Raw genomic sequence first — 51,803 nt, 5'->3', positions numbered from 1 at the left:
TAAGCGCGTAGGTATGAGCTCGGCTCGTTCCCGCAACCCGCGTCGTGACGTGGCGAGGCGGGCGGCGGAGGAGGAGTGCGCAAGGGGTCCTTCTCTTCTCACTCTCTAATAACATGTAGAAGAGAGACCCTTATAAAGGAGTCCAACTCCTTCTCCACTAGCAAGGTGGGACTAAACTTCCCACCACCTTGTCATGCCACCACCCACATGGGCCCTTGGAGATTTTTCTGAAATTCTCTTATGGGCCTAAGGCCCACCACTAATTTCAACAATCCCCCACCAGATCTCAAGGGCACATCGTTTCCTCGTTCCATTCACTGTTTTAATATACCAGCATTTCAGTGAAGACCTGTTAAGGTTGAGCTTCACCTAGAACAAGCAGCTACACCTCTTTACAACTGAACAATGGACTATGTCTTGAATTGTCAGTTTGGCGTAAAGAAGCTTCACCACAAGTCTTACTAGTACTAGGCTACCGAAGGCTGACCCCTTGGGTGGAGCATATAAGTCACACTCCTGGCCTATTCATGAGTTTACTAGAGATCACCCCAATCTCATAGACTATGACCAGCAGTCGGACTCATATAGGTGTGTTCTTCCAAAGATCGCTCTGTAGAACAGCATCTTGCTTATACATAAGCTTTAGAACACATTAAGACAGTAGTCATCCTACCATACAGTATCCGAGGATATTGCATCTCCAACGGAGTGGTTTAGTAAATTTACTCTCCTCAGTTCACCACTGGCTTGTTTTCCCAGGTCCTACTTCACGGGATCTCCGATCATATAGGTTGGGTTACTACCATGGCAACTCATGTGGGTCTCATACCCATCTCACTCGATGCACTATCTATCACAACACATGATGGCCCTTTAGTAAAGGGATCTGCCAGATTCTTAGCCGTTTGGATGTAATCCAACGCTATCACTCCGGAGTTTCTTAAACGTCTGACAGCCTTCAATCTCATTCTTATATGTTTGCTAGACTTCATGTTGTCCTTTGAACTCTTCACTTTGACAATAACTGTCTGATTATCGCAGTTCATAAGGATAGCCGGAACCGGCTTCTCAACCACGGGCAAGTCCATCAAAAGATCTCGAAGGAATTCTCCTTCGACACCAGATGTGTCTAATGTTGTTAATTCTGGTTCCATTGTCGATCTCGTTAAGATCGTTTGCTTGCAAGACTTCCAGGAAACAGCACCACCTCCAAGAGTAAACACATACCTAGTAGTGACATTCATCTCATCAGCATCAGAAATCCAATTCGCATCACTATACCCTTCAAGTACCGACGGGTATCCCACAAACCGGGACTAATTATCCGCGGCACGTCACGTGGGAGTCGCTGGATCTTTAGTCCCGGATTTTTCCCCGAACCGGGACCAATGCCCCGGCAAACCGAACCGGGACCAATGCCTGGCATTGGTCCTGGTTTTGATTTGAACCGGGACTAATGGTCTTTCGGCCGAGGGCCGAAAGACCCTTTTTCTACTAGTGCGTCTATTTAACAAAAAAAATTATGTTTCATCGGTCACTTTGTTTCCTGTTTGTCCGATCTGCATCTAGCGGCTCAGAGCAAGTACAATAAGGTACAGTCAGCAGGCTGTAAGGATTAAAATACTATATTTTTGCTGAGTTGGATGAGAGAGAAGAGGAGAGAGAAGGGAAGCGGGCTCTTCGTGAAGAGCCGACTCTAGCACGTGCTACTAGATGCTTTGTGAGAATGAAAGGTGGATCATATATGATAAAAGTATTACTCTTTTATAGCTAACTATTGTACAAACTTGTTATAAGATGGGCTAGAAGACTATTTATAGCCAGCAGTTGGCTATACTATTAACCATGCTCTCATAGGTCGTATTTTTCCTCCCAACCGACTTCCTCATTCATCCACGATCTAATCCATCTTTGTGTGCAACCACTGGCCTACCCCGCCCTATCCGACTGCCTCCACCCCTCGTAGCACGAGCACCGCCTCGGCCCAAACACCCCCTCCCCCTCCCCCTCGTAGCACGAGCACCTCGTATGCATGGCTTGTATGGCTAGAAAAATAGGTTGCCGGTTGTAGCTATTTAGCAGTAGTGAAAAGGAGTGTCATTTCTTAAACTAAGTGAAGTACTCCCTCCGGTCCTTTTTAATCTGCATATAAATTTTGTCCGAAGTCAAAGTATCTCTACTTTGACCAAACTTATAGAAAAAATTATGAACATTCACCATGCCAAATCAATACTGTTAGATTCTTTACAAAATGTAGTTTTATAATGTATATATTTGGTATTGTAGATATTGGTATTTTTTAATATAAATTTGGTCAAACTTTATGAAGTTTGACTTGACCGAAATCTAATATGCGGAGTAAAAAGGACCGGAGGGAGTATAAACTAGGTATGCTTCAAGTGCCCAACACATATACCACGTCTACGAGAGCATAAAGCATATGGAAAGTAATAATAAATGATTTGCATGCATGAACTGATGATGTGGTAATGTAAAAAATAAAACGCTGATGTGGCATTGTTGCATGGCTAGGGAAAATTAGTAGTGGGTCGTGTCAAAATTAATTCTAGCGTGACTTAAACCCTATTTAAAACCCACTATAGTGCATGTTGCATGGTAAAGAATTCTCATGCATAACGGACGGATGCTAGCTAGTAAATCTAATGGCTAGAAGAATTTTGATGATGTGAAAGCTTGCATGTTGAGAAAATTAGAAGTAGTGAGATCACTCTCTTGAAGCATCCCAGCCGTCCCCCCCCCCCCAGGCCGTGAAATAGCGTCGCTTGAGGGCGAACCGACGCTAAAATCGGCTTAGGGGGCTCGGGTTTCTGGTCGTCCCCAGACGCCGTTTTTTAAATTGAATTCCGACCAAAATTCTAAAAAATTAACTAGATTTTGGACGAAATTTAGGCAATTTCACTTAAATATGTATGAACTCAAAAAATACATAAAAACACACAAAAAACTACGTTGGCCTAGGAGTTGGTAGAAGGCGCTGTAGTCGCCGCCGTCGTCGTCGCTACCGTTGTCGGCCTGCGCGTCGTCCTTGCTATAGTGTTCCCTGGATCGCCGCTGCGGATAGGGGCGGTCTGCGTCGATGTCTCCTCGTTGCTGTCGTCGAGGACGATGGGGCCACCCGCTTCGCGAGCGTGGCGATCTCCTCGAGAGCGCAGAACTGGCACTCCATATCCTCCCGAACGTTGTCGTCGCGTGGCCACTTCAAGCTGGTGTCCAAGGTCGGCGGCCATCTCGGTGTGCTCCTGCTAAACGACCATCGGCGGCATCGCTGGCTCCTCCTTCTTCGGCCTGACCAGGCGAAGGTGGCCGCGGGGAGGCGAAGGTTGGCGGCGGCCCTCGTTTATAACGAGGTTGTTGTCACGGCTGCGACGGTGCTCCGATGTCTCCTCGGGCTCGGCCTTCACGGTGGCAAGCGGGGACGTCATGCCAGAGGAGCGGGAGGAGGAGGACCTCGCCATTTGCCTCGGCAGCCACGAGCTCCCGCTCCAACGCGAGAGCGGCGGCGCCAGGTACTCCAGCGGCAGCTCGTTGCCGCCCTCGATGTGCTCGAGGACTGCTGGAGCGTGCGCCCGAGGACGCCTCACCACTGACGGCGGTCGTCGGAGTTGTGGCGCCCCCTTGGCACCGGAAACCCGTTGGTGGAGGCGAGATGGTCGGTGTGGCGGTGTTGGAAGTACGCCATCCACAAAGGAAAGTTTTTGGCGGCGTACCTTCCTTCCTGCCACGCGTGCTCCCGCAAAGAATCCTGGATGCACGTGATCTTGATGTGGCGTTGTGCGACGGATGGTGGAGGGGGCATGTGGACGCCTCCGACGCTCAGTCTCCAGGCACCCGGCACACGCATACCTGTTGGCGCCGGGTAGTTGGTCTCGTGGAGGGCGTACACCTCCCATTCGTGCAACGACCGGTGGCCGAAGCCGTTGACAGCCGCTCCATCACCGGGGAACCGCTCCGCTATGGACTCGAAAATTTCCGGCAATGGAGGAGAAAGAGATGGGAGAAGAGGATGGAGGGGCGAATGTGCGGCGAGCAACGACGACGCGCGGCTTTTATACCGGGGAAGGGGCGGGAGCAGCGTGCATGCATGGCGGGAAAGGGCGGGACGCGCGGCGGCGTGCCATCACTGCACCGTCAAACCTTGGAATCCGGCGCATTGAACCGGCACGGGAGCCAAGACGACGAGGAGGACGAAGGTTCTTGGCGACACCCAGTCTCCCTGACTAGGCGGGCCCACGTGGGAGGAATTAGGCGCGGTTTTTTTTGCCAGATTTCTTTCCCCCGGCGCCCCAAGCGCGCTGGATTCGGCTTGGGTCTGTCGATGCCAATTTCGATCCAAACCGATGAAAAACAAGGTCCTGGAAACGTGACTGCACGGATTTTTTAACGCCGACGATAAAAAGTGTCCGAGGGGGGCTGTTGGGGGCGCGGGTGAAGTTGCCCTTAGGTAGGATGACTCAGTCCCTACGGGTTAGTTAACCTTCTAACGACCACTGATTTGTCCTCTAATCTAGCTGCGCATGACTCTCTAATCTCCTGCGCTTGATGCATATATTATATATTCAGGGTTAGTACTCACGCACAACAATCGTGGACAAGTATAACTTGCTCGGCCTGGCTTCGCTGGTTACTCTCAACTAGTTAGCTAGTTGTATTGCAAGTTGTTCTCCAAACGGTAGCAGATGGTGACAGCACTCGGTTCCAAAACCTGCTCATCCTGACTTCCTGATTCACTCAACGTTCTAAGTCTCAAGTATGCATTCCAAGATGCTCTCCAAGTTTCGATTTTTTTCTGCAGCTGTATTTGTCGTCTATGCATCCAGTTAGGTGCCTGTGAGCTTCCTCCCTCGTCGATCTCCAAGTAGTTGGTTATATTTGATAATGACTTTACTTTTGCGTTGTTACCTTGTGAAAGGCACTGCTCGAGTTCGCTCGGACTTTATCTTTAAGGTGAAAAATTAGTATCTGGCCTTTTATGGTTGGACCTAGAGACAGCAACGCTTCAACAGTGTTTCTTTTCTCAAAAGATGGTTTTCAACTGAAATCGCTGAATCTACAACTGTTTTGATCGTTTTAATTTTCTTTCCCTTCCGTCTAGATATAACTTTGCTCTATGTCAATACATAAAACATTAACGAATTTAAGAACTGTTCCAGCAATTTTAAAATGTTCATGGTTTAAATAAAAAGTTTGTGTATTAAAAAATCGCTGAATAAAAGAAGTAATGGTGAATTTGAAAATGAAAAAGGAAACAAAAGAAATAATGAAAATGAAAAAATAAATAACTAAAAAGGTAACATAAAATAGGAAAAACTAAATAAAACACAGAAAATACGAAAAAAGGTACACCTTACCTTTTTTTTTTCTTTTGAGGCTACGCGGTTACCTGACAAGTGATAACCTGTCAACATGTGCGGGAAATAGGGGGAACTCCTACCTGCCTATAACGTTCGGATGGAAATACTAAAATGATGGACACAAATAAAATAAAATTCCTTGTTATGAGTATTAAGTATTAACTCCACTTGTATGAATAAAAACAAGCATGTGGTAGTGACAGCACTACATTTGACCGGTGGCTACTCCATTTGACCGGCCTTTCTTGTAGGCACTGCTGAATAAAATACTACTCTCACCGGCCTATATAATTTTTAAAGTTAAATTGCATCGATTTTGACTAAATTTATTGTGAAAATTAGCACGTGTAATATAATACCAGAATTTATTGTACCGACTGGGCTGGGCCAGTAGGCACGCGACAACTGTAGTTTCTTTTTTTCTGCTTATTTTTTTCTTCTTTTTTTGGACGTTTTTCTTCCTGTTTTACTTTTTTTTCCTTTTTTATCAAAACGAACAATCGTTGAATTTCTTAAATTATTTTTTGAAATCTTGAATGTTTTCTAAAACAAGGAACAATTTTTTAAAGGATGAACACTGTTTGAATCTTGAAAACAAATTTTTAAACCAAGAACAATTTTGAAAAAACCAGAACAGATTTAGCACCGCGAACAAATTTTTTAAGCATATAATTTTATTTTATTTTAAGAAAGAAAAAAATTGAAATAGAGAATAATTTTAAAAACCCTGAACAAATTTAGAAGCATGAACAATTTTCTAAAATTTTGAGAAAAAAATTTGAAAAAAAAAATTAGGACCCCTACACTTGCCCGAAGCTTTACACCACAATGATTGAACACCAAGACACCACCAAGCTTCTAGGACGCCAAAGCATCCACGAAGAACAATCTCTAGGGTACTAAGTACCGAAAGGTCATATGGCTTCTCAAACTTCACTTCCACGTATCACCGTGGAGAACTCAAAACGATGCAACTCATGCAATGGCAAGAACACACGAAGTGATCAAGTCTCTCACACTCAAATCCCTCCACAACAACAAAAGCTATGGAGAAATATGAGAGGAAGAACAAGGAGCTCATAAAGAACTCCAAGATCTAGATCCAAGGGGTTCCCCTCACATAGAGGAGAAAGTGATTGATGGAGATGTGGATCTAGATCTCCTCTCTCTTTTCCCTCAAGAACTAGCAAGAATCATTGGAGGGATTGAGAGTTAGCAAGCTCTAAGAAGGTCAACAATGGGGGAAGAACACGAGCTCAACGGATAAAATTAGTCCAAGGGGGAAGAAGACCCCCTTTATATAGTGGGGGAAGAAATCAGACCGTTACCCCCACTTACAGCCCGAGCACAGCGGTACTACCACTAGCCCTGGTGGTACTACCGCTAGACCCTGGAGGTATTACCTCTAGCCCTGGCGGTACTACCTCTAGAGAAAGTCTTCGCAAAAAATTCGACGAAGAACAACCGCTCACAGACAGGTACTACCGTCCCGAAGCGGTACTACCGCCCACCCGGAGCGGTACTACCGCTAGGGAGCGGTAGTAAGAAATTACTACCGCTCCGGGGGCGGTACTACCGCTACAGGAGCGGTACTATCGGTGGCATGAGGAGCGGTACTATCGGTGGCACGAGGAGCGGTACTACCGCTGGATACTGAATCTGCTCTAACTTTTGCATACGGACTCCGATTTCAACGAAACCAAGTTTGTTGGAAAGCTAACGACATGGTCTAACACAATCTTGATCGAAATATCAATAACAAGAAAGTGAGAAAAGGCTCATAAGAAAATGGTGAGAACCCTTCTTCGAATAAGACCGGTAAAAACTCCCAACATCGAAAACATCATAGAAGATGCATATGGCCTCCGTTTTCAATGAACTTGAGCTTGTCATGAAGATGACCATAAGCTCTAAAACTCACAAAGAGAAACACCAAACAAGAACCAAGAAGTATGATGCAAGGATACAAATGGTTTGAGCTCTCAACGAACGATACGATCAAGCTACTCACTTGAGATCCCCCCCTTGACAGTACAACAATCTATCCTAAAACAGAAAACCTATCAAGGGCAAACCTATACCTTGCACCTCGTCCTCTTGAGATAGATGATGATGATCTTGGCTTCCTCAAGATGGACCACCTTTCTTGATTGCGTTGTCTTGACGAAGACTAGTTGATTGCTCCCCCATACTCACTATGTGTGAGCCACTCTTCAGCATATCTTCACAAGTCCATTGCCACCACAATGGACGGCAAGCTTCAAGCATGATATATTCGTGCTGATCCACTTGAACTTGCACACCGCAATCTTGATGACAATCACCACTTGACGTCATCCTTCATGGGTTGTATGAGATCTTCCTTTTGACGCAAGCCCATGGAAACACACCTAACCCCCACACAGAACTCTCACGAAGACCATGGGTTAGTACACAAACACATAATGGACAATGCTTACCATACCATTGGATCACTTGATCCCTCTCGGTACATATTGTACGCTTTGTGTGTTGATCATCTTGATTTACTCTTTGTCTCACGATCTTGATCAACCTTGTGTCTCTATGACCATTCTTTGGATAATACCTTGAATACCATCTTGATCATCATATAAACTCCTTGAACCCAACAGATGGACTTCAAGAAGTGCCTATGGACAAATTCTATAAATATAACTTAAGGCAACCATTAGTCCATAGGAATTGTCATCAATTACCAAAACCACATATGGAGAAATATGTCTAACAATCTCCTCCATTTTGATAATTGATGACAACCACTTAAAGAGAGTTTATATAAGGAAATAAGCATAACCAAGCACACACATGCAAAACAATAATGCATGCGACAAGATGTAAATGCTTATGCAATAAAAGCAAAACCCTCTAAGCATAACCAAATTAAGCTCTCTAAACTTCTCCCCCATTGGCATCGATTGCCAAAATGGACAAAAAGTTTAGAAGCCAATATAGTAGTTGGTCCTCCAAAAAGTACGTACTTCTCAACAAATGAGTGTAGAGAAATACACATATACAATGATAAGAAGTTGGAGGAAAATGAACTATATCGAGGACCCAAAGATTGCAAATAAAAGGATCGTATGCCACAAGGACATACAAAAATAGAGGCAAGCAATCAAAAGATACCATATGGAACAAACAATCATATGGTCCTTCGAACCACATGAATAAAAGATATTATGATAAAGGCAACGGAGTGTTTTATCAAAACTAGAGAAGCTCCCCACGATTTGTGCACTAATAAGAGATTTTGTATTTGATACAAGTGCACAAAATAGGATCGTTGCTCCTCCAAAATTAATAAAAACACACAACGATTGCAAGAAGATAGATGAGACAATAAGCATATCACTTGCACAAAACAAATGGTTGAGCAACATTTAAAAGAAGCAACTTAAGAATAGGCTCAACCAAAATAATGTGTGTGAGTCATGGCAAAGCACTTGAGAAGAATAAGATAAGATGAGCATTACTCATCAACATAGTCTTGATGAAATGAGAAACAAAGTGCACGACATATCATTCCCACACACACATACTAGAAAATGGGTTCACAAGCTTACTAATAAACAAAAAAAGAACCAACGCTTTCCACAACCCATGGTGAAGATAGGAAATAAGAACCTTGTCAAGAGGAGGGATACCAATCGAAATGGCAAAACCCTCATCAAGACAAGCATGAGGAAAAATAATCTTCACGGCCAAAGAGTGCATCAAGATGTAGGAAAATAAGATACGCACTCAAGACAAATCCTTCCACGAAACCACCAAAATTGAAAAAGGAAATGCAACGGTGGACGTGAAAGAAAAGAGGATATCAATTAGAGATGTAACTTCTCTCATGTGTAAAAGATTCTAAGTAGAAGACAATCATGATGATATATATCCACAAAGAAGGATGTACACACGAAATGGTTACAAGAAGGAACAAACAAGATATCCAAAAGGAAGTCATAAATATATCAATAAGATATTTGCTTGGAAGCATAGCACATGGCCTAATATTTTCTTATTGTACAATATGAACTTTCAACATACGAACATCAAATACATCCCAATTAGCAATAAGACATCATCGTTCGGATGCTTTGAGAAAGGAAACAAGTACTACAAGAACGAATCAAGAGATTCATGCCATGATGCAACCTAGAAAAGAAAAGACAGGTTTGGGCCTTTGCAAGAAATGAATGCATGAAGTAGATACTTGTTACCGAGACAACATTGGATTGATGTAGTAGATAGTTTTTCGTTGATCATCCTAACTTGGCTCCAATAATCACATGGTCTCAACACCTTCCTTATAGGTGAGCCAAGCATCCAACGCATCTCCAATTGTTCCTAGAACAACAAAACAAACAAAATGGTGCCCAAGCTCACTGGGACCAAAGAATTAGAAAACCAACAATAAATAGGAGAAACTCCACATACATATGTGCACATAGATATGAATTTGAAGTTCATGCACACTATAGCCAATTTATGACAAGGTGGAGTTTCCCCTATATATTGGGTCAAAGAAAGAAAGCAAGCAAAAGAAGCTATATATAGTAAATATGCATGCTCAAGGCTTTCAAGAATCAACTCAACACAAAGTTGATAATACACCAAAAGACAAGGTATCAAGTGATAATAAGATACCAAACGAAAAACTATCACTTGAAGGATATCAATTAAAAGATACCTCAAGGAATGAGATATCCATTTACACATGACAAATAAAAGGAAACAAGATACCAATTGAAGGAAAACAAACACGAGGTATCTAGTGTCCAAAAGAGAGCTAAGTTCCAACAAACCAAACCCTCGACAAATTTTCATGATGTCACAAAGCATCATAAAGAGCAAGACTTGCCTCCCATCAACACACACTTGATGGGGATCAAAAGATTTTATGATGGGCGAATAAAGAGAGTGTTCTAAAGAAAATAGGATAGCTCCCCCAAGGGATGTGCATTATATAGAATTTGCATTTAAATACGAAATGCACAAGATGGGATCATCACTTTCTCTATATCTATAAAAACACTAGACATGTTAAAATAGATCCACAAGAGGCAAGGAAGACAAACGAAACACAAAATCCAATGTAAAGACGATTAGCAATTCCTACCACATGATGGGAATACCAATTATCAAGGACAAGAAGTATTTTGGAAATGATACTCATTGGTAGATCGCAAAAATACCCAAGATCATCTTTACCCATAAAACACAAGCAAATGACACTTATAGAGCTAACATGCCACCTAGGAATAAGATAATTTACAATATCAACACTAAGTGGCAATACCTCAAATGTACACATTTTCTAGGCTTGCAATATGCACATAGCATATTACTCCCCCATAATGTGATAACCCAACAATATTAACAATTGGAAAATTAAAACCAACAAGATATAATTAATGGACCATACAGAATTTGAATTTCTCATGAGTAAGACATACCACATAGAAACTAGATAATTTTGAAATATCAATACTAAGTGGTATTCCCCATGTATACATATTTATAGGATTGTGAGGTGTGCAAAGCATATCACTCCCCCACAATGGGATAATCCATTAATCTCTCACAAGAGCCAACAAAGATACAAACAAGATTCAAAAAGGCTCAATACAAGACTCACATGTACATGATATGCAAACCAACATACACATACTCGATTACTCAATATAAGCAAGTTGGAAGCACAACATATACAAACACATGCAAGGTACAAAACCACAACATGCAAAGGGGCAAGCAACTAACAATGTAAACAGTTTAAGTATAAGTTAACGTAAGGAGGCACATTGGATATAAGATAGAAACTCGATAATCCAAATGACTTGGCTTGAGATAATATGAATGATGAAGACCCCTTAATTCTTCATTATGTATCCAAGTCTCTAATGTCCTCCACATTCACCTATTGATCAAGTTTGAGCTTGTTGGTCCCCAACCACGTTGGGTCCTAAGAGGTTAGTCACAATAGGCTTGGCAACCCAAATGATACTTTTCTTGACACCACTTTGAGTACCAACAAACTTGGAAAACACATTGCTAACCTTATCCTTCCCAAGAGAATATATATCATCAATAATATTGGGTTGGATAAATTACCTCTCGTGCAAGAAGAAGCGAAGTGACCCTTCTCACGACATTAGTAGCAAAATCTACCCTTTAATTTCTTCCCTATTGATTTCTCAACATGAGGAGTGTTGGCTTGGGTCTTCTTGGGAAGGGGCCTTTCTTCAACTTGTAGTTGAGTATGTGATTGAACTTGTGGACGCTTCCCTTGTTGCTTGTGACTTTGGGGCTTCTTTTTTAGTGGGCAAGATCTAACATGGTGCCCTTCAATTTTGCACTTGAAGCAAATAATCTTGGCTGAATTCTTGACTTGTTCTTGGCCCTTCTTCTTGAAGCTTTTGGACTTATTCTTCTTGTTGGAGTTGAATCCAAGTCCATCTTTGTCATTCGGGGATTTTTGCCCACACAAGACATTTTTGAGTGTGGACATTCCTTCATGACTCTTTTCCAAGTCTTTCTTCAAGGAACTGACTTGGGCCTTGAGCTCTTTGATTTCCTTTACATGGTTAGTATCAACACAAGTACTAGAGGAAGTATAAGCTTCATTGTTAGAGCAACAAGGCATGGAAAGTAATTCATCACAAGATGTAGCAACATTATGAGTAGATAATTACGAGGACTAGCACATGGCAATATAGCTTTTTGACTAGAAGTAGTGCTAATGTCCACATGAGGCTCACTCGATGTTACCTTGGTAGTAATAGCCTCATGAGCTAATTTTAGCACATTATGGGATACTAGAAGATCATCATGAGAGCTTGTGAGCATTACATGACTTTCTTCCAATTTCCCATAATTGCTAGATAGCAACTCAAGTTGAGCCCTTAGCTCAACATTATCCTTTAAAATGGATGCTTCACAAGAAGTAGAGTTAGTAGCACAAGCATCATTATTAACAATACGAGGAGAAGGCAACTTGGGAAGCTCTTTAGCATATGAAGCTCCAAGTTGAGCATGAGACTCGGTGAGTTCGATGAGCAAACTCTTAATAGCCCTTGAGCCATTTTCGAGGTGCTCATAGTCCTCAACGAGTTTAGCATGTGCAACTTCAAGATTATCGTTTTTAGTTCTAAAACCATTAGCCACCTCGAGAGCTCTATCATGGGATTCCTTTAATCTAGATAATTCTATAGAAATAGTTTCCTCAAGAGATTCCTTGGTGGTTTGTTCATTTTCAAGAGCTTGAGATAGCTCTGCGATCTCGTTAGCGTAATCACGCTCATGACCTTCCATTGTCTCAATGGTGGCCTCATGCTCCTTGAGATGAGCTTCCAACTCCTCAATGTATTTCTTGCCCTCAGTGGCAATAGAAATGATTTCCAAGAAGTTGGAACAAGCAAGTTTATTCTTATAAAGAGATTTAAAAAGAATTTCACCCTTAATTTTTAAGGATGCAATATTATCGCTCTCTTCATCATTATCCTCATCCCCATTATCATCAACATCATCATCATGAGATATATTGGGATTCAAAGTAGGAGATACCTTTGAAGCCTTAGCCATAAGACAAAAGTGAGTAACAATAGATGATGATGTAGGATCCCTTGAAGCATCATTCAAGGCCACATCTTGTTCCATGGAGTGATGAATTTACTCTACATTGTTAGCACAACAACTCGAGGAAATAGATACATTTTTATCATGGCAACAAGATATAGAAAGCATATCATCATGAGATTTAGTCAAGCAGTTTTTACATGATATGCAAGGACTATCAACACAAGCATGTAAAACATTTAGAGTGCTCGAAGTGTTAATGCCCAAAGATGAAGCATTGCAATAATATAGTGATGAATCGGACCGGGCATAAAAACCGACAAACCGAAAACTGAACCGAAACCGAAATCGAAATAACCGAATTTTCGGTTTATTTAGTATGGGCAGAAAAATTCGGTTAGCTATGCAAAAAACCGAACCTAATTCGGTTGGTTCAGTTTTTAAATCGGTTAACCGAAGTAGAAACCGAAAAGCAGCCCATTCCCCCCCCCGGCCCACGCTTTCAGCCTTTCACCACGCATCCCACCTAGCAAAACCTAACAGCCGCAGTCCCGCACCCCCACTCGGCCACTCCCTCACCCGGTCACCCCGCAGTCGCAACGCACCCCGCAATATCGCTCGCAGGCCAGCACCCCGCAAAGCAGAGGCGCAGACCTAGATCGTGGTTGCGTCGCCGTCGCCTAGGTCAGTCGCCGCCGGCCCGCCGTCGCCCCGACTACTGAGCCGCCGTCACCGCCCCTACTTGGCTACTCCACTAGTTCCTCACCAAGGAAGAAGAAGCCGCTGCCACCCCTACTTGCAGCACGTGAGCAGACTCTCGCAGCAGACCCACAGCCCACAGGTAATACACTCGGCCCCTACTACTCTCGGCTTGGCCCCTACTGGATCAAGAGCATGTGCAGGATCCCACCATCCGCATCTGCAGGACTGCAGGATCACATCAGTCGCATCTACAGGAGCTCACCGGTGTCTTCTCCAATTCGTCATGACGTCTTCCACGGGAGAAACTGAACATTCAGTCAATGTAAGAACTAAGAAGCCCAATATCACATCATTTGTCTGCATTTTTTGTTTCATTGGTGAGATCAGTAGATTAGGTCCTACACTAGGTTCAGTAGATTAGGTCCTTGTTTATTTTTTGTTTATTATGTGTAAATCAATAGATTTGGTTCAGTAGGTTCAGTATACTTATGTGTAAATCAGTAGACTAGGTTTAGTAGATTAGGTCCTTGTTTAATTTTTGTCTATTATTTGCTCATTTTCTGATGCACTTGTTTAATTTTTTTCTATTATTTGTAGATGGTTGAACCTGGTGGGTTTGGTGATATTGAGATGACAGAAGAGGAGATGCAAATTTATGAGGAAGAAGAATGGAAGAATGAGGAGTTTGAAAAGAAAAAGAAAGAGATGGATGAACGACCTGAAAGAAGGCTGATGAAAAAAAGATCACCGATGTGGGATCATTTTTCTGAGGTACTAGTTGCTGGTCGCCTCACGTTTGGAAAGTGCAACTATTGCAACCGTAATATCAAGGCCGTCCCACATTTAAACGGTACATCTGCCTTCAACAGTCATTTTAATAATTGCAAGCATAATCCTCATAATGAAAAGAATAAGAAGCAAGGTACTTTGCAAGTAAACCAAGTAGAAAGTCCTTCGGTGCATAAATTTGATCCTGAATTACTAAGGAGAGCTATTGCTAAGATGATTATAGTAGATGAGCTTCCCTTTGCATTTACTGAAAAATCTGGTTTTAGAGAAGTTATGGCAATTGCTTGTCCACGTTTCAATATGCCTTCTAGAAGAACATGCACTAGGGATGTTGTGAAGCTTTATTTTGAAGAGAGAGCAAAGCTGAAACTTTTTTTCAAACAATCATGTCAAAGAGTTTGTCTCACTACTGATGGTTGGACTTCTCAAACACAAGATTGTTATATGACTGTCATGGCACATTTCATTGATCCTGAATGGAATTTGCACAAGAAGATCATTAGCTTTTTCCTAGTAAAAGGTCATAAGGGAGATGATATTGGAAAAGCCTTAGAGCAATGCTTGATGGAGTGGGGAATAAACAAAGTTATGACAATAATTGTTGATAATGCTAGCGCGAATGATGGTGGTGTAGGTTACATAAGGAAGAAAATGATCAAAACTAGAAATAGCATAGCTGAAGGTAAATATTTTCATATGAGATATGTTGCCCATATTATTAATCTGATTGTTACTGACGGTCTGAAAGAGTTGGATGAATCAGTTAAGCGTGTGCGAGCTGCGGTTAGATATATAAGACATGGGCCATCTAGAATTGCAAGATTTAAAGATCTTGCTGAGTTAGAAAAGGTGGACACCGAGGCATTCTTGAGTTTGGATGTATGCACTAGATGGAATTCCACGTACCTAATGTTAAAAACTGTAATCTTCTATGAGAAAGTGTTTGCAAGGTATGAGGAAGAAGATCCACTATATACATTGGATTTAAACAGTGAGAAAGCTCCTGGTACTCCTGTTGATAGTGACTGGGAGAATGCTAGGAAAATGGCTGAATTTCTTGGCCATTTTTATGAGCTAACTCTTAGTGTTTCTGCCACACTCCATGTGACCGTGAACCAATTCATTATGGATATTGCTGAAATAAATGTTGTGTTGGAAGAGTGGGATGATAGTAATGATGTTTTGCGGCAACTAATGGCCAACAAAATGCAAGTTAAGTATGATAAGTATTGGGGACGTTGGCATGAGGAGGCGTACATTGTGACTGAAAAGGGGAAGGGGAAAGGAAAGAAAAAAGAGGAGGAGAATGTGAACATGTTTGTATTTGTTGTAGCTGTTCTTGATCCAAGATTCAAGCTAACAAATTTCACAAAGCTAGAAATTGAAGAAATGTATGGTGAAATAAATGTAGACAAAGCTTGGGAGGCGGTGAAAACATTTGTGTATGCTCTTTTTGAAGAGTACAAAGCTAAGTATTCTCCAAGTGATGCACGTAAGCAAGTGGGTGCTCCACAATCTGAACCGGCTCAAAAAAGGGAAGGAAGAAAATTGGTGTCTCGGATTAATAAGAAGTTGAGAGCTAGTGGTGGTGAAACTAGCATGAGCAAATCTGAATTGGAGAAATATTTGCATGAGGAGAATGAAGTAAATAGGGATGATTTTGACATTCTAAAATGGTGGAAGAACAATGCTGCTAGATTCCCAATATTGGCAAGAATGGCCCGTGATGTGTTAGCTGTTCCGGTATCAACGGTTGCGTCGGAGTCGGCATTTAGCACAAGTGGATGCATCCTAAATGATTTTAGAACCTCCCTTACGCCATTCATGGTCCAAGCTCTTGTTTGTACCCAAGATTGGCTAAGGGTTTCGATTACTCTCGACACTGAAGATGAGGAGGAATTGTTAATCTTGGAAAAGGGTAATATGTTGTGATTGTTTTCCTATATAATTTTGTTTATTTCTGATTTCCTATGCTTATTATATGTTTATTTCTGCTTTCCTATGCTTTTTATATGTTTATTTCATTCTTTTTCAGAACTTATTGAAGAGTTTGGTAGTACAAATTCATCTAAGTCAAAGGCAAGCAGTAGCAAGTCTGTTTGCAAGCCATCTTGTCCACCTCCATCCTCTACTTAACGTTGGTAAGTGAGTTGCAAGTAATTGGAAACTTGGGATGATCATGATTCTCCGGACATGTCAAGATGCTCCTGTTCATGTGTTGTGTGTGTCTTAAAGTATATGAGCATTTCAGGTTATTATTGTTGGACTATGTGTTGTGCCGAGAGGCTGAGAGGCTGAGACTATTATTATATTGCTGGACTTCGGCATGTGTTGTGCTTCGGCCTGAGACTATTATTGTATTGTTGGACTTGGACTATGTGTTGTGCTTCGGCCTGAGACTATTGTTGGATTATCACTTATTCTTGGATTATATTTTTGTTGTTATTATTGTTGGATTATCACTTCTTGTTGGATTATATTTTTCTTGTGAATATGTTCTATATTGTGAATTTTAACAATTTTGCATCTTTATGCTGTCAAATTTTTCGATGAAAACATGCATATTAGTATGTAAGCGCATTTTCTGGACCTGAACCATACTTCGGTGAAAACCGAAAACCGAACCAAAATTTCGGTTAACCAAAATTTTCGGTTAGTTACATTTTGACTATAAATTCGGTTTTCACTTTTGAAAACCGAATTCACAAATAAACCGAATAGCAGAAACCGAAATTTCGGTTTCTACCGAACGCCCAGGCCTAGTGATGAAGGGTCATCAACAATAAACCCACTATCATCATTGCAATGATCACCACTACTCACCATATCATTACCTTGTGGCAATCCACATGTAGGTGAAGTAGATGAAGTTGAGAAGACCACACGACTGGAGGTGGAGGGATAATAATCATTCGCACAAATCTTGGACGTACCATATTTATCTTGAAGCTTTGTCCACAACTCATGAGCATCCCGGAATGGCATGAGTTGAAATATAACTACATTGCTCAAAGCATCAAAAAGCACAGTAGAAGCTTGAGCATCGAGATAAGAGTTGTTCTCATCCTCTAAAGATATATTTTGAGAATCCTTTGGAGGAGAAAAACCCATATCTACAATTCGCTCGAAATTTGGGTCCAAGACCCGAAAGTGATTAAGCATGCGAATTACCCAGACATCAAAATTTGTACCATCAAAACTAAGAGTGTCAGCGAATCCTAAACCCCTAGTCGACATCCTTACTCTCTAGGTGGTTAAACCTAATAAAGAGATACCTAGCTCTGATACCAATTGAAAGGACATGGATGTCGCCTAGAGGGGGGGTGAATAGGCGATTTAAAATAATTACGGTTTAGGCTTGAACAAATGCGGAATAAAACTGACGTTTAATATGTCAAGCACAAAACCTAAAACAACTAGGCTCACCTATGTGCACCAACAACTGATGCTAAGAAAGATAAACAACTAAGTGATAGAAAGATATATGACAAGAAACAATATGGCTATCTGTCACGCCCAAGATGCGACCCTATCCTCAATTTGGCACGAGGGCCTCGTCAGAGATAGAAGCGCATCTCGTCGTGTCGCAAGAATGGATATCGTTACAAGTACATGTACTGAAAAGATGAGATATATAAAAGAGTTGGCTTACACTCGCCACAAGCTACATCAGAGTCACATCAGTACATTACATAATCATCAAGAGTAAGAGCAGGGTCCGACTACGGACGAAAACAAACGACAAAAGAAGAAGGACGTCCATCCTTGCTATCCCAGGCTGCCGGCGTGGAACCCATCCTAGATCGATGAAGTAGAACAAGAAGAAGAAGCAACTCCAAATGAACAATCAACGCGCTCGCGTCAAGTAACCTCTACATGTACCTGCAACTGGTGTTGTAGTAATATGTGAGTCACAGGGGACTCAGCAATCTCATTTCCAAAGGTATCAAGACTACCAAAGCTTAGTGGATGAGGCATGGTTAAGTGGTGAGGTTGCAGCAGCGGCTAAGTATATATTTGGTGGCTAAACTTACGAGTACAAGAATAAAGAGGGGGATGATCTACGCATAACGAACGTCACCACAGATGATCAAATGAATGATCCTGAACACCTACCTACGTCAGACATAACCCCACCGTGTCCTCGCTCGGAGAAAGAACTCACGAAAGAGACAGTCACGGTTACGCACACAGTTGGCATGTTTTAATTAAGTTAACTTCAAGTTATCTAGAACCAGTGTTAAACAAAGTATCCACGTTGCCACATAACCGCGGGCACGGCTTTCCGAAAAGATTTAACCCTGCAGGGGTGCTCCAACTAGTCCATCACAAATTACCACAAGCCGCATAGAAATCCTCAATCACGAAGCTCGCGATCTCGTCGGATTCCCTAGTGGAAAACCTCAACTCTGAGATTACCCAAAGCATCACCGGAATCCCGATGCACAAGATATCTCGTCAAAGGTAAAACTAATCCAACAAGGCCGCCCGACATGTCGACGATCCCGATAGGAGTCGCGTACCTCGTTCTCAGGACACGACGGATGAGCGATGGTTACCACGCCAAACGCCGAGTTGCCCCGGGTAGCATTAATAAGCTGCTCTGTTTTGGACCAACACTCATGAGGAGCACTGGCCCGGGGGTTGATTAAATTATCCTCGGGGCCCGGGAAGTCCCTATGCAATTTTATTAGGTGATTAGGCAAATGTAGTACCAATGTTGGGCCTTGCCAGACCAGCTTTAATCTAAAACGAATTATCAAGGGGGTCCCCATAACAACCCCGATCGTGTTAGGAGCGCTCAATTATGGAACATAACACCGGTAGCCGGAAACTAAGGGGGCAAAAGTGGAACAAAACACCAGGCTAGAAAGGCCGAGCCTTCCACCTTTTTCCAAGTATATAGGTGCATTAAATTAAATAGCATTTCAATATGGTAATATAACAAGGAACCCATGTTTTCACATGGAAGCAACTGCACCTGCAACTATCAACGCTATCAACAGGATTAAGCAAGCGGTAACATAGCCAATCAGTGGTTTGCTAGGTCGAACAGGTTGAAGGTAATCATGGCATTGTTGAGAGGCTGATATTTAACAGGTGGTAGGCAACGAGACATAAACGATAGAAGCGATAAACTAGCATGGCAATGATAGTAATGGTATCTGGGGAAATGATCATCTTGCCTGAGATCCCGCTTGGAAGAAGAATGCCTCCGTAAAGCAGACGAACCGATGTAGTCGAACGGGTCCTCACAATCCGACACGCTTGCGGAACTCTAACGAGACGAAGCAAACCGGAAACACAAATCAACACTCGATATTCACCACACGATGCACAACACATATGATGCATGAGCAGCTGAATATATGCAAGTCACGGCATGACAATTCACACATGCAAACACTACACATTAAGTGAAGTTCAATATGCAACGAGTTGCATATTGACGAAACTCCACGTTAATTATTTAGTTCTATCCCGGTAATTTACACGGAAATATTAATGTTGTCAAACATGCAAGAGGTGAAGCGGAAATTAAACTACCTATCTAGACATTTTAAATAAGGTCAGAAATGACATATAGCACCTCCGAGACGACCTCACATGTTAATTTACAATTCTGTCCAGATCTGAACTAATGCATTTAATTGGTTGTTAAACAGAAAAACAAATAGGTTCACGTGATTCTACGCGTCATGGCAAGCAATCTACACATAAAGAACATCTCCAACGGAGCTACGGTTCGAAAGATACAAGCACCGCAAGATATGATGGCATGAATGCAATATGTGTGCAACGACGGTCACGAGCACTTCAAAACATTCAAACAGCAAGAGAAAATGAAACTACATGAGATTCTAAGCAAGTTTCATGTAGGACACGATCAAATCGGAGCTTCGGTTCAACAACTACGAGCAAAACAAAAAATGACTACAATCTGCCAAAATCAGCCACATAGCATATTCTACACCACACAACTACGAGCTACATAACTCCGAAATGCACAAGCAAGGCATGGCACGGAAGAGGGCAAGAAGCACTACTACGAACAACTAACAAAAACTAGCATGGCAGCAAGGAGCACTAGGAAAAGAAGACACAAAATGGCATTCCACACACTATTTCAGACTTAGTGAAAATTACACCTCATGAAAGTGCAGTTTTCGATCTGAAGCTATATTGACAGCAGCCAAACCTATAGCTACAGGACTCCAAATGGCATGAAAATTTACAGCATGCTACATAAACACAAGGGGTACAACTAACTCCATTGGACCAACCTCAAAAGAGCTATAGATCACAATATGCAAGCAAGACAAGACAGTAACAAAATAATAACAGATCGCAGACTTAGAAATATTTCAGCTCCTCTAAAACAGCACTATTTCTAGCAACTTGAGGGCAGTCAAACCACACCTAAACATGCTTTTCTATTGCAACTAAAAACACCAGGAGCTAGACAAAACATCCAAGAACAACTTCCTAGTTGACAACTAATTCAAACGAGGCACGGAATAAATCCTACGAAATAAACAAGAGGGCAACGTAGCAAAATATCTCGCAAACTAACTTGCTCAAAAGCTAAAACTAATTGCACAGAAAAAATCCATGGGATTTTTCTACCCCGGAAACATATAAAATATGTGGGGTTTGCAACACAAAATAAAGCCACACATTAATGCGGGAAAATAACCTATACGCGGGAAAATAAATTACCGGCAAATCCCTACACGTAAAAATACAAATGACCGCTCTAAAATACATGCAAAAATGATTCCTAAAACATGGACATTTAATCTACGGTATACGGGCAATCCGGACACGCACGAGAAATAACTACGAAACGGATTCTATTGAAATAGCACACAAAACGATGCATTAGACACTTCAAACTGCCTCAAATAATTATGCAAGTTAGAAAATCGAAATCTACGCGGAAAAATACACAAGATCCATATACTACACGCCTCAAACCGACTAACGGTTTAAAATTTACGGGGGTTCCTATATATCTATATTTCCTGAAATAACTAATTCAAAAACTATAAGATAAAACCTATTGGGTCGAAACTACGCAGGGCATGAGCGCAACATACTAACAAGTGACTAAGGCGCGAAATAAAGAGGCTTGGGGGGTTCTCACCTCGGGCTGCCTGGAGCTGGCAGGCCGGCTGGATGAGGCAGTGGGCCGAAGGAGCTGCTGGGCCTCGGGACGGCGGAAGGAGCTGGGCCGGCCTGGAGCCTCCGCTCGGGCGATGGGCCACAGTGCCGGTGCTGGGCCTCGCGGCGCGCCTGACGCTGGTGCTCGGCTCGTCCCTTCGTCCCGTCCGCTCGGGAACGAGAGGAGACAGCGGCGGCGCTGCTGCAGAGGAGGCGAGCACCGGGAGGAGGAGCGGGGCGAGGCGCAGGCGGCAGATCCGGGCGGCGGCTGGCCGGATCTGGCCTTGGGCGAGGTCAGGACGGCGAGGAACGGCGGCGCTAAGGCGCGGGCAGAGGATGCTGCACCTCGGGAGCACGACAAGCAAGCGAAGAAGCTGCGGGATCTGACGCGCGGGGCTCCCCGACGAGGGGCTCCGGCCTAGGCACGCGGGCGACCACCGGGGTGACGCGGTGGGGCGCACGCGACGGCAGGCAGTGCGCTAGGGGAGCTCGGGCATGCTGCTGCGGCCAGGGAAGGAGGCTCGCCTCCAGGCGCCTCGGCAAGGCGGCGGCGGTTCCGGGCCCGGCGGGCCAGCCGTGGGCCTGGTGGGCCCTGGCGGTGGGGGGGAGAGAGGCAGAACGCTGGGGGCGGCTGGATCGGTTGGTGGGCACGGAAAACGATGAAGTGGCTAGGGTTTCCCTAAGGGGCAGTTTAGGGGTGTCTAAATAGGGAAGAAAGGCTAGGTTAGAGGGTATCTAGGGTTTTTTCGACCCTCCGATCGCGATCGTGCGGTCCGATCGGAGAGGCGGGTTAGGGTTAGGTGTGTAGAGTGGCGTTGGCTAAGATGAGAGGGGAGTGGTGCGGCGCGGCAAAGATTTTTAAATCACCGACAGACGTCCGACGGTAGACCGAATACGGTGCCGCTACGGTCGACGGTTCGGGTACCAGACGGTCTCCGATTGTGACGAAACTTCGACACGCGGCCTACCTATATAAAGAAAATACCGCACGACAAATTCCAGCTCAATCGGAGAAAGTTTTGTACACGCTTTGAAAACAGGGTTATGACGGTGCCGCGGACGTGTGCGAGTGCGGTCGGACTCAAAACGGACAACGACGAGAACCGGCAACTACTAACGAATGCAAGTTTTGAAAACTGGCGGCAACGGAGATGCCGATGCAATGCAGATGATGCGAATGATGCGATGATGATGCGTCAAAAGAAAATACCCACACGACGAAAACGGAATAAAAGGGGGGAATCTTCTGGAACGTCGGCGTCGGGCTGTCACACTATCACAAAGTAAAGTGCATAAGTAAAGGGCTCGGATAAGAGATAACCGAGGCACGCGGAGACGATGATGTATCCCGAAGTTCACACCCTTGCGGATGCTAATCTCCGTTGAAGCGGTGTGGAGGCACAATGCTCCCCAAGATGCCACTAAGGCCACCGTAATATCCTCACGCCCTCGCACAATGCAAGATGTCGTGATTCCACTAAGGGACCCTTGAGGGCGGTCACCGAACCCGTAGAAATGGCAAACCTTGGGGGCGGTCACCGGTACCCGTACAAATTGCTCGGGGAAATCTCCACAACCTAATTGGAGACCCCCGATGCTTGCCCGGAGCTTTACACCACAATGATTGAGCTCCAAGACACCACCAAGCTTCTAGGACGCCAAAGCATCCACGAAGAACAATCTCTAGGGTACTAAGTACCAAAAGGTAATATGGCTTCTCAAACTTCACTTCCACGTATCACCGTGGAGAACTCAAACCGATCCAACTCATGCAATGGCAAGAACACACAAAGTGGTCAAGTCCCTCACACTCAAATCCCTCCACAACAACAAAAGCTATGGAGAAATATGATAGGAAGAACAAGGAGCTCACAAAGAACTCCAAGATCTAGATCCAAGGGGTTCCCCTCACATCAAGGAGAAAGTGATTGCTGGAGATGTGGATCTAGATCTCCTCTCTCTTTTCCCTTAAGAACTAGCAAGAATCATTGGAGGGATTGAGAGTTAGCAAGCTCTAAAAAGGTCAACAATGGGGGGAAGAACACGAGCTTAACGGATAAAATTAGTCCAAGGGGGAAAAAGACTAACTTTATATAGTGGGGGAAGAAATCAGACCGTTACCCCACTTATAGTCCGAGCACAGCGGTATTACCGCTAGCCCTAGCGGTACTACCTCTAGCCCTGGCGGTACTACCTCTAGAGAAAGTCTTCGCAAAAAGTCCGACGAAGAACAACAGCTCAGAGAGAGGTACTACCGTCCTGAAGCGGTACTACCGCCCACCCGGAGTGGTACTACCGCTCCTAGAGCGGTACTACCGCTAGGGAGCGGTAGTAAGAAATTACTACCGCTCCGGGGGCGGTACTACAGCTCCGAGGGCGGTACTACCGCTACAGGAGCGGTACTACCGCTGACACGAGGAGCGGTACTACCGCTGGATACTGAATCTGCTCTAACTTTCGCATACGGACTCTGGTTTCAACGAAACCAAGTTTGTTGGAAAGCTAACGACGTGGGCTAACACAATATTTATAGAAATATCAATAAGAAGCAAGTGAGAAAAGGCCCATAAGAAAATGGTGATAACTCTTCTTCGAATAAGACCGGTAAAAACTCCCAACATCGAAAACATCATAGAAGATGCATATGGTCTCCGTTTCCGATGAACTCGAGCTTGTCATGAAGATGACCATAAGCTATAAAACTCACAAAGAGAAACACCAAACAAGAACCAAGAAGTATGATGCAAGGATGCAAATGGTTTGAGCTCTCAACGGACGATACGATCAAGCTACTCACTCGAGAGCCCCCCTTGACAGTACAACAATTTATCCTAAAATAGAAAACCTATCAAGGGCAAACCTAAACCTTGCACCTCATCCTCTTGAGCTAGATGATGATGATCTTGGCTTCCTCAAGATGGACCACCTTTCTTGATTGCGTTGGCTTGATGAAGACTAGTTGATTACTCCCCCATACTCACTATGGGTTAGCCACTCTTCAGCATATCTTAACAAGTCCATTGCCACCACAATGGACGGCAAGCTTCAAGCATGATATATTCGTGTTGATCCACTTGAACTTGCACACCGCAATTTTGATGACGATCACCACTTGACGTCATCCTTCATGGGTTGTATGAGATCTTCCTTTTGACGCAAGCCCATGGAAACACACCTAACCCCCACATATAACTCTCACAAAGACCATGGGTTAGTACACAAACACGTAATGGATAATGCTTACCATACCATGGGATCACTTGATCCCTCTCGGTACATCTTGTACGCTTTGTGTGTTGATCATCTTGATTTACTCTTTGTCTGACGATCTTGATCAACCTTGTGTCTCTATGACCATTCTTTGGATAATACCTTGAATACCATCTTGGTCATCATATAAACTACTTGAACCCAACAGATGGACTTCAAGAAGTGCCTATGAACAAATCCTATAAATATAACTTAAGACAACCATTAGTCCATAGGAATTGTCATCAATTACCAAAACCACATATGGAGAAATATGCTCTAACAGCCGGCCCAGATCGCGTTGCTCCCTCTTCATCCCTATGCGAAGCCCCGACATCTTGACGCAAATAGCGACAAATAGCATTTTCTGAAAATAGGATCCCGGCTCCTGTCCTTGGCTCTTGGCCACCCAGGCGGAAATGGCCACCCGGACGCACAAGGCCTTGGCAGCCCACGATGAGGCTTAGACCGAAAAAAAACTCACGTCCCCTTTTATTAAATATAACCCTAATAAAACAACCTGAAATCTTAAAATCGGCCGGGCACTATTTGACGAGACGGATCGGCCGACACTAACGACAAAACTGGATGCGAATTGCACATGGACACGGCATGAGATTGTAGAGATACGGGACAGTGCATGTGCATTTGTTTGAGTTTTCAAAATTTTGAAAAGTCATAACTTTCAAACCGTGCGTCGGAATTCAGATCCGTCTTCACCATTGGATTCTTTGCGACGAAATTACACATCCATGATGTATGAGAGATAGTTGCACATCATTGGTAGACAGTTGACGATGACAGTATCCGAAGTTGCACATCCATTATTAGACAGTTGGCCGATGCAGCAAACAGTGAAAGCACAACCACAGACGTGAGAGAAGTTGCACATAAACTATTAGGCAGTTGGCCTGGGCAAAACACGAACTTAAACATCTCGCTTGGAGGAGGTAGTTTGGGGTGGATGTGCCATTAGTGAAAACTACACCATCATGGGTAGGCAGAAAGTTGCACATCCACTGCTAGGCAGTTACACAAAATGGAGGCTAAATTGCACAGAAAAATCTCATTGAAACATACCCATGCGGGATCTAGTTTTGAAGATCTCGTCGCGAAGAATCCATCGATGAAGACGGATTTGAATTCCGAAGCACGGTTTGAAAGATATGGCTTTTTCAAAATTCGGAAAACCCTAATTAAGTGCATTCACACCGTTCACGTGGCTGATTTGCATTAGTTTTTACTTTTCTTGTTCACATATATTCACACGTATTTACTTTCCCTAATATGAACTTAGAGGACAAACTGTTCAAAATATTATTTTTATAGATTAAGAACAACAAATTTTTATTTTTGGCCGGCCACCCTGGACGGCTAGCGAGCAGCCGGTTGTTCGCTAGACCAGTCCATAAAAGAAAAGCTCACCTCCCGTTTTATTTACTCCCTCTGTTCCTAAATATAAGTCTTTGAAAAGGTTTTACTAAAAGACTACATACAAATGTACATAAACATATTTTAGAATGTACATTCATTCATTTTACTTTGTATATAATCACTTAGTGAAATCTCTAAAAAGATTTTTATTTAGAAACGAAGGAAGTATTTATTACTATCATTGATCAGCGCGGCGGCCGGAGCAGAGCTACCCGTCGAGCCCTCCCCCAATCACCCAAAAGGAGAAAAGAAGAACTCCTCTGCGTTCATTGCGCTTTCTTTTAGACAGGTTTCTTTCAGACTACATATAGAGAACTGCTCCATTGAGCTTTCTTTTAGACAGGTTGCGGTGACATGCCTGATATGACGTACTTGCAAGAAACAACACGAGCTCAGACAAACTTTTAGCCTAAATAACTTTTGAAGGCTAACACCCAAATGTGTAGAAATGGTTGATCATGTTCAGGACAAAGCATGTTTAACTCTAGAGTAAGCTTACAACTTTTGAAGCCAGGCAAGGATAGTTTGCCGAACCATCCAAGATTTCAGATAATTATGTCCCAATACCAACTTAATTGAACCATTGCATACACACAAGCTTCAAGCCAAACCTCCTAAACGTAGCAAAGTGAACAAAGGGCGTCTCAATGAGCCTGTTTGTTTGCCCAGCAAAGTACTGTGTCCACGTTCCACGCGCAAGTCGATGAGCAGAGTTAACATGGCAACTCTTCTATGCAAAGCAAAGAGCAGCCACATCTACTGTTATGACTACATCTATATGGACACAGTTTACTGGCAGCAGCTTCAACAATACTGGAACACGCGAACCTCTTGAAGAAAGAAAATAATATGGACAAGCTGTATAAAATGGCCAGAAATGACGTTACAGATAAACTTATCAGTAACTCTACGATAAAGTATTGTTACAGATAAACTTATCAGTAACTCTACGATAAAGTATTGACATCTCTAAATATAGCAGAGTGAGCGCAGAAGGTTTGCTTTCTCTGCTATGGACATGCCCAACTCATCAGTAAGTCTGAGATTACTTCGCTTGCATTTATTTTTCTTTAATCCGATTTCCACAACTGACGGTATCTATACTTAACTCTGGATCATGACTTGGTGACATCTCCAATATCCTTTGAAACACCTCTTCCTCTGGCAGACATGGCCAACAGAGATAGTTGCTGATCAGAACCCTATCAGCTATGAGAAAGCAGGTTTCTGGTTCCCTTTTAGCCTGATCTAGTGGCCTGCAAGCCAAGCAACCAAAAATCACTACCTCCAGAAGAGAAATCTGTTAGAAGCCTGATGCATGCCTCCCATGAGTATTTCCGAATCTGGACAGGGTCCTCTTGAAACCATCTTCGCTTCCGGACTTTCATCAGAGATGTTCCTGCCTCTTCAGTGAAACAAACAACAAATCACCACATGGATTTAGTAGCTCAGAAAATTGTAAATCCATCAGAATAGACCCTCATCTTTTCTGGTTCCTGTGAATGAATTAAGCCAGCAAAAAAATAAACTTGGGTCAGCATTATTACAGGTTATTCAGTAACAATAAGATTCTGTGTGCATAAAAAAATAAACAAATAAAATTCGGAAATAGTACCTAAAATACAGCCGTAACATCTTGCATATACTTATGAATTTGCCTGCATGTCTATCAACATAAACACATCTAATGTTTTTCGTCTTCCTGCATTGTTCCTTCAGTTCTGTACTGCAGTTGCTCACATACAGCTCCTGTAGGGAAGCTGGCAGGCCCTTTTCTGGCAATGATAGAATCCCTGGACAAGCCTTGATGGATAATCTCTTGACAGAGGAAAGAAGATGCAGCTCCTTAGGCAGCGATAGGAGATCAGTGCAATAGCAAAAATCGAGAGTATGAAGAGATGTTAGGCGGCAAAGTGCTTTGTCTTGTTCTTCTGTGAAGCATCTCACATTCTTTGCCTGCAGAGAATGATGGCATGAGAAACCATTGTATACCGAGCAGGTTCGAAACATCAATGCAAATATTATTCGTTATTACCATGAAAAACACTACATGTTGGAGAGAGGGGAGGCTCCTGCAAATTGTTGTGTTAAAGAATGAAGTATTATCGATCTCAAGCTTCTCCAGATGCAGTAAAAAGTACAGATCCTGGTCTTGCCCATGTGATGAAGAAGAGCCGCAGGTTATGGCCAAACTAGGACATTCAAATATCCGCATGTGCTTGATACTGCAGAGGGATCCCGTACCATCCAGAGAAGATAACCTAACACATTTCTCGACAATCAATGTTTCCAAAGATGTGCAAGGATGAAGAGCAACAGATGTTAACTCTGGACTCCGTGATACCGACAAGATGGACAACGAGGTGAGATTAGAAAGCATGGAGGTCAGCAACTTGTTATCCATGTGAGTAACCAGAAGGTCTTGTAGCGACGGTGGTAGGAGGGGGCAGCTCTCACTAGATTTCTCCTTTTCTGTCATTATGGAGATGAAAAACTCAGGGCATCCTGTTATGTGTAGTGTTTTGAGTGACGTAAATCCCAGAAAACTTTCACTGCCCCGGAGAACCAGATCTGGGAAGTCCTCAATGCACAAATACTGTAGTCGATTTAAGAGATCAGATGAGATTTGCAACAAGCCATCAGTTGTCCAGTGGTGGTTGTCGGATGTTGTGGAGCTCACGTTCCCAGCAATCAGACCACCAATTGCCATGGATGCTATTTTTGGACACTTTCTAATAGTCAAGAAATAAAGGAGGGGCAATTGCAACAGCAAGTAGGATAACTGCTTCCCAGTGATACCACATACTTGGATGACAAGCTTCTTGAGCAATGGTGAGAAGATATTTTCACTTCGTTGGCCATACGGATATGTAGGCAGGAAAAACCTTGGACAGTCCATAATTACCAGCATTTCTAAGGAGAGAAGTTGACAGAAAATTTCCCATGGCAGATATGCGAAATCCAGGAAGCTTGAAATTGTTAATTTCTTAAGAGCACCAAGTCTGCAGCCAGTCAAAACTAATACTAATACCTCATCCAAGGTTCTCACACTAGCACCCCCCTTGATATGCAATGCTCGCACAAGCAATCTGATGTGAGGAAATGTTCCTACTCCCTCAATAGACATTGTGAATAGAGATTTCATCTCACCAAACTGGGGTAAGTGAATAAGCTGAGGACAGTTGTAGATGTTGACACGACGGAGACATCCAAAGTGAAAGCCTTTGCCACCAGAAGAAGATTGCGGTGATGCAAATGACCTTAGTTTAGGGCAGTCTCTTATTACAAGTTCTTCTAGACATGGAAAAAAGACATGCTTTTCATATTCAGCCCAATTATCGCAGGACATAATTGGTACTTCTGTTGAAGCAGATAACTGAACCAAATGCAATGTTTTAAGGAGTGGAAATTGCCCAAATGGTGGAAGTAGCTCCCATTTTGTGCAATTCTCCAGATAAATAGACTCTAAGCTGGTGAGCGGAAAATTGGAGCTCAACCATGTTGGGGAATAAATACCTCCATAACTAATTATATGAAGGCGCTTAAGCCCACGATGTGGATGAAGACCCTCAAGCACCTGTGCCTCAGTTATAGAACTCACATCAAACCGGTTCTTACACCATGATAGCAGCAAATCATGGATGTATATTTTGTCCCTTAATCCAGCATTCTTAGACTCCTCCCTGCTTCCCACATTCTCCAGATTGTAAATTGCAAGTGATCCTCCCAATTCTGTTAATCCGTTTAACTGTTCAATCTGAAATTCTTTAGTCTTTCCCACTCGGAATTCCTTCAGCTCTTGGAGCAACTTTAGCCTCCCAACTCCAGCAATCTTTGCATGCAATTCACCTCGAGCAACAAAATGCCTCAGATTTACAAGATTACTCATCCCATGTGGTAAAGTAGAAAGGTGCACCCAGTATTCTACATCAAGAACCTGGAGGTGATAAAGTTGGCATATAACCTCTGGCAAGGGTGCGCCGGGAACACTGGATATTAGTTCGAGGTAGCGAAGATGAATTAACTTGCTGAAGTTACAGATTAGAGAGTCTATGCTATAACTCAGTGTGGGCAACCTCAAAACGCGAAGATACCGCACTTCTTTGAATACCTTGCAAAAAGTTTCAGAAAACTCTTTGTCGTACTTTCCAAATAGCATTAAGGTGCTCAAATTTTTGGTCTGCACTTTTTCACCAATGTAAGCCAGCTTTCTCTGAAAGTCATCACTGGGAGAAAAAATGCAGGTATGTGGGTTCCACTTATAAGCAGATCTTGTATTGATAGATAGGTGTCGAATAGTTGCGTGATCTGTTCCACTTCCTGAATCAAAATTGTCCGTCATATGGCATTCTTCTAAAGAAACTATATGTGCCAGGTCATGAATCAGATCATGCATAGAATAGTATGTACTTTTTTGGAAAAACCCTCGGTCCACTAAATCATTCAGGTAATGATAACCAGTCTCCTCCATTCTCTTACTTCCAGAAGAAATAAAACCTTGTGATATCCAAATACGAACCAAGTCCAGCCCATCAAACATGTGACCCTTGGGAAATAGTGCACAATAAGAAAAACACCTTTGGAGATGGAAAGGCAAGTGTGTGAAACTAAGTTTCAATGCTGGGATGATATCATCCGGCCCTTGCTGTAGCTTCCATTCATCACTTTGCAAAATTGACATCCAGTGGCCACCATCAAGGTCTCTTTTCAAGAGGGCGCCAACACTTTTTGCAGCTAGGGGTAACCCTTCAACTTGTTGGCTATCCTCTTCCCAATAACCTGTAAGCTTGGATGTCCTTCATATTTCTCATCACCAAATGCACATGATTTGAACATAAGCCAAAAATCCTCATCTTTCAGGCCATCTAAATGGACAGCGTCCATAGTAGAAATCATTTTTACGACCGAGTGATTCCTTGTTGTGACCAGGATCACATTTCCATTCATCGAGCATCTTAGTGGTGCTAACAGCTTGTCCCAGCGGCCTTTATCACTGTCTTCCCACATATCATCCAAAACAAGGAGTAGGCGCTTGGACTTCAAATCCTCGTCAAGAATCTCTTGGAGTTTATTCAGGTTCGTGATTCCTTCATGCTTGCTCACACCAGTTGATACGCAGTCCAGCATCTCACGAGTGAGCCTTACTTCATCAAAGTCGGCAGACACCGAGATCCATACCCGCTTGCTGAAGCAACCTTGCACTCTTGCATCGCTGTAAACGAGCTGCGCTAGAGTAGTTTTCCCAACACCGCCATTACCCACAATTGGAAGGACTGATAGGCTGACACCACAAGCCTTTTCACCACTGACGATCGTCTGCACAATGTGCTCCTTCACAGCGTCCCTCCCAAATATCTTTGGCTCGGTAACGTAAGCTGTTGTCCAGCCTCGGTGATCCATACCAGCACCCTGACCACTGCAAGTGACAACGGCGGCATCCAACCTTTCCATCTTGATTGCCTCGCGGACATCGTCCCCAGCTTCACACATTCGCTTCAAGATGCCATCAATCCGGACGGTAGCAGTAGCACCCTCATCTCCACCAAGTCGCGCCCTTTTAGCGCCACGAATCTTGGAGACCACTGACTGGACGGCGGACAGCGAGGAGGAAGTGCCACTGGCCTCGTCCGGATGGAGCTGGCGGTGGATCTGGTGGTAGAGCATCTCGTCGAGCAGGTTATCTGCGTCGCAGGCGAGCCTGTGGAGACGACGGAGGGAGCCGAGCAGGGCCTCGCTACGCGCCCTGGGCACGCGCTCCTGGGCTGCGGAGAGGACAAGATGGAGGCTTTGCAGGCGGGAGCGGAGGCGGTGGACGTCGCCTCCGGGATCCGGATCGGGGTCGGTGGAGTGCGCGACGGCCCAAGCGGCGTCGATGCCGTCGCTGACGAGCTTCTCCAGGACGACCTGGACTAGCCAGGACGCCGCGCCGACGACATCCATGGGTGCGGCGGCGGCGGTGGACGAGAGAGGTCGGAGGATGTAAGGATAGCGTGCAGAGCTTGAGCATGAGCATCAGAGCTTAGAGCATCTCTTACACGGTCCATATATATAAATGAATCTTCGCGAGCAAAAAAACACTGCTCCATGAGATGGTCCATGTATAAAAAAGATTATATCATGGCCTTTCTAAAAATGAAATATTTTGCATGTAAATTTACATTACAACTCATGTAAAACCGTGTCCGCCTGCCAAACGACCAACCGCCAGTTCATCCCCTTCCGCCTCGCGACCTAGCACCAGCCATCGAAAGTCGTCGTCGGCACCGCCCAAGTCGCCATCGCCGTCGCCGTCGCCGCCCCAAATCGCCGCCACCGCCCTCTGCCGCCCTAGCCCACGTATCCTCCCACGCGCAGAGGGTGTCTCGTAGCCGCCCCAGCTCCATCGTTTCGGGAAGCAGCCGCGGCTGGATTCCCCGACTCCGACGGTCCGGTAACCCATATAGCTCCACTCCGTCGACCGTCGTGCTCCCTTCTCCTTTGTGCCGCCGTCCGCAGCAGTGGCAATCCAATCATCGACCATCTTCTTCCACTCAGAGCATGAGCATCGAGGATGCTCTGAGGATGTAGGGATATAGCGTGCAGAGCTTGAGCACCAGAGCTCATCTTATATGTAGCAGTAGCTGAATTCGCCGTCTAGTTTGACTGTGTGAGGTATCCCTAGGTGAAAATTCCAAGGAACTATAATAATGAAAAATGGAGTTGCATATCTACTTTTGTTAGTTTGCATGTCTACTCTTGTTAGTACAACAGGAATCCAATAGGAATCATTGAGAAAGATTTTTCATTTGAATCATGCAAAAAAGCTTTCTTTGTTTTTAATTTAGTATAGTTATTTAAATAATAGATAGAGATAAGGTTGGGTCCAATAGGATTTGAACCTATACCAAAGGTTTAGAAGACCTCTGTCATATTCATTAGATACTAGACACTTTTCTTTCGTTTTTTTTTTCTTTTGGAAAAAATTTAAAGCCGGCACGCCGGCCGAAAGTTTCACCGGCCACGTCCTGGTCGTGGGATCAATTTTAATCCAACCAATCACAAGGCATCTCGCCTAGATCCACATGCCTTTCATTCCTCCCTTATCTCTTCCCTATGACCCCAGCCACTCATTTTTTTCTCATCCCCTTTTATTTCTCTCTCTCGTACTCATATTTCATTTCCATGGCGAACTCAAGCTCCTCCGCGGTAGCCATGGCCTCTAGGCGACATGCCATGGCCCGCGTCCACCCAGCCATGCCGCTGCTCGCATGCACACCCACCTCGTGCCTAATGCAGCAGGACCACGTGTTGCATCCTCGGCTTGTCGCTAGTCACCGGCGATGGTGAACTACGGCGTCGACAACAGAGTATGTTGCGACCAGCGGTGACGGGAGTTGGAACCTGGATGGAGGGAGCTGCAACCGGTACCCAGGAGAGCTGTGATCATGGATGGCAAGCGCGGTGACCACGGGCTATGACGACGACGGCGCTGCTCCAGGCAACTCACGTCGTCATGATATTTTGCTACATGCTACAACCGATGTCATAAATTGCTACAACCGGTATCCCATCCAGCTTCAACGGGCATTGTATTTGGCTACATCGCATAGCGACATCCTATTTTTTGCTACATCCAGCATCGCCAATGCTACAACCGATATCATAAATTTCTGCAACCGGTGTCCCATCCAATTTCAACCGGCATTGTATTTTGCTACATCGTATAATGACGTCCTATTTTTTGCAACAACGAGCATTGTCAAATGCTACAACCGACATCATGGAAAGCTGCAACCGGTAATGCAGCAAACTGTAATGACTAAGCGGCCAGACATTTTTTTGTTGGAACCGATGTTTGAATTTTCTGGAGCCGGGCGAGTGAGATGTTGCAACCATGAGGTGCACCAGCCGAGCTACCACATCATACGTGGACGGCGGCGAGCACGTTGTCAAGCTGTGGCCCTCACCACTGGTGCTGCAACTGCATGTCGTAGCTATTGCATGTGTGAAGTCCACGATAATGTAGGCGACGAGCGACAACGAGGACGAACCGCGAGGACAGTCGGCAACGATGGCGACCGGCAAGCACGTGCGGTTGGCCAGATGTGAAACCGAGCGACTAGATGCAGAATCTGTCGTAGGGCGTGAGTTGACGAAAGAGCAACCGCATCGTATGCTTATACATGCACCCAATTGGATGGTTGCGGGCCGACCGGTCCAAATTAGGGCCGGTCCGTCGACGCCTACCACCCGCCTTTATATTTTGTCTTCTTTCAAGAAAAAACTACTCCCTCCGTTCCTTTATATAAGGTGTATTTGTTTTTTAATATAATTCCACAATGTAAGGTGTATTTCTTCTATTTTTTCATAATTCCGTGGTTAACCCTTCAAGAAAAGGAAAGCATATCTCTCCTGATTGCATGCATCTCTTCTTGTAATAAAAAAATGGAAAGTATCTCTCCTCCGATTGTGTGCATCTCTTACTTTCCTAACCTAAATGATTTAGTTGTCGCTAATCAATGATTTAGCCAAGGCTAATTTTATCCTAACATGTGCATAATTATGTGCATTGATCACTGCGCCAGAAATAATACACCTTACATAAAGGAACGGAGGGAGTATAAGACAAACCCCGTCGACTGAGCAACAATGAAAAATTTAGCATCGACTTAATAAACTTCTTAGAAGGAATACTTTCTTTTGCTTTTTCTATGGACGACTGCTAAGCGTCGGATGCCTGCTCAGTCGTTCGATGCAACGATTCGTAAACATCAAGAGAGGCAACTGTTTGTTTCCATCTTCCTCGTGTATCTTTCATCCTCCCACGGCCACACAGAGCACAAAAACAAATCCCCCCACTAACACCCCCCCCCCCCTGCCATGAAGGAGCAGAGGCACCGACCTCAAAGATCGTCGGCTCATCGTCGTGGATGCAGCAAATCGAGGCAACCACAGTTCCAGCAAAAAAGCCTCAACTCACGGGTGTAGCAAAATCACAGCCATGGTTCCAGCCAGAATTTTGGATTTCGTTTTGCATTTTTTTTTCCGATCCTGGGCGAAATAGACGAATTTCGGAATTTTTTCGGAAAAAACCGAACGAAAAGTCAAATCCAAAAATTGAAAACTGGGACGAAAACTGGCCGAAAATTGAACGAAAAACGTCCTAAATTTGACATAATTTTTGAAATTTTGTGGAACAATGACATATCACAGAAACATACTTAATTGAAGGCAAATTATAGCATTCCAGAATTCAATCTAGAATGACGAATCAGGAGTAAAGATTATAGTCTACAAATCATAACTTAGGTTCTACATCCAGGCCAATCCGTAGCATAGTTTAACTACATCGAAGATCACAGCAAAAGAACATCCATCCAAATGAATTGTCCACAACTAGTCCTGGACAACATTTCATGCATCCCACAAAATAACATTCAGAGTTCTCATACACCACAAAATGCAACCAGAAGCTTCCTTCTTCCATTCTTGTGTCACTTCTGTCACTGGACAGCAACCTTGCGACCCCATACGATGCTCCAAATGCTTCTACAAATGCCAAAATGATGGTGTATTAAGTCAATCAATATTACAAGGTAAAGTGGGCTGATGCAATCATTTGGCAATTTATGAAGCTATGAATTATTTGGATTAATTTCCACTACAATGACATTCCTCGTGGTTGTACGAATGCTAGAATTAGCAATCTGTAGGTAAACTTGCAACGCCTAACCAAATATAATACTAGTAATTTCGAAAAAAACAAACTTGCTAGCATTCCTAACCAGGTCCAATGAACTTATAACTGTGTCAGCAAAAAGAAACAGTTAGCACACCCCATGCAACTTTCAGCAAACAAAAACCTTGGCAGAAATGTTTGGGCATTACCGAAATGCGAGGATTACTACAATACTGAAACAGTAGTTTCTAACCAAATATAACAGTAATTTAAGCTTCAGAAATCTAGATCATTTCAAACCAGGTCAATAAACTTACCTGTCAATTGTAAAGGCTCGTCAAGTCCTTCAGCTTCGTGCTTTGCTTTCCTCGTCGAGACCTACGGCAGTTCAGCAAACCTCCATCATTTCATTCCTCAACCTCGTTTCCATCTTGGCTTGGTTGATCTTTTTCAACTCGGGTAGTTGAATCTTCTGCATCAGCTTCACTTGCGCTATGATCTCCGCATTCATCCTCATCATCAATGTCTATGTACTCATCTTCTTCTTCATCATCGTCACAATCAATGTAGTCATCCTCATCTTCTTCCAATACTCTCTTCCTTTTCGTTCCATTGCCCTTCCTTCCAAGATGAGAGGATTTCTTGCTTGAGTTAAGGCGACGTATTTCCTCGAACACGGCGCTAGCAGCATCAGATCCATCCAAGATTACATGTTCCTCATCCTCATTCAACCACTCCATCATTGGATTAGCCTCATCAAACATGGTCCCAACAGCCATGTTGACCATCCCAGCTTGCCTCGCCTTGTAACTTTTCCGTTTGCCGGTTGTAGCATTATTGTTTGCGGGTTGCAACTTCCATGCTCGTCGGTTGTAGCAGTCTACCGTCACCGGCCACAAACTTCATTGTCGGTAGTAGCTTTTCCATAGGCGGGTGCCAACTTCCTGTTCGGCGGTTGTAGCCGTCTATCACCGCGGATTGAAGCAAATCAATTCACCGGTTGTAGCTATTTTGCTTGCCGATGGTACCTTATTTAGCGGTTTGTCGCAACTCTGGACGTATGAGGTTGTAGCTCCATGCACCACTCCTCGTTCCAGCTCCTTGACGTGTGGTTCCAGCAATTGGTGTTGATGGTTCTAGCAAAACACCTTCCTAGTCATAGAAAAATGATGGCTCATGTCGCACGCCATAGTCATCATTGGAGCATCCCTGCGTAGTCTTTGTTGGAAATATGCCCTATGGGCAATGATAAATTAGTTATTATTATATTTCCTTATTCATAATAATTGTTTATTATCCATGCTAGAATTTTATTGATTGGAAACTCAAATACATGTGTGGATACATAGACAACACACTGTCCCTAATGAGCCTCTAGTTGACTAGCTCGTTGATCAAAGATGGTCAAGGTTTCCTGTCCATAGACAAGTGTTGTCACTTGATAACAGGATCACATCATTAGGAAAATGATGTGATGGACAAGACCCAAACTATGAACGTAGCATATGATCGTGTTAGTTTATTGCTACTATTTTCTGCATGTCAATGTATATGTTTCTATGACCATGAGATCATGCAACTCCCGGACACCGGAGGAATGCCTTTTGTGTTATCAAACGTAACTGGGTGACTATAAAGGTGCTCTACAGGTGTCTCCAAAGGTGTCTATTGGGTTGGCATGGATCAAGACTGAGATTTGTCACTCTGTGTGACGGAGAGGTATCTCGGGACCCACTCGGGACACACAACATGTACAATGCAACATTCATTAATAATATCATGGTCCTTGCATCCTAGCTTAGTTACTTTTGATGTTTGTTCAGGTTTAATTCTTTGGGGTCAGAATCAATGTCTTAAATTTTAATAACCAAGCCCCATTGTGATAAAATCCTAGCGGTTTGGGGTAACAAAACCGAAGCCTTCATTTTAATTCGGTCTGAAACAATGGCTGTTTTATGTAATAAAAGTCCCACTTTTTAAAGTGCCTTTTCTTTTGTCCTAGATTAATTGGAATACAAGACAATCCACTAAGTTGTCCATCATATTACATATGCAACTACTTGGTGCACTTTTAGTTTGTTTTATTCCCTCATACGCAAAAAGGTCAGGCGGGGACAATAGATGGAGACTTCGCCTCATAGTGCTTTTTGAGCTTTTCTTCAATAAGAGAAAGAAAGACTAATACATCCAAGGTACAAGAAAAAAAATGCTATGCTTTCATAGAACTAACCAATCCACATCAATGATCCTTGAACGCTCCTAATAAAGAAATTATGTCCAAACTATCAACCAATAAAACAAGAATATGTAATTTCAACATGAAGTATCGACAAAGCTCTATATCATTTCATTGCTGGCACAAACCCTACAGGTTGTCGAACAATGACGAAATGAATTACAAAAGAACCAAAAACTTATCCTGCCATATGTCAATATGTATTTCATTTATCTAAAATGTACAGTCTCTTTTCCTTCAATAAAGTTTTTCTTTATGAAATATTTCAGCATTCGTACCTATATTATTTTTGTACATACACCATGACATAAAAACTAAAGTGAACAAGCAAAAAAGGAACAATTAATAAGATATATGATGGACAAAGGTTAATATCACCGTATACAGAATTTCTCACATAATGTACTCCCTCCGTCACGGTTTAGAAGGCGTGTATGGAAATTCTCTAGGATCTAGGTGGTTATTGATTGGTTGTGAAATAAATTAAAAAATAGCATTCACACTACGCATGCATATAGAAATAGTACAATGGAGGCTGGTCATAGTGAGGAGTATCATATAGTAGTATCATGCATATGATACTATTGTATGATACTACCTTCATAATGCATAGTATTATAAACTAGTATCATAGATGACTTCATTTATTGACATGCATGACACATAATAGCATAGCATTTAACATGTTAGGCTGCTTCCAATGCAAAGGTGCTAAGATGTTAGCAACTCAACTTTCCAATGCATAGGTGCTTAACTTGTTGTTGCTAAGCTCATTCTATTTAATGATTTAACACCTAAACTCTCTCATGCATTGGTCATCTTCTTTCATTTAAGTGGTTTGCTTAGGTTCACATGTATGGCATTGGTTCTTCCTGGGATCACCAAAGTGTTCTCTTTCCTCCTTAATTGCTATGTCATGTCATTTTTTTGCTTATGTGACATGCTTAGCACCAGTCCACCATGGAGCACTGGGAAAGGGACTTATGTTACTCTAATCCTCTTTTTCTTCTTTAATTATCTGCCACATCAGCATGTTTACTATTCCCAAATATATGATACCACCTAAGTTACTCCCACTATGGCCAATCTAATTAGCTGCTAAGAGTAAATGCAACGCGTCTTAAACCTTGTCTATTGTGAAAATGCACGTAAATTTAACCGTGCCTTTTTAAACGTGACGGAGGTAATATCAATAGGTGCAGTATTACTACTCAATTGGATTTAGTAGTAAATTTTATTTCCTTTATTTTTTCAACATAAAGCCCTGGCACACACAGCATGCATGCAACAAACGATGTGGATGGATCACTAGGCGGCCTTGGTGAAATTGAAGTTGCTGCAGGTGAGCCCCCTGCCAGGGAGGTTCGGGGTGAAGCTGAACGTCTTCTTGTCGTTGTCGAGCACCACCAGCTTGTTCTCCATCTGGAACCCTCCGATCACCACCGCCGGCGTCGCGCCCGTGCTGCCTCCCGACCGGACGAACGCGAAGCACGCCGTGCCGCTGTTCACCTGCGCCATGGAGTTTCCCCCCACCACCGTGAAGTTCGTCCCGCCCTCCAGCATCACGTCCACGTCCGGCACCAGGTACCCGAATCGCGTCAGAAACAGCTTGGACGAGTTGTAGCACAGCTCGAACGGGGCCACGGCCGCGACCTTGGCGCTGGAGCCCATGGCGCGGTCGAAGGCCGAGATGAAGGGGCGGTACACGTCGCCGCGGAGCTGCGCGTAGGGGATCGTGGTGGAGAGGCCGACCACGAGCGCGCCGGAGCCGGACACGGCCACGCGCGCACCGCCGACGGCGATGCCGTTGGTGGCCGACACGAAGTAGCCGGGGTTCCCGGCGAAGGGCTGCCGGAGCGGGACGCCGTCGGAGAGGAGCGTCGTGATGGACGGCCGGTCCGCCGGGGGCGCGAGGAAGAACGGGCCGCCGCCGAAGATGGCCGCACCCATGCCGTTGCCGGTGAACCCGGTCCTGCCGTCGCTCGGGAGGCAGAGCGCGAACGAGTTGGCCACCTTCTGTGTTTTGGCCACCTGGGCCGGGAACGAGGCGCTGGAGCGCGCGAGCCCCGCCACGCCGACGGCGCCGGAGGGGGCCGCCGCGCAGGTGGCGGTGGCGGCGAAGGAGACCGGGGACAGCGGGTTGCTGCCGTCGGTGGAGTTGGCCGAGAGCGTCACGGTCGTCGTCTGCCCGCTGCACGGCGTCGTGATGGCCGGCGCGGAGAGGTCGAGGACCAGAGGGCGGCCGGCGCTGAGTGGTGCGGTGTAGAGCGCAGTGGACGCGCCGCTCTTGGTGATCTTCGTGAGCAGCGGCTTGCCGACGGTCGCCGCCGTGGAGACGGCGAGCAGGAGAAGCACCAGAGCTGGCTTGGACTGCCCCATTTTCGGATTGTGTCTCTGTGTTGGAATCGATGCTGTGAAGGAAGGCACGTAGGTGCGTGGTATATATACGCTCGATCTGGAGACTAGTCATATTAAGCAACGGATGGCTGGTCAACATTTGTCGCCATCAGTGTTGCTTCACGAACCAGAATTTCATTTTTCTACATTAATGGATCAAGATCACATGATCACAGCAGTCACATATGATTCTCCTCTAATCCAAGATCTTGCATGCGTGCAGTAATTGGTAGCATGCTTTCTTCTTCCTGTGTTTATACATATGTGCACTTATTCGCCGGAGGTGATCTATCGATAGTTCTTTGTATTACACTTTGAACTAACCTAAAGGCCGTGCTTAGGCGAAAATCGATATCAGTGAAGTAATCCCGGAACTCTAGAAATCGTGAAGAATTTATTCCATTTTATTTATTAAATATCGCGAATATATTGGAAAAAACTCTAGAACATTCCTTTGAATGGAATTGTTCATTGGGTTCGACTTGTTGTTCGACAAAATAGAAGGCCTTTCTGTAACCTGACCTTACGCTGAAAAACAACACTTGTTAGCTCTGCGTCCACTGAAACTTATGAAAAAGAAATGTTATTCTGTCGATATCTTCAAGAGTTCTCTAACCCCCTGACTGAGAGTGCTATGATGGGCTATTGAAGTTCGTCCCCGCGGCACGGCTATTGATCAACCTTCACTTTCACTTCCCGAAGGGCATTCGAAGCACCCAATCAAGGATACTTCTCTCTAGCTTACAGAAACAATCACTTAGGCTGACGATGAGAAGTTTCGCGCCATGGCGAGTAAGATGTTTTCCAATCCATGGGAATGAAAGACATAGATAAGAGCGGGCTACCCACTCTAAACCCACGCCAATCCTTACCATTGGTAACTCTACTTGACATGTTCTCCCTCGGCCAGGCCCATCGCGAGGAAAGCGAAAACCTAGATTTGCTTTATCGGGTATCAAACGGGAACTCCGAGCAACCAGAGGCTGGGTAATCGGATCTCAAGATTCGTCATCTAGGCCCATCTGCGAGATGTGGAGTCATAGTCGCTGGTAAAAACCGAACCGTCGGCGGGCGATGGCAGTGTTTTACGTCATTACCTTGATGAATGCATCGTTATGTAACTGTTATCGGTCCACTCGTGCTGCTTTGGGGAAACCCTAGGATCTGATATTTCAGATCGGACAATGATGGTACTACGGTGTTGATTTTCTTTTGTGAGCAATCGTTTGTGGAGCAGTGCTGAAAGACAGAGGCATGAGGTGAAGCGGCTTGGTCTTGCACGGAGTTTCGATGGAGCTATCAAGCCATGCCTGGCCGACAGGTGTTACGATGAGTCATGTCTGGTTGGCAGGTGCTATGCACGATATATCTTTTAGAGTCTTGGCGTCAGGATGGACGAGTGCATGGCGGTGGCGTCACCGGATGTTTGGACTGATAAGGATGATGCGGATCTGAGACGGGTCAGTGGTTTGATAATGACGACGCTTCTAAAACACGTTCATGTGATGTGTGTTTTAGGTGTGTTGCACCGGTTGTTGGTCCTTATATGCATGGATTGGCGAGGACATCGGTTAAGATATGGAAAATGAAAGCATTTCATATTATCGAGTTTGTAGACGTGAGAGGTGGCTTCGGATAAATTTGTAGTACCTCTATGATTCAGCTGTAGCATGGCAAACTGGTGGCCCTTTGGAAAGCTGGACCGATGTGGCGATGCGATGGATATGCATGCGTGTTGGGGTGATCAATGCATGTTGCGATGTTGCTTGAGGAATAAGGACTCTGAATTCTCGCTCCTTTTTCTACGTTATCCGGCCACGATACACGTTGAAAGTCGCATTCAAAGCCTAATTAAGCTCCATGCACAGTGTGCCATGACAAGTCTAATATACCTTGCGTGTGCGTGCACTGATTGCTAACTATACGTAGTAACTCATAACTACGGATATGTTCCATCACATGCATGCACGGGTTAAGATAAGATGCATATATAGGTGACGCGATATACGGTATATCATTCGATGCCGGTGTCGGTTGGTTGTACGTGCCATGCCACGTCCCATTACGCTGCAGTGTACATGTGGAAGTCGAAAACTCGAAAACGTAGTACGCTGGCTTGGCAGCCGCTGAACCGCACACCATGTGATGTGATTGTTTAACAAGGCATTGAAGGAGGGTCCCTCCGTTCCTACCGACGAGGCAGGGCAGTGTGCCGGCATTGCCAGGTAGAGTTCATACCTATATGATGCGATGCGTACGTACAGTAGACCTGTCTGTGTCCAACAGTCAGAAGGTTTGACTACGTCTCTTCTCTACAGGTTTGGCAGGAACGCGAGATCCATGCGTCAATCGCGCCATATATATGTATGTGGTCCGAACTGATGCGATGCGGTGCATCGATCATGTGATCCATCCAAGCTCTAGGGTGACTACGAGTGCACTGTTGTTAGATTCCAGCGTCGACGTCGCAACAGTGATATAGATAGCTTTATTTTTGGTCTGCAACAGGACGATTCATTCTCGGTTGTGCTCCGCATGCATGCACTCCTTCACGGAACTCCTTTCTGGGGTAGAGCGAGTGAGTTGGGGCTAACTCGACTCGGCTCCGTTCGGTACAACTCATCAACATAAGATAGCTTGACACGGCTCGTTATCTTAAAGAGTTGAAGCACTAGCCTCATCTTTTTTTCTCTTATTGAAGACACGTGTACACTCACAATCACGAGTTGGCTTGTGCTACCTCGTGAAATTAGATGTTCAGGTGAATATGTACGGAAAAACAAACGACCAACGTTCTGCAACAGACAATACATTCGAACATCCATTGGATGCGCCATCAGATCGGCATCGCACGGTTGCCATCTTCTCATTTCTTCCTCCACCGCATCCCGCTCCTCTCTCTCACACACTCACTCACTCGAGAAACACATCCGGATCTTTCATAAAAATGGATCCCAAGTACACAGCATTCCAAACATATTAAAAATTACATCAAGATACTTAGAGCACCAAACAATTAATACTACCGCCAGAACAAGCCGCTGACATTGTCGCCGCTCCTTTATTGAAGTTGGGCTGACCTTTATCGATGATAGTTGGAAAGTTTTCATGCACGTGCCCTGCTTAAAGACCACCGTCCTGGAGCTGCAGTCGTTGCCGATGAACCCTTGAATCGACCTGAAGTGCCTGACATCATATCTCGCTGCCGTACACAATCGATGAGAAACCCAAACTTCACCTTCCCAATGAGACGGCAGAGCTATGTCAGATCTATGTCGATTCAGTCCAGATGGATGAACTCGAGGAGGATAGGAGCCCGGAAAACCAACTTGACAAAGAAGCAACGCTATCCATCCAATCGCCACCCTGCAAGGATTAAAATACCCAACTTAAACTACTAGCCAGAGCAGAGGCATCAAGATTCTCCTCATCGCCACCTGCCATCGGAGCGGCAGGAAGAGGGGAGGCGAATCCACAGGCTCGCTGGTGGTGTATGGAGGGAAGTTATAAACCCTAGCCACAACTAGGGAACATAATGCTTCGTTTCTGCCTCTCTCACGCACATATCCTGACTCCTCTCTCTCTCTCTCTCTCTCTCTCTCACACACACACACACACACTTACGTCTTGCGTTTCGCGCTCTCAATGAGGATCCTTTGGTGACGTGTCTTTCATATGACGATTGACACCCTAAGGAGGAAGGGGAGTACACATACATATCCATGTGTGATCTCATCCTTGAATGAGGAGGAGGAGGAGGAGAAGAAGAAGGAGAAGGACGTTGACGCTGGCGTGGAGGACGATGACTAGATGCTGTCGGCCACCGACCAGTACAAGTAGTCTAGGTAGTAATATCACATACTAGTGACAATGCTTATTTTGAAATGTCGGTAAATTACATTTGTAGTCATTAATTATATGTAAAGTGACACATTTTTATTACTATTATATTTTTTTATTAATTTATCATGCTCAGACATGTGTTTGGTGTGTCTTATTTGAGCTTAAATTACCACTATATTCATTAAAAAATGACAATATAAAATCAAACATAATGAAATGATATGAAGGTCGTATTATGGCAACTCTGTGTTTGCGCACACCCACCGCGGCCTCCGTATCCAATTGAAGCAGCGGATGGCGACAATGGATATGATTGCTGGAATTTTGTACAATTATTTGGGCCAGCCCAATATATAATTCCTATTAAATCCTAGAGGCTCACGCAGCCCATTTGTGCAAGGCAAGAGGTGGAAATGTTTAGTCCCACATTGCTAGTTTAGAGGGAGTTGGACCTCCTTATAAGGGAGGATGTTTCCACACATGTATGAGCTTGAGAACAAGAGATGCATACACGCGCGCTCCTCCTCCTCCTCCTCCCGCCTCGTCACAACGCGACGCGGGTTGCGTGAATGAGCCGGACTAAATTTTTGCCACGCACGACTAATATACGAAAGTCCACTCGGTGAAGCTGAATGTTTTGCTAGTGGATTTTGAAAGCGAACACTGCAGTTTCGACTGCTGTCTGTTCGTTTCATATCCCGTCGCTCTCTTCGGCTCCCGATGCTGGTGATGAGGTTATAGTCCTAGGGTAGGGTCATAGGCCTGCCCTATAGGTCCTACCCAAGGACTACCCTTCATAAGGGACAAGGCCCTTAGTCAGTTCCGACTGAATTAAGGACTTCCCTTCATCCAGTTGGTGACGATTCCTCCATCATCCAGTCGGTGACGTTTCCTCCATCATCCAGTCGGAAATGAGCATTCGGAGCGTATCAAATTTACCGACTGGATTCCACTCTGTACATCGTAACCCCCCTAGAGGGCAACGGTCATACGCTTTCATGTACCTTTATTAGCATTTAAGGCATACGTTACCTGTAACGTAGACATTTAATCACCACTACACCACCCCTGTGCACCGAACCGTTGTGAAGGGCAACGCACTCTATATAAGTCGCCCTTCCCCACTGGTGCAGGGGTTAGCAAGTCACTGTAATTCATATTCCACTCGACATCAAGCTCCCAAGAGCACTGAGACGTAGGGCTTTTACCTCCACCGTAGAGGGGCCTGAACTCATACAACCTCGCCGTAGCTAAGGCTCTGCCCATCCTTTCGTACCCTACACATCTACTGTCAGACTTATACCCACGACAGTTGGCGCCCACCGTGGGGCAGGCGTCTAAGCGACTTTCGGCGAGTTTGCGACTACATCTTTTCATCATGTCGTCCGGTGGAGATTTGTGCATGGGTCATGAGATCCTCTTCGGCGCTCTCTCCTTCATCGTCGACGATTCGGCATGGCTTCGGGATGCTCCTCTCGACGTCGAGGCGCTCCCCAGTCGCGGGGCTACGCACTTCCGTGCCGGCGCCTGCGTCATCCATCTTCTCCAGCAGTTGGCTCCGGTGTCGACCTTCGCCCCCGTCACGCGCCGCAACAAGCAGTCTCGCCGTCCGCGGCTCCAGCGTTGGGTGCAACACGCCCAGGCGCGCCAGAGCGCGTCTTCACAAGTGGCGGTCCTCGAGTCGGTTGTAGTTGCGATGTCGTCCCAGCGCTCGGACTCAGTTCCAACTGAGTTTCCTTCCGGGTACGTGGGTCGCGGGCCTGCAGCCGAAGTGCACATGGCCAACTCCCATGAAAGCCCCCGCCAAACCGGCCGGAACGAGCCGGAACGAGCAATCTCCACAACCTAATTGGAGACCCCGACGCTTCCCGGAGCTTCACACCACAATGATTGAGCTCCGAGACACCACCAAGCTTCTAGGACGCCAAAGCATCCACGAAGAACAATATCAAGGGTACTAAGTACCAAAGGTAGTAAGCTTCTCAACTTCTCACTTCCACGTATCACCGTGGAGAACTCAAACCGATACAACTAATGCAATGGCAAGAACACACGAAGTGGTAAAGTCCCTCACACTCAAATCCCTCCACAACAACAAAAGCTATGGAGAAATATGAGAGGAAGAACAAGGAGCTCACAAAGAACTCCAAGATCAAGATCCAAGGGGTTCCCCTCACATAGAGGAGAAAGTGATTGGTGGAGATGTGGATCTAGATCTCCTCTCTCTTTTCCCTCAAGAACAAGCAAGAATCATTGGAGGGATAGAGAGTAATCAAGCTCTAAGAATGTCAACAATGGAGGTAGAACAAGAGCTCAACGGATGGATCAAAACCAAGGGGGAAGAAGACCCCCTTTATATAGTGGGGGAATGAATCAGACCGTTACCCCCACTCTCTGCCCGAGCTCCAGCGGTACTACCGCTGGCTGCAGCGGTACTACCGCTGGCACTCCAGCGGTACTACCGACAGCTAGCGGTACTACCGCTGGCTGCAGCGGTACTACCGCTGGGCCCCTAGTAGTGCAAAGGCACTACCACCGCCAAGAAAGTCTTCGCAAAAAGGTCCGTCCACGAACAACCGCTAGGCAGGCGGTACTAAGATCCTAGAGCGGTACTACCGCTGATCAGGGGCGGTACTACCGCTAGGGCCAGCGGTACTACCGCCAACTCTAGCGGTACTACCGCTCGCCACTGAAACAACCATAACTTTCGCATACGAGCTCCGAATCGAGCAAACCCAAGCTTGTTGGATTCAGGACGACAAGGGCTATCCAAACAGCTTGTTGGAAATCTTAAGACCATGCAGTTATGAAAATGCCAAAGATATAGAGATTTGAGTCCTCTATGAATGAAGAACCGGCAAAAACTCCAACATCGAAAACATCATAGTAGATGCATATGGACTCTGTTTTCGATGAACTCGAGCTTGTCACGAAGATGACCATAAGCTCTAAAACTCACAAAGAGAAACACCAAACAAGAACCAAGAAGTATGATGCAAGGATGCAAACGGTTTGAGCTCTCGACGAATGATACGATCAAGCTACTCACTTGAGAGCCCCCTTGATAGTACAACAATCTATCCTAAACAGAAAACCTATCAAGGGCAAACCTATACCTTGCACCTCGTCCTCTTGAGCTAGATGATGATGATCTTGGCTTCCTCAAGATGGACCACCTTTCTTGATTGTGTTGGCTTGATGAAGACTAGTTGATTGCTCCCCCATACTCACTACGGGTGAGCCACTCTTCAGCATATCTTCACAAGTCCATTGCCACCACAATGGACGGCAAGCTTCAAGCATGATATCTTCGTGCTGATCCACTTGAACTTGCATATCGCAATCTTGATGACTATCACAACTTGACGTCATACTTCATGGGTTGTATGAGATCTTCCTTTTGACGCAAGCCCATGGAAACACACCTAACCCCCACATAGAACTCTCACGAAGACCATGGGTTAGTACACAAATACGTAATGGACAATGCTTACCATACCATGGGATCACTTGATCCCTCTCGGTACATCTTGTACGCTTTGTGTGTTGATCATCTTGATTTACTCTTTGTCTGAGATCTTGATCAACCATGTGTCTCTATGACCATTATTTGGATAATACCTTGAATACCATCTTGGTCATCATATAAACTCCTTGAACCCAACAGATGGACTTCAAGAAGTGCCTATGGACAAATCCTATAAATGTAACTTAAGGCAAACATTAGTCCATAGGAATTGTCATCAATTACCAAAACCACATATGGAGATATATGCTCTAACAATCTCCCCTATTTTGGTAATTGATGACAACTACTTCAAGAGAGTTTATATAAGGAAATAAGCATAACCAACCGCACACATACAACACAATAATGCATGCGTGCAAGATGTAAATGCTTACGCAATGAAAGCAAACCCCTCTAAGCATATCCAAAGTAAACTCTCTAAACTTCTCCCCCATTGGCATCGATTGCCAAAATGGACGAAAAGTTTAGAAAGCCAATATATTTGGTGGTCCTCCAAAAAGTGTGTACTTCTCAGCAAATGAGTGCCAAGAAATACACAAATACAATGATAAGTAGTTGGAGGAAAACAAACTATATTGAGGACCCAAAGATTGCAAATAAAAGAATCGTATGCCACAAGGACATACCACAATAGAGGCAAGCAATCAAAAGATACCGGATGGAACAAAAAATCATATGGTCCTTCGAACCACATGAATAAAAGATATTATGATAAAAGCAACGGAGTGTTTTATCAAAACTAGAGAAGCTCCCCATGATTTGTGCACTAATAAGATATTTTTGTATATGATACAAGTGCACAAAATAGGATCGTTGCTCCCCCAAAATTAATAAAAACACACAACGGGTGCAAGAAGAAAGATGAGACAATAAGCAAATCTCTTGCACAAAACAAGTGGTTGAGCAACATGTAAAAGAAGAAACTTAAGATTAGGCTCAACCAAAATAATGTGTGTGAGTCATGGCAAGGCACTTGAGAAGACTAAGATAAGGATGAACATTACTCATCAACATAGTCTTGATGAAATGAGACACAAAGTGCAAGACATATCATTCCCACACACACATACTAGAAAATGGGTTCACAAGCTTACTAATAAACAAAATAAGAACTAACGCTTGTGACAACCCATGGTGAAGATAGGAAATAATAACCTTGTCAAGAGAGGAGGGATACCAATCGAAATGGCAAAACCCTCATCAAGACAGGCATGAGGAAAAATAATCTTCACGGCCAAAGAGTGCATCAAGATGTAGGAAAATAAGATACGCACTCAAGAAAAATCCTTTCACTAAGCCACCAAAAACTGAAAAAGGAAATGCAACGGTGGACGTAAAAGAAAAGAGGATATCAATTAGAGATGTAACTTCTCTCATGTTTAAAAGATTCTAAGTAGAAGACAATCATGATGATATATATCCACAAAGAAGAATGTACACACGAAATGGTTAGAAGAAGGAACAAACTAGATATCCAAAAGGAAGTCATAAATATATCAATAAGATCTTTTGCTTGGAAGCATAGCACATGGCCTAATATTTTCTTATTGTACAATATGAACTTCCAACATACGAACATCAAAGACATCCCAACTAGTAATAAGACATCATCGTTAGGATCCTTTGAGAAAGGAAACAAGTACTACAAGAACGAATCAAGAGATTCATGCCATGATGCACCCTGTAAAGAAAAGACAGGGGCCTTTGCAAGAAAAGAATGCATGAAGTAGATACTTGTTACCGAGACAACATTGGATTGATGTAGTAGATAGTTGATCTTCGATCATCCTAACTTGGCTCCAATAATAACATGGTCTCAACACCTTCCTTATAGGTGAGCCGAGCATCCAATGCATCTCCAATTGTTCCTGGAACAACAAAACAAATAAAATGGTGCCCAAACTCATTGGGACCAAAAAGTTAGAAAACCAACAATACATAGGACAAACTCCACATACATATGTGCATATAGATATGAATTTGAATTTCATGCACACGTTAGCCATTTTATGACAAGGTGAAGTTTCCCCTATATATTGGGTCAAAGAAAGAAAGCATGCTAAAGGAAATACATATAGTAAATATGCATGCTCAAGGCTTTCAAGAATCCAATCAATCATATAGTTGATAAGATACCAAAAGACAAGGTATCAAGTGATAATAATATTAGCAAATGAAAAACTATCACTTGAGGGATATCAATTAAAATATTCAGTAAGGCATGAGATATCCATTGACACATGCCAAATAAAAAGGAAACAAGATACCAATTGAAGGAAAACAAACACGAGGTATCTAGTTTCCAAAAGAGAGCTAGGTTCCAACAAACCAAACCCTCGACAAATTTTCATGATGGCACAAAGCATCATAAAGAGCAAGACTTGCCTCCCATCAACATACACTTGATGGGGATCAAAAGATTTTCTGATGGGCGAATAAAGAGAGTGTTCTAAAGAAAATAGGATAGCTCCCCCAAGGGTTGTGCATTATATAGAATTTGCATTTAAATACAAAATGCACAAGATGGGATCATCACTTTCTCTATATCTATAAAAACACTAGACAAGTTAAAATAGATCCACAAGAGGCAAGGAAGACAAACGAAACACAAAATCCAATGTAAAGACGATTAGCAATTCCTACCACATGATGGGAATACAAATTGTCAAGGACAAGAAGTATTTTGGAAATGATACTCATTTGTAGATCGCAAATATATCCAAGAACATCTTTACCCATAAAACACAAGCAAATGACACTTGTAGAGCAAACATGCCACTTAGGAACAAGATAATTTTCAATATCAACACTAAGTGGCAATACCTCAAATGTACACATTCTCTAGGCTTGTAATATGCACATAGCATATTACTCCCCCATAATGTGATAACCCAACAATATTAACAAGTGGCAAACGAAAAACCAACAAGAGATAATTAATGGACCATTTAGAATTTGAATTTCTCATGAGTAAGACATACCACATAGAAACTAGATAATCTTGAAATATCAATACTAAGTGGTATTCCCCATGTATACACATTTATAGGATCGTGAGGTGTGCAAAGCACATCACTCCCCCATAGTGAAATCATCCATTAATCTCTCACAAGAGCCAATCAAAGATAGAAACAAGATGCAACAAGGCTCAATACAAGACTCACATGTACATGATAAGCAAACCAACATACACATACTTGGTTATTTAACATAAGCAAGTTGGAAGCATAACATGTACAAACACATGCAAGGTACAAAACCACAACATGCAAAGGGGCAAGCAACTAACAATGTAAACAGTTTAAGTACAAGTTACCGTAAGGAGGCACATTGGATATAAGATAGAAACTCGATAATCCAAATGACTTGGCTTGAGAAAATATGAATGATGAAGACCCCTTAATTCTTCATTATGTATCCAAGTCTCTAATGTCATCCATATTCACCTATTGATCAAGTTTGAGCTTGTTGGTCCCCAACCACGTTGGGTCCTAAGAGGTTAGTCACAATAGGCTTGGCAACCCAAATGGTACTTTTCTTGACACCACTTTAAGTACCAACAAACTTGGCAAACACATTGCCAACCTTATCAAGAGAATAGATATCATCAATAATTGTTGGGTTGGATAAATTACCTCTCGTGCAAGAAGAAGCGAAGTGACCCTTCTGACGACATAAGTAGCAACATCTACCCTTTAATTTCTTCCCTATTGATTTCTCAACATGAGGAGTGTTGGATTGGGTCTTCTTGGGAAGGGGCCTTTCTTCAACTTGTAGTTGAGTATGTGAGTGCACTTGTGGCCTCTTCCCTTGTTGCTTGTGACTTTGGGGCTTCTTCTT

The 51,803-nt window shown here is 44.0% G+C and overlaps 1 protein-coding gene, 1 long non-coding RNA gene and 1 pseudogene across 2 annotated transcripts; all 3 read right to left on the bottom strand.

The window, feature by feature from the left end:
- Window positions 1-27,131: 27,131 nt before the first annotated feature.
- On the bottom strand, window positions 27,132-32,327 carry LOC123442534 (annotated as a pseudogene).
- A 3,308-nt stretch (window positions 32,328-35,635) lies between these two features.
- Window positions 35,636-36,719, bottom strand: LOC123439246. Its single transcript, XR_006630050.1, has 2 exons — window positions 36,276-36,719; window positions 35,636-35,828 (listed from the first exon to the last, which is right to left on the bottom strand). It is a non-coding gene; the product is annotated as an uncharacterized LOC123439246 (long non-coding RNA).
- A 2,690-nt stretch (window positions 36,720-39,409) lies between these two features.
- LOC123442533 (chitinase CLP-like) lies at window positions 39,410-40,614 on the bottom strand. The gene has a single exon (XM_045118602.1). It carries the CDS (start codon window positions 40,571-40,573, stop codon window positions 39,503-39,505), a length of 1,071 nt encoding a protein of 356 aa, XP_044974537.1. The 5' UTR covers window positions 40,574-40,614; the 3' UTR covers window positions 39,410-39,502.
- Window positions 40,615-51,803: the final 11,189 nt, after the last annotated feature.

Source organism: Hordeum vulgare, chromosome 3H (genome assembly GCF_904849725.1).
Source record: "Hordeum vulgare subsp. vulgare chromosome 3H, MorexV3_pseudomolecules_assembly, whole genome shotgun sequence".
Lineage (NCBI taxonomy): Eukaryota > Viridiplantae > Streptophyta > Magnoliopsida > Poales > Poaceae > Hordeum > Hordeum vulgare.
The sequence above is the reverse complement of the archived record's forward strand: the minus strand, read 5'-3'. Positions and strand labels throughout refer to the sequence as shown.

Bases quoted from the DNA above. Each gene is read 5' to 3' on its own strand.
- LOC123442533 (XM_045118602.1), bottom strand. From the start codon at position 40,573: ATGGGGCAGTCCAAGCCAGCTCTGGTGCTTCTCCTGCTCGCCGTCTCC.